This window comes from Labrus bergylta, chromosome 17 (genome assembly GCF_963930695.1).
Source record: "Labrus bergylta chromosome 17, fLabBer1.1, whole genome shotgun sequence".
Taxonomy (NCBI): Eukaryota; Metazoa; Chordata; class Actinopteri; order Labriformes; family Labridae; genus Labrus; species Labrus bergylta.
This window is the reverse complement of record NC_089211.1, coordinates 11,867,302-11,928,249: the sequence shown is the minus strand read 5'-3', so window position 1 is coordinate 11,928,249 and position 60,948 is coordinate 11,867,302. Positions and strand designations below refer to the sequence as shown.

Below are 60,948 nucleotides of genomic sequence, written 5' to 3'. Positions count from 1 at the left end.
TTTGAGGAGTATTTGTTTATTGTTCTTATTTACAGCATGTTTAATCGAACACATCATCATGGTTTGCTCCTGCAGATTACTTCGCCTTTAGCCCAGAATCATATTCTTAATTTGTTAATTCAACAATAAAACGTCTCGTGGAGAAGCCGCTGATCCCCCCTGACCTACTGTGCATTTAATTTCCTCGCAGCTATTCCTCTACCGGCGATTACCCACGTGGGTCTCTCTAATCTGACAGACGGCACATGTTTACTGATTTCTATCATGGGAAGAGCCGAGCTCATGCTCCAGCTATAGAGCCGTGCCACCGGAGGAAAACATCCCCTCTCATCTACAAGGCGAGCAGCGCTTTAAAAAAAAAACAAAAAAACGGCGCCACATGCATTAAGACGGACATTTAAGGAATGCACTACTTTTGAAAAATTGCACTTGATCTTGTTGAGTCAGAGAAAGTAACTTTTCCGGACATCAGAGGATGGAACGATAAGTTTCCAGCGCTTTCTTCCCTCCTTTCAACCGGCTGCGCTGACACTTCTGAATGGCCAGAAGTTGCAACTTCGCTGAAATGATGCTCCGCTTTCCTCACCGTTCATTGTTCCAAGTGGTCGCAGCGGCTGTCCTGACAGCTGTTAAAGGTGAGACATGTGATTTTAATGAGCAGAAAACCCCTTTCTTATTGCATCTATTTATTGTTCCATGTGTGTTGGAGCGGACTCAATAAATCACATGAATAGTAACTGGGTTGGAAGTAGCTCGAAGGCTTCAGCTGTGTTTACAAGATGAAATGTGCAGCTTTTAAACGCCCTAAGATGCTTTGGAGATGTAAACACTGTCCTACACAAGATGGGAAGCCTATAAAAGATGAGCCCTCTGACTATTGCTTCTTCTCATGAACAAAATGGGAGCGTTTGCAGCTTTTTCCTTTAGTCCTTCAGAAGCTAAAACTTAAAGAAGGCCTATTAAAAATATATGCCGATTTTGTACACATTAGATGGGAGAAGCCATATAAATATAGAAAAAAAAAACCCACACCTTCATCTTTTTAAATTACAGAATGTGCAAGAATTGTTTTGTTTATCCTTTTGAAGAATTTAGCAGTCCTTAAAAATATAGAATATGTCTGTGTTCAGGCAACCGGCTGCGTAAAAATGTAGGTTTGTGTTTTCATATTTTTAAGGTTTTATGGTTTTCTACTCTTCGCCCATTTCATTGTCCCTCAGTTGGAATGAAAGTGACAGCATGCTCTCCTGTGTGCATCAGTAAGCCTCATCTGTGGGATTAAAGAGGCCTGCAGCTCAGGCTGCACAGCTGTTTCTCTGCTTGTTTAAAGATAACCTGCATGGGGAGCGATGAAGTCACAGTAAGCTGTCTGTCCTTTCTGTGATACCGATATCATGCAAAGACTACTTTCTGAGATTGCTCTGGTTTAAATCTGCACATGATAACTGTGTGCATTTTTCATAGAACATATATGAGGGACTGCTGTGTCTCTGCTTGTGCAGGGCTCAGCTGTGCAGCTGTTCTCTTAATGCATGTCTAAGTAATAGAGTTCAGCCTCTGATATCTCCTCTGTCATCCGAGCTTATGCATGGCAGCCTTATCTGCCAATGCAGTCACAGATGTGCTGCTTGATGTGTCAGCGAAACCAGTCAGCGCCAGTCAGGATCAACTCATTTTATAGCTGTTAAATATTTAAAATAGTTCATTTTTCTTTTAATGTCTGGAGTCCAGATATATCAGGAAATCCAGCCACTAAGCAAATAGTCCACGATCAATAAATGATATGCTCACTGATGTGCAACAGTGTGCGTCATCAGTGGACCAATTTCAGGCTCAGAGCAGGGGCCAGAAGCTAGTTAAGATGTTTTTAACAACACAGCCTCAACACAGTACCATAGGGCCTCAGAACAGGCTATGTAAAACAGTCAACAAGTGTCATCATAAGATGAAACCAAAAGTCTTCAGAAATCTCTCTCATCATTGATGAAGTAGAACCACGAGCAAAACTCTCTGCTCAAATATTCAGTCAACACTTTAAACTTATTCTTTCTGTTCATCCTGCTGTATTTGAACCTTCTAGATTTTGGAATGATGTTTTACTGGCTAGAAGCCAGTTATCATGTAAAGGTAGACATTTTTACATGTGGATTGTTCCCAAACTCAAATTACTTTACTTTGGCCTATGTCCTATACCTGACAAACAAGTGTCATATTAGCAGAGATGACATTAAAACCATGGAGTGTCCGTTTATTTAAGTAAACACGATCCTTAACTACCACTATACCAGTCCAAAATGTCCAAACACCACTTCCCACAGCATGATACCAGTGACGTAAGTAAACATTTTTTTCCAGTGTAAAAGTTATCTTACTCAAAGTTTTTTTTAATAATGATTATAACTTTCATTTAGACAAATCTGCCTGTTCGTGGCATAGACCAGGTGCACTCAACCATGTTTTCAGTGCCAGATTCACTTATCTTTCAAGTGTTAGTTGGACTTCTGCTTAAATTCAGTCTGAAGAGTTAAAATCCAAGTGGGTTTAGCCAATGTTAAGTTTAGATCCATTGTGTGTACATCATGTCACTCCCTATGTTGCCTAGCAGAGTCAATTTAAATTATCATCAATTATAACTACTTATCCTTTCATCATTGCGATGTAAAAACAAAAAATCATAATATGGAACAACTGGCTGTAATGGAGCCCACAGGCAATATTTTCATCCTGTTGTTGATGTAATATAGTTTGGGAATCAGTGATTAGGGCCTGTCCACTAAACTCAGGTAGAAAGATTCACTGCTCACAGAAATAGTTAAATATTCCCTGTTTATTTACACAGACAACCATGCCTTCACACTCGCATGTGAACAGCTGACGTATCAGATCGACCCCTGGAGATATGTGCCATGCATTCATGCATTCACACCATTCGGCCAATCAGATGAAACCCTAGCTCACTGTTAACTGTCCTGAGATCAATGGGTGTCAAGTCGATGCCAGCTGCAGGCTATCAAGGGATGTCTGGGCAAGAGAACAGAGAGAGAAATGTGGTTGGCTATGATTATAAAGAGGTGATGTTTTACAGGCAAGGTTGAACAGAAACATGACAAACAACAGACAGACATATAGTTATATTGCTAATATGCAAACTACAATATTTGTTTTATTTTTGATCCCACCGTGATAGTAATACTGAACAATCTTATGAAAAACACAGATTTTCCCATATCATTCAAAAGTGAGGTGTAGCAGCTTATTCTATTATTGTCTTAATATGAACTCCCTACGGCATCAGTTTCATCTCTGAAATATACGAGACACTTTCCGGTGTGCTTTTCTGAATACTACATTTTTAATATCAACTCTGACATCTGTATTTTTCACAGATTTCCCTTGCCTTGAGAAAGAGTATTGATTTACATATAGATGTATTCAAGATATATGGCTTGGAAATCAGGAGAGAATTATATATCACTTCAAATATCTTCAGGGGGGAAAGGAGATTCTGGAGGAGGAGATTTTCCTTATGTTTGCCTTTAGATTAGCTATTTTCTTGAGGTAGGGAAAGTCACATTCACACATTAGTCTGGAGCACTTCAACATGGGGGATGGCAAATTATCAAGTGTCTTTGGCAGGGGGGAGTGGGAACTGTCACATACGGCATCCTGTGGGGACAAACAGTCTTCTCAGAAATTATGAGAGAGCCTTTTTTTTTTTTTAACCACTCAGACATTTCCCATTTCCCATTGCCTAGACACCCATATAAATAGATATGTGAAAGTAGAAAAATGGAAACCTGAGAGTGCCACATAAGAGAACAATGCCTAACACATCAGTGATTTAATGCTTACGATGAAAATTACAATACAGAATGTAATGTAATGTAATTAATTTACTTAATAGAGCCATTTGGCAATGACTGACATTTAATCATGACTGAGTGATACCATTACTGCTCCCATGTGCTGGCATTACATTGTATTTATTAGAAGAAGTGTCATTGTCTTTTTCCACAAGCCTGAATATAATAGGATACATGTGGAACTTACAATACCGAGAGGTCCATAACTTTGGTTGAGTATGAGGTTGTCAGTTTTTAGTGTTTTGCGAAAGGTCAAATGAAGTGACATTCATAAGACGGTTCATAAAAACATTGATCTACATGTTTGATTTCTAACTTATTTAGAGCATATTTTTTAATTTTATATTTTTCCCACATACATTTAGTCTAATGAAGTGCATATCAATCCATAACCTGAGTCTTGATTATCGAAAACACTCAAAGGCCTACCCTTGAACTGTTCTGACTTATTTATGTTGAAAAACTCTCCTGCCTCTTGTTTGTCTTACATTTCTATTCCTGAAACCATGTGTATTTCACTGTCCCCCTTACCGGTGCAGGAATAACGTGGGGAAAATTAGCTTATTTGAGTATCAACAAGCCATGCTGTTACCCTTTGTACCACCCTTAGTTCCTTCACATGACCAAACCCAGACCCTCAAAAATGTCTAGATCCATCAAGGATCTACAAAAATCTTTAGTTTTGTTCTCTAGCTGTGATCCCATAGTCAACCCTTCATCTTCCTACCATCCTCAAAAATTTTGTCATATAAAACGACAAGGATTTTGTAAAGGTTCTTCTCACGAGCATGTTTGTATCCTGAAATGGTGAATTTTAGAAGTGATGATAGATTTAAAATAATAATCTCTCTTTGCAAATTCTACCCTTCCAGTTGGTGAATGCCAGAAGATTCCTAAAGACTCTGGGCCGTCTTTCAGCCTATCTCCAGTTTTTCCTGCTGTCAACTTTCAGGTCCTCAATGTAGACCATGTGTTTCTCAGGCAGGACGGTCCAGAAACATCAGGGAACTCCAGCATGAAGGCTCGGACCCAGACTTTTCTCATTACTAGTCCAGGTGCTGGGCTCCTACAGCCAACAGTCAACGCCTCATTTGGCCCCCTTACTGTAGACGCCCCAATTCCTTCTGACCAGCTCCTAAATGGGCGCAGGATTCTGCCAGTTATATTGGTCCGTCAGGTTCGTTCTTCATCCCCTGTTGTCAAGATTCTCTTCCACATGCCTACAGTTAGTAACACTACTTCTGGGCAAGAAAAGACGGGATCTGGAGAAGATATTGGGAGTAAAAGTGTTGGAGCCAAGGTAAAGGATGGAGCTTACTGTGTCACAGCTTATGCCTTCTGGGACACAAGGGAAGTTCGTGGCGCATGCCTGGTGCTTCCAGGTGGATTCTGTATGGCACAGCTTAAGCCAGAGCCTACCTGGTTCAGCTCAGCCAGCCGATCAAGCAGTTCGAGCAGGGAAGCAGGAAGAAATGAACTAAATAAGGGGCTCCAGGGGAACCTTGTGGAGGTTTACTTCCAGAGTCGGAGGGATCAGACAGGTCAATGTACCCCGCAGGATAGTCTGCAACGTGTGGGAGTAGGAAGAGGAAGAGATTCTGGGGGATCAGGGACACCCATGAGGCGGATAGGAAGTGTCAATCTGCTCAGAACTCCACCAGGGAACCCCACCTTTCTTAGACTGAGGCTTGGAGGCGCTGTGGTGATTCAGACCTCTTCCAAGCCCCTGAAAACGACAGATGTTGCAACCTTCTATGTCTTCCTGGCAAGCACATCTGCATTGGAAAGTTTCAGTCTCAGGTGAGTGGTCTTAATTTTTCCTTTTAGGGCTTTTCTATAAAAGATTGTTTCATATTTCTGGAAAAGCTCTCGTCTTGCCGAGTTCAATAAGCAGTTGAAGTTTAAAAAGAGGTTACATAATGGGCTATTTCTTGAGCTTTGGCAGTGACTAAATAAAATCCTTTTGAGCCTCCAGTGACAATGAAGTTGCTTTTACAAAAAGCCCAGTATTGGCTTGACTTGGAACAGATAAAAGTACACCCTCTAGTTTGTTGTGTTTGTAATACTTGTAATATTTTGATACACTTTGAATGTGTGAGATGTGTATTTGTATCTTAGATCTTTCACTTCTTGCAAAATTGCCAGAGAATGACTGCTCAACCATTCAACCTAGTAGTGGGTGGCATTTTGCTATGTGTCTCTTATGCAAGTGGTTATTTCCTTTGACCAATCAATGCAGTGTTTTCACATCAACTTTAAGTGTTGGCTCAGCTTTCCTGGAACCTCAGCTGAGATTATAGTGCAATACATGTTATAGAAGATTTAAGACCAAGAAATAGCTAATCACAAAATTCCCCGTAAAATAAAAGTACACGTGATTCTATTTTGAACAGATTGAACAAATAAGATAAAATATTCTAAATTGGGAGCGTTAAAGGTTCTGATAGACAGATTTGTTGCCTAATGACCGTCAGGTTATATGTTTGGGTATTTTCATTTTTTTTGTAAGTTAAGATAACCAATTGCTGGCTCTAGCTTCATTTCAAGAAACAGTCATAAAATGGTTTGAATGTTTTATCCATCTAGCCCAAACGCTGAACTATTTCCTCCCATAGGGAACTCAAATACAGATATGTTCCTGTAAAATAACATATGAGTATGTTAGACAAAGTCATTTGATTGTTTTGGCTTAAACATTGGTGGCTAATCAAGGCTTCCATGGTACAGTTCCACTTGTTTTCCCAAGTCAAAACATGAACATGCCTAAAATTACTTGACTGATTTGCAATCCAGTTGTACCGTATCTTGAAATATCCTGATTAGGAAAACTGTTTAGTTGGAATATAAAACACATATGTTAGCAATGTAGCCATACCACACACTATATAAAGCAAATATTTACTGAATTCGCCATAGTTAAATATACCAAGAAGGTTCAGCAAAAAAAATAAACCCTGTAATAATATAACTATTTAGTTAAGTGGGGTGGCTGTGGCTCAGTGGCAGAGTGGGTCGTCTCTCAACGGGAAGGTCAGGGTGTTGATCCCCAGCTCCTGAAGTCACATTTTGATGTGTCCAATTGGGCAATACACTGAACCCCAAATTGCTCCCAGCAGTGTTGACACCAGCATGTGAATGCATGTGAATGGAATAGTAATGATGGTCAGTTGGGCAGTCTATGTACAGCAGCCTCTGTCATCAGTGTGTGGATGTTGGGGGGATGGGACATGTAGTGTCAAAGAGCTTTGAATAGTTAAAAGAATAGAAAAGTGCTTTACAAGTCCAAGACCATTTTCCATTTACCATGTGGTTGAGTTTATAGATGACAGGAGTTAAGATGGAGTCACATAAAATGTAATTGTTTCTGAAACAAGTGAGGCAAGAATGAAGACTGAAACCAAGTAGCACCAGAGTGATGCATGGTATATTTGAGCATCTTTATGAAGGATAAGCTCCATGCATTTAAATGGTTACTTAAGGCATTTAAATACTGATGGGGCTTGCCATGAAGGCCATTTAGTAAATGCTTGAGCGCCGACATGACTTGTGTTGTCTGCCAGTTTCACTGGCCTCATAAATTTCTGACGCGTTATATCCTGTCTACTCCAACTTCTCCGGTTGTGGGGGAGTTATGGAGAGCACTCTTCCATAAACAGGGAAATAATTGGCAAATGATTCACCGGTTTTCATATCGCAACATCCCACGAACATTTCAACGAGGTTCTCTGGGTATTTGACTTCATAAATAATGCATCTATTTAATGGAGCAGGAAAACAAATAACTAAAATCCTCCTGACTCTGTTGGGGAGAAGTGAACTCAATATAAAAGCAGCTCTGCCACATCAAAACACGCATTTCAATCTGTTTCACAGTTTCCACTAGCTGCCTGTTTGATGCACATCACTGGGTGAAATAAAATTGTGTTCATCAGAATACTTTCGAACATCAAAGTGCTAAGCTACCTCAGTAAGGTGGAAATTTCCGGTCCTTACGCAGCTTAATGGTTTTGTTTCAAATGCAAGACAAATTTCTCTCTAATCCCATGATTTAGTGATATCATGCTGCAAACAACATACGACTGCAGGCAGTAATCCTCCGCGGGATGCAGACGAAGAGAGAGAAAGTTGTAATCCGTAGGGCACATGCAGTACTTAACCTGTGGCTGTGTGTCAGTGCCCTTTCAAATACATCCACAGACACATGCATGCAGACAAACAAACAGACCCAGTGACCTGAATGCAACTAGCATTGTTGGAAGTCTGTGATTACGTTTTGGTAGAGAGATGCTGAACCCTTTTACCTCCCTTGTTGTTTTGAAGATTTGGAAGGATTTGCAAGCTCTCCACCTTAAATTCCCCAAACTCTGACACACTGACTTTACTTCCTATTTTCTTCCAGTCAGGGCAGTGATTTCTCTCTGTGTAAGTCTGACCTACACTGCCGGAATGCCAGAATGAGATTGGACAAGAAGTGCGGACTGAGTCCAGGGGTTAAGTCAAAGTGAAGGCTAGGTCTGAGGAGCTTGGCAAAGTGATTGATTCCTCCTGGGAGAAATCCCTGCTCCACTTCACTCTTTGGCCCAAGATTGAGACCACGCCAGCAGGGTTAGCCTAGATAATCTGAGGCCCTGATTGAAAATGAATGAAGAGGTTAACCCTTTAGGGTAAGGATGATCTGGGCGGACTGCCAGGATTAAGTACGTACATCTGTGTGTTGGTGGTTGTGGTTAACCGGAACATCATACCCACCTGTTAAACTCACAGGCACTATGCAAACCCAACATTTGTGGTTGAAATATTTATTTTTTGATCATTAGCACATGAAAGAACAAAAACCCAAACGGATACATATATACATACATTTTATGAAATTAGGCAACAAAAAGAACAGGAAAAGTAACAGAAATACAGTGTTGAATGTCAAAGAAATATTTAGATAAAGTTCAGAACCCAAATAGCCATGTCCACAGACAACACATCCACAGAGTCTGACCCTGTTTTTGTTCCGCATGAATGGCTTAGCAAATCAACAGGCCAACAAAAAAAGAGTCAAACAGAGTTGGCAGCTCTCCAACTTTCCCATCTTCTAAAACAAAGAGATTGACTGACTTTTGTAAACTGGCAGTTGAGAGTTGTTCAGCTTACAGGTCGATATCCATTCCGGCCCCCACCTGTGGTCATGAACTGTTGGTAGTGAGTGACAAAGACAAAGAGCGAGGGTAGAAGTGGCTGAGATGAGGTGTCTCTGTGGGGAGGCTGATGTCTGCCTGTGAGCGAGAAACTCAGTGATCCAGGAAGATCCTTGTATTAAGTTTCTGCTCCTCCTCCTCCCTCAACGGGGGCCTGTGGAAGTGGTTTTGTACCCCTGGGAGGGATGGTCATCAGCTCCTGCTGTCACTGAGATGCTCAGCTGGACAAGCAGCAAGAAGCTGGGTTAATGGATGTCGTGTTATAAAGTAAAACTTTAAGGAAATCTAAATACAAATCTATGGCCTTTAATTGAAACATAATATGTTAGTTTGCTCCCCACTGGGATCAGATCAAAACAACTAATCTTCTCCTTTTAAAATCAAAGAAATTAAGATGTAAACAACAACTGATTTCCAAAATGAGTTCATTTTTTTGATTAGTTTTCTCAATCTGCCTGCTTCATGTATGCAATCAACCCCTGGTTGTATTCATAATGTTTCATTTATTCATTTAAATGGTAATTTAAAATGATTTTTTCTTTTGCCTTTGGCCCTAAGGTTTGATCCAGAAAATGATCCTTGCACAAATATGTCTTCATCAGACATTTATTGAACTGTGAGCTGACTGTGTGTGGTAAATGCTTGAATGCTGGGTTTGTCCTCCTAACCTTTCTGACCTTGACCCTGTCTCATTGGTTATTGATTAGTCTAGTGGTTATCCGTATTTGTAAGGGTGTGAATTAGAACGTAATGTGCATGCTGCAAACGGGTCCTTTTATTAGTCTGAACAGATTATAAGGGTGTTTTGTGTGTATTAATAATCCTGGAATATTTGAAGGTAAATGGGTAAATGGTAGATGGATTAAATCTAACACTATCAAACTGAAAAAGGAATTGGCTAGGGCCCGCTGGATAACAGAAAACAGACACAGCTTTTAAATCTGAAATGCCAACGGCAGAAACAGAATAATTTAAATGAAAGTGTAAATGTCCTTCAGAGTATCAGTATATGTGAATGTTGATGGGAGAGGTGATGTGATAACATTAATTACTGAAGTTAACAGCAGATACAATGTCAGTTCATTGTCTTGCCCAACAATACTCGGACATCCAATGTAAAGCCAATGTCGAACCTTTACAGAGGATGAGCGCTTTCAAATTAATTTTGGCAAAACTGCTGTTAAAACTAAAGAAACTAACTAAGCTACATGAGTTAGCATGAGTGAAATTCCCACTTGGCCATTTGTTGTTTAATCGTTTAATTAGATGTTGTTTAATTTCTGCCATGATGACATTAACCAACTTTGGAAAAACCAATGTTCCCACCCCAGCTTTGAAGTTGTGTTTATGAGTTCATTATTAAGTAGTTTTTGAGTATTGTGTGACCCTTGGATCACCTTTTTGTCCTCTGACTCATGCAACTGCCCTTTGATCACCCATATGGCAATATTTGTTTTGTTATTCAGCAAAGGGGCATCTGCAAAGGATTGGAGATTGTTGGACCTTGGGGACTGTCTGGTTCATTCACATCATTTATAATAAGCCTTCCATCCCTCCTGGCAGAGTGATGTGTGTGCCTGAGTCAGACATCTGATTAACTGATTCCCTGTTCTCCTGAGGGCTAATGGGAATAAATACCCCTGCCAATTCACAGTCTGCAGCAGCCAGCAACACATCAATCTGTCAGTTAAGGCGCACAATGAACAACTAACACATACATAGCATGCTGTGTGTACACAGATGAACATGTTGCTGCAAACAAATGCAGTCAATCCTTTACTACCCTCTCCCACACCATAGCCATGACATAGCATATATAAATAAATGTGTCTAAAGACATAGCTAACATCTTATGCCCATGATACAGAAAAAAAAAATTGACTTATTTTATGGAGCCCATAGCAGACATGCATCCGTACAATTCATTTTATTTGGTTGACCGATGAAAAAATTGCGAGATCTCTATTCATTTACATTGTTATCTCATGATAACACTGCTAGTTTTCCTACGATAACCAGTTATTTTCATCAATATCTTGAAAAGTTAACTGGTTATCGCGGGAAAAACCAGCATTGTTATCCCAAGATAATGAGATTAATTGATGAGAGCGAACAACTGGAAATGACTTGTTATCATAGGAAAGTGGAGTAAAATAAAATGAATTAAATTCTGCTAAGGACTTCCATAAATAGAGTCAAATCGCAACTTAAATGACTCATTAAAAAGTACATACATACCAGGTCTAGACTAAAGCTCGACTGATTAATCGGCTAACCGATAATATCTGACGATATATGCATATCAAGTGACTATCGGTATCAACTAATTTTATCTCAGATATGCGCCGATATTACTCGATCGTCAAATAGCATTTAATTTGAGTTTCATTGTATAACACTAGCATTTCTCTTTCTGGCTGTCACCAGCAGGGTGTCCTATATGGATTACAACAAGCATTATCACAGTGTCAAGCGGTGATGCAAGTACAGGAGCATTTACTTTCAAGTTCAGTGACCATCTTGTTCTTCATTTTATATCTTTTCCACAAGTGTTTGATGACTGCATTTGAGGGATAATGCAAAAAAAAAGTGTATATTTAAGATATATCTAAGAAAGATATCGGCCGATAAATCGTTATCAGATTTTTCTCTTCCTAATATTGATATCGGCATCGGCCCCAAAAATGAAGCCTTTTCTTAGAGTAAAGAGGGTGTCTGTCTCCTGGAAACAATCTGACAGATGTTCCTTGGAAGGCTGAGTGCCTTGTTTACAATACTACTTTTGGACTACTTTTGAAGTTATTTACCACAAGCCGCCTGGTTAATAAATGAGATCACTAAAAGCTCTTGAAGCTATGATAGGCCCTTTCCATTTAGAGCTTTCTAGTAAGACGAAGAATGCTTTCAACGCAAATCCAAATTACATTTCTCTGTAGCCTAATGTCTGCTGCACATCAGATACTGCAGAATAAGTGTGTAATGTAATGTAGCCTTTGTTGCTAATAAATAAAAAGGTTGAGTCACTTTGTGCCCAAACAAAACTTTCTTTAGTCTTGATTTTAACACATCTCTCAACAAGCATGTATATAATCCAAAATCTACCAAATTGTATTAGTTTGGTTGTGAGTAAAAATGCAATCTTTTCACTGACTGAACTATGTGTGTTTATTTCTGTCTGTATGTTCTGCAGGGCAACAGTAAAATCCGGCCTATCGTTCAGCGCAGCACGACCCAGTGACTCGACGCTGTGGGACATCGTCTTGGAGCCTGGCAGAGGAGTAGCTCCAAACTCTGTGTCTGTTTTCTGCCAGAGGAAGCTTGCTGTCACTGCAAAGAGGTCAGCTCAGCGCATGAACAGTTCATCTACACTGTCACACTTTTGTGTGTTTCAAACTGCTCCTTTCAAACTTACTTTTTCTACATTGAAAGCAAAGGTTATCTTTTCGCACTACATATTTTCTCCTATATACTTTTTACTCTCTTTTTGGTAGATTTCAATAATCCCTTCCTGCCACCATACTGAAAAGCAATCAGTTGTCATGAAAAATGCTATCTGCAATGATTCACTCGCTTTGCAGAGGAGGGACAAATTGAAAATGAATGGTTTCTATTTTTCTGGAGAAAAAGTAATCATGTGTGGCCTTGTGGTCAGTGATGCAAAGACCGCAAGCAGTTAAGTGCACACGCAGTTTGTTTTTTGTCTGTGTGAAAGAATGTGTTGTTAGCAGAGTTGTCAATAGAAGTAAGAGAGTGAAAAAAGAAAAAATGTCAAGGACTGACTGACCACCCTATCATTAGATGTCTAAAACTCCTTTCTACAATCATGCAGAATGATGACTTGACAGCCACAGAATGTTAAATTATTCTGCAGGAATGATACAACAGTATTAGGGGGATAAATTTGTCCCTCTATAGACAGTTTCAAATCGTTAAATATGATATATTATGTCTTTTGCTGTGTCGAGTTTTCATTAGTTCAAGAAAAAAAAAAGGATAAAACAGGCAGAACTTGTCTTGAAATGATCTTATTTATAATCCCGGCTTCTTTTATTCTTTTATGCTTTTTCCCTCCACATTTATTTAGCTATGGAGTGTAGCTTCTGTTCATGTAAAAATCTAAATGTATGTTCCCTGTGTTTTTAGAAAATGTCTGCTTTTGTTCTATAATTAATCTTAGTCTTATTGCAGTCAATCATTGTTTTTTGATTGTACAGCAGGAAAAGTTATCTCACAACACTTTTTGGCCAAAGTGGTGAGAAAAAAAAAGAGAGGTACAGAGAGCAACCGGATTATCAAGAGATAATACAGATTTATGGTTGCTATAGCAAATATCACAAGAAACATTACTTATGCCATACTAATTTGAACGATACTACTTTCATAATATGAATAATAACTATAATCATTTCCATTCCAACGTTGCAGGTTTTACTCTCCAAATTGCTGTGATTTATCGTAATGACAAAAGTACGTGATGTTAAAAAATCTTCTACTTCTATTGAGTCAAAATAAAAAGACTCCTAATTTCAGAGCACTTTCACTGCCTATAGTGACCTGAAAGTCAGAGGTTTATTATAATAGTTTCTGCCTCTGGTGTTGGCACACACCATCAGCCACCTCTGCCCAGCAACCTCCCGCCCACACAGACACACACAGACACACACAGACACACACACTCACTCACACACACACACACACACACACACACACACACACACACACACACACACACACACACACACACACACACACACACACACACACCGCCCAGCCTCGGTCCGTCCGACCCACTTATCCGTAATCATCCATAATCATGGCTACGTTATCCGGGCTTAAGCGCTTGCACGTTCAGAGCGAGAGATTAAGAAGGAGAGATATTCCAAGTCTTGTGCCTTGCATTGAGCTAACACACACACACAAACATACAGCGTCCACACGTACACACGCACATACTCACTCACACCACAGTGCTTTGAAGTGATGATACGTCCAGCGGTTTAAAGTCCCCCTCTAATAGATTTCCAGGAAATAGGGGGCATTAACCCCTTCTATGTTTCTCTTTCCAGCTCTCACAAAACTTCTCAGTGTCTCTAGTGTGTATCATTTTAGTCAGGGAAAAATACATTCTAAGAATTGTTTTGAACAGTTTTCTTTTTATTTCTTACTTTTATAACACAAATCTATTAAAATAATACACATATGAAAAGTAAAAAGTGCTACATTGGCTGTCCTTTTGTTTCCAGTTGTAGTTTGGCCAAGTTAGCTAGCTGTTGGCGGTTTAAATCTTTTCATACATCTCTTTTTAAAAAGCATATTTCATAAAATGTAAAAATGTTTCACTTTTAAGAGTCATCATGGTCAGAACTGCTAGTTTGGTTTTAGCAATACTTTATACTGTATGTGCTCAATTTTTTTTCATTCAGGGTATACACAAAGATAGAAGACCAGATGGAGACTAATGAAATAAATTTGTTAAAAAAGAGACATAACTAATAATCTCAAACAAAAGGTACAACAAAGGTCCAACATTAACAGGTACAGAACACAGGTGAAATCACAAGCAGAGCCACAATGAAATCCAAACAGGAAACAAAGGAATGGCTAGATGAACTGGCACAGAGTGGAAGGAACAGAGGCTGTGTCTGAAACCACTTACTTTCATACTATTGACACCAAGTATAACTTCACATTGAGTATGTTGTGCTTTATGAATGCACAGTATGCACTTTTGTGTATGTGAGAAGGCCCTGGTTGTACACTAGATTAGCCATAATCATAAGTAGGAGTTCAAAAGTCATTGTCAACCGCCCTACAATGAATTGCGACTCTTCAGACCATAATGCCGGAGTTTGCCAGCCGGCCAAGAAGTGGTGTTCAAATTAAAGTAACAATACTGTAATATATTTTAGATTTTGTCAAATGATATTCAAATAACTACATAGCTGTTTATGTGCTAGCCTGACAGGCGTGCTAGCTTGATGCTATAATCAATCATCTGGAGGCTGTGTCAAAAAACCACATATTAACGCACTGCTTACTACTTGCTCGAACAGTACATACTGCATAATGCCTTAAAATCTGACAGTTATAATGCTGTTAGCAACATGCTTAAGTCCTCTCTGTGACACATGACAAGAATGGATTAAATAAGCTAACACCAGGCTAGCATGTGCATCCAGCTGCATATTAAATGTAACAACAATATAAATGTTTGGTGCTTATACAGATACGTAGTTATTTGAATGTTATTTGACCGCGTATAAAATATACAGAGTATAGGCTGGCTAGCAGCTCTGCCATTGGATATTCTGAAGAGCTGCAATACAGCTCAGTATGATGAGAGAGCTCCTGTATCATATAAAAAATGATGACCAATCCAGAGTACATCTGACCGATTCATGCGTACGCAAAATTGCATTCTATGAATTCGAAACACACTACACACTCAATGTGAGGTCATATTTGGTTTGAATGGTATGCGACTTCTGACAGTGCAGGCAATACATACAGGGTAATTAGAAATGGAAGACTCTGGTGGAAACAATATGTACAGGGAAGGCAAATACTAAAGTGGGAAAACTACAAAACTAAACAATGATGCATAAGACAGTGCTTTACAGTCAGTATAATGAGTGAGCTTTATGTGGAGCTTTGAAGTTCCATTGACCCTCTGTACTTTTTATTAAAGTCTCATACACTGGGAAATATATTCGATTGTACATCATAAACTTATTAAAGTCCTGAATTAACTCCGCGTGAATCACGAATCTACTGCCTGGAGGCTGGAGCATCGGCTGTTAAAAAAACTTGATTATGTTTTCCTCATTTAAGCATATCTGTAATTTATTCTTTCAAGCACAGTCCAAGGCCTGTGGACGCACACACATCGGAACAGAAGATACAAAGAAGAGTTTAAATAGGTGGCATCGAGATTTAAACGTAAACTTGTAATAACCTTGTTTAAGGCTTTTCATTACTTCCTCCGCTGTAAGATGTGTCCTTGAGATGCTTTTTGATAGAATATTTTTTTCTAGGTTTTTCTAGGAATGTGGGAGTGTGTATATACACTTGGTGCTGCCAAGGATATATACTTTTTTTTTAATCAAATGCGAGTTCTCACCATGTAGTGCAGAGGTTCATTGTTTTGCTCTGCGCAAAGTTTCCCTCCTGCTTCAAAGTGCCACAGGTCCATTCAGATGCGGCTCTTACTTTCCCCTTTGATCTGTTCCTCCCAGCAGGTACATGCCTACACACTCTTTCCAGCATCAAATAACATCACATGTCATTTCTCTGACAATCCTTTGACCGGAATATTCGTCTCCGCGCCTCTGCCAGCACACTTAATCTTCCCTCCACGCTCTCGCCTTATTCCTCCGTCTGCTGATGGAAATGAGACCTCTGGTGTATTCCCTTCACTTTGACTTCAAACTCCGAAGTTTCTTTTGCAGAGTAATTTCTTTCTCTTTTGTTTTTTTCATAGGCACTGTCTCAATACATATATTTAAATTTCATAGACGGTAAACACAACACAACCAATCTCGGCTCTTACTGTGGTGAAGTGATTTCGTTTTCTCTTGACTCCAGACTGTGTTTTTATAAAAATGTCAAATATGGCGGTTCACCAAGGTTTGAAAAACTAATTTTCAACACGATGGAAAACATGGAGATTCTGTTGCTAATTAACATGTTTGCCTTGTTTTGTGTTTTACATTTCTTCAAATTGAACGGTGGCTTAACAAAACGATTCCTTACATGACAAATATGTAACTATAGATATTGTGCCAGCAATGGTTCTTAATATAACACTCTAACAGAAAAATAAGGGTGGTGATTGCTATAAGACTTGATCTGTTGTGGGCAGAAGCTAAGTGCTAGCTCATGTTTTCTTGCACTTAACATGTATCCCTTTAGTTAGATTCAATATGGTTTAATTCATTTTCTTTAATTTGTACAGTGTAGCCAGTGGTGTAGTGGTGCCTAAAGAAGTGGTGATACTCTCTTTTTTTGTATGTGGCCCATCCGGCAGAGAATAATCTGCCTCTGTTATAAACAGTGACAAGACTTGTTTAAACATATTCTGTTTTATTATTTTATCTCTGAACAGGGGTCTTCTGGAAGTTTTGCAAATCGACTTTGTTCCAAAAGACGTGTCCGAGCAGATTGAGAGTCAGATGATCTCTTGGCGTCTGGAGTTGCCGGGGAACATTAAAGATGTGGGAACAATGCGGATCTACACCACTCGGAAAGATTACGTCGGGCTAGCACCGCTGTTCATGGTGAGGACAATATCTCTTTCAAGCTGAATTTATAGAATTTACACGATCCATTACAATTCCAAACAGGGCATTGAAAATGATCTGTTGTAGCTTTAGCTGTCTTCATAAAGTGGAGGGGCGGGGAGGAGAAGGTCATTGAAAGGTCGTCTTCCAGTCTTAACACAATCGGTAATAATTTTCTCGAATAAAGACTGTTTTATATAATAACCCATCTTGATGATTTCCATTATAAGTAAACTTAATGACATAATATCGTCTTATTTTCTCATCATATATTGTTTTAGTCATTTCACCTGTAAGAGAATATCCACAGTGCACTAACTGTTGTAAAGAAATGTGACATTCCTGTCTCTTGTTTGCACTGGTGTTCAAGGCTTTCCTTTGCCGTTTGTAATTATTGAAAGTCAGACCTCTTTAGGCCCCCTTTAATAAATGGTAACCTGTTTGCATGCTGCTATCCACACAGTAAGTTGTTTTTTTAGTGTCTGGGACGACCGATATGGGATTTTAGGGGCTGATAGATATCAACATTGGGGAGAAAAAATGTGGACACCAACATACTGGTAATCTATATCAATATGAAATTGATCCCTCCAATGCAGTTATCAAACACTTAAGGAAAAGATATACAGTATAAGGAAGACAAGATGGCCACTCAACTGGAAAGTTAACTCTGCATGTACGTGCATCACTGCTTGACCCTCTGGAGAGCGGTAATGCTTGTTGTAGTCCATATAGCACACTCTGCTGGTGTAAGAGAACTGCTATTGTTACACAAAAACTCAAATGAAATTATGTTTGACTGGTGAATAAATCGAGTAATATCGGTACATATCTGCGATAAAATCAGCTGATGACGATAGTCCTTGGATATGCTTCATATCAGCCGATATTATCAGCTGGCCGATAAATCGGTCGGGCTATTGTCATGCGTGCCTAACATTTTATCAAAAGTGTTATTGAGGGCAAAAACAGAGTCAATTTCGCTGGTCTATTTTTTTTGTTTTCAACATACACAAATGGGGAAAATACTTATTATACTCTGATCTTACAGTTACGTGTTCCTACTTTAAAATAATTGTATTAGTATCACTTTTGTCAGCATGTAACTCTTGTCACCTCTTTGATCAGTTTTTCTTCCATTTCTAATCATTTTTGCAAACTTTTGTCCCCTCTTCTTTACAATCTGAGACTTCAAGCTGAAAATTGAAGGCTGGTACATGCATGTCTCGGATAGTGGCTTCAGTAGACTTATTCATGATAGACAACATGAATATAATCATTGGGAGGAGAGATGTTTGATTTGAAACTGAGGTTTCACACAAGGAATAAAGCAACATTTTTTCCTCTGTAAGAGTTCGTCACTTTCCCTTTTTTCCTTTTTAAGTAAAGTTGTTGAGCAATAGCTTGACATTCATATTTATGGCACAACAAAATCGCTGTTACAACCTGATGTGAACCCACTGCTGGCTCCCCACGGGCCAGTGTAAATACAACAATGTTAAAAAAAATAAAAGAAGAAGCAGATTTAAAAAAGAGCTAAAACCATCTGAGCTGAACTTGATCACTGCTGTGAGATTACCGCAGAGCTGTGGGACACATTGGACGTCAGCATCCCTCGGTGATGCCCACGCCAGCATCGCAGAGTGCTGATATTGCTCTCTGATTTTGTTCTAGCCCTGTGATCCGGTGGCTTATGTTTGGGTCAGTGTCGCAGTCTGAACTGGAACGTGTCCTTTTGGAATTGCGGTCAGCAGCTGTCGAGCCGACAAGAGTTCAGAATATGAAGCTTCCGGGAAAACATCTGCCTGATGTTTTAGTCAACAAGCATCAGTTGGCGGGGAAAAAAAAAGAAAAGAAAAGAAGAAAAACACTGTTCAACCAGAGCTCCCAACAGACTCACTACTTCTACTACCGTACCTATGATAGATTAGAACGACTGAATGAGACATTTTATAAACTGGTAAAGTAGCTGTAAATCTACATGCAGGAAGGAGTTAAAGTCTTAAGATAAACCTTCATCCGGCTTGATGGCAACTTGTTGGATCTATGAGGGTTAAGCTAGTGCTAAGCATGGAAAAAAGATGTACAGTATGAGGTTGGAAAATGGATTGGAGGATTAGAAATGTAATCAGGTTAAGGCGTTTGGGAGGTGGTCTACTGTATGGATAATACAATTCAGTAGTTGATTTATTTTCCTCCAGGTGTGTGAGGGTTTGTGAGGGACAGACATGCACTGTTTGTTTTTTAGCACATCTGTCCAGTTTGTGTGTTATTGAGTGCTGTGTGTGTGTGTGTGTGTGTGTGTGTGCGCGTGAGTGTGGGAGAGAGAGAGAGTGTATTTTCAGTGTGATTTGAGTGAATCAAGTTTGCTTCCCTGTCAGAGATTCAATCCGTGTTAGTCGTGCTAACACCCTCTGCCTGTCATCTCTGCCCCGTTACAAATAGTGATGATTGAACTGTTTGATGCTGCAGTCGAGCAGTGTATCAAACATGTGGGTGTAAAGCGATTCCAAATGAACCCCGGAGTAAACCTGAAAACGGGGGAAATATTCAATTTCTTCATTCAGTTTAAAATTCACCTGACATTCTTAAATAATCAAATCAAGTTCAAGTGAACCCATGGCTTAAAAATCTATTACAGTATGACCTTAGGATGATGTATCAGCTCCTCTCAAAGGTATGATATACAGTACTTGTCTCAGCATCAAGGACACCTCACATTAAGTATTGCATTCAATACTTAATAGTATCACTTGAAACTGGCCATCTTTATTAAGTGCTATTTTTTTCTTCTTTCCCAGGTAATGAACATTCCTTCAGATGTAAAATACAAAGTACAAGTCATGCAGGTTTCAAGCCCTGGCATATTTGCAACCCCTTTCTTGAAGTATTACACTTTAAGAAATACAGATATAGTGATACTATACCAATATAGACTTTATGAACTCATTACAAATAAGAGACAAAATGAGAAAAAAACAGTAAAATGAGGATTTTAGTATATTTATTTCAATGTGCCATACACTAAAGGGTGCCAAGCTCACATGGGCTTACAAGACACTGACAAACATAATGAACAAGAGTAGTGAACGAAAGGAGAGAAAAAGAAGAGATACAGTACACACGTCAGACAGTGACAGGGCGAATAATCACATAAATCAGTTAAGTGCTCACTGTAACTTCAATAAATCAGAAATATAGTGTCCTCCTGCTCCATTCGAAGGCATTAACCACAAACTGAGCGAGCTGAAATACTTTATGTGTGAACAAGTACAGTAGTCCATCTTCATCCGACGTATTAAACACATCTGGACCATCTTCAGACATTTTGCAGAAAAAGCTGACATCTCAGAAAATGATGCAAAGCACGGTAGAAGTGTATTTTCATTTTCTCACCCAGATCACCCAGATCACACAGAGAACACTTTCTATCCTCCTCTGGAATTAAGTGATTGTTTCCACTGCCAGAGGAAGGATCCCACACCTCAGCTGAGCACAGACAGACCTCCGAGATCTGGTGAGGTTAAGGGTCTGTGAGGGGTCGATTGCAAGAGCAAACAGTCTGTTTCGGCCACTGTTTTACTTGAAAACTTGAACTCTGTTTGATTCAACCAAATCCTTATTTTCAAAGAGTTCTTCTAGTATAGAAAGAGCAGCCATTCAACTTAAACTGTAAAGTTATGACATATGATATGCAGCAATTAACCTATGAAAGGTTAATCCATGCACCTTCAACCTAAAAGAACCCAAAAGTGAGTTCTTTTCTCCCCCACTACAACCAAAATCCTCTGTTCCTCAGGTTCATCGAGCATAGCAGTGAGTACAAATGTGTCATACCGGCTGAGAGGACTAACCTGCTCTTCATCCTCCCTTCTTTGTGCACAGAACACTGATATCCTGAACACTGCGGTGCTGACGGGTAAAATGGTGTCTGTCCCTGTGAAAACTCTGGCTGTGGAGGCTGATGGCTCCGTCACTGATGTGACCAACTTCACCAGCTGCAGGTCTACAGAGGACGATGTGCTCAAGGTTAGTGACTACGTCCACTGATATCATTATCTCGATTTGAAATAGTCCTTGCAACATTTTATGAACCATTGTATTATGTTCACTTTTTGGAACCTTTGGTACTGTTCGGGTTAAACTGACCCGGCACAGTGTGTGCGTGTGTTCATTTCTGTCCGTCTGTGTTCGAACTTGTCTATATTCAGGTCAAATTGACCCGAATACCTTATGAGTGACATAAATGTGAGGGGGTATTGTAGTGTGCACACTCGGTGATCTTTTTTTCTTCCACAAATTCAGAAAATAAGATTAGGCCATGGAGTTTCAGGTTAAAAACATTCATTCTTGTTTCATTATTAAAACGCCCCAATTTGACCAGAACACCACATAAGGCTTAAATGTTGTACTTGTAATCGGTTTTGGTGCGTTTGTACTACAAGTATTGTTATTTACTTTACATGCATTAATGGTCAAATAAGAAAAAATAAGTTAGCATCCATTATTATTCCCGTGCTTTATTAAGTCAAGTTTTGTGATAAGATAAGATATAATTACTCAAAGTAAGTGTGATTTTTTTGCCCACTTTTTAACCCTGAAAACTCAAAGGTATTAAGTCCAAGAATCTCTCTCAGTGTGTTACTGAAAGAAGTTGGCAGCTTGATCATTCAGTATTCACTGTGTGTGAAAACTTTACAGCACTTATAAATAATATATTAAATCAACAATTGGTTTCATATTGATGGAAAAAAAAACAGATTTTAATGTTGAATCACTAAAGTTTTCTGTCACATTCAGAAATGTAAATGAGAAATGACAATTAATCCTTAATCCTTTTCTGCATAGAAAACAAGTTTGCTGTTTTTATTATTATTATTGTGTGTGTGTCTGTGTTCGATTGGTGTTTTGTTTGTGAGAAGTTGTGTTTGTGGTGTACTCAACAGGTCCAGTCCTTTATGTGTCTGTGAGTGTGTGCGTGTGTGTGTTTGTGTGTGTGTGTGTTTCAGCAGCCTCTTCCATATGGCATTCAAGACTGAGCTCATGATCCCAGCACTCAGTCCATAAGCACAGCGGTTTGACCTTTGTGTAATGGATCCATGTTAGTGGGGCAGTAGGAGCACAGAGAGGGAGGCCGAGAACAGAAAGGCAAAGAAGGAGGACAGTAAAGGACTTATACTGTTTTCCATTAAATGACAAGGCAGTCACTGGCTGTGTGCGTGTGAGGCCGTGTATGAGCTTAAGAGCGTGCAACTAGGCATACTAGAGAGAGGGGGGGGGGAGAGGTTTGTAATGACTTTTTGTCATTTCAGAGACAAAATCAAGTTATTATTGTCTCTGAAAAGTCTCATACATTCTCATGGTTACTGCTCCCTCTAAGACCAATGCCACCAACTAAATGATTTTCATTTGTTGTTTTCATGTTTTGAATTTCTGCTCATATCAAATATATATGCCAGCTTGTGCACAGGTCCCTTCTATGAAAGACAGCTTAAACCAATGGTAGCTCTTAAAGGACCATTATGTAACTCTGACACCTCTGCATTACCAGTCCAAACCCAAAACATTCAGCTTCAGTATTCAACCAGCTCTGCATTAGTCTTGAAACTTTTCTGCGTTCTAACCGCTTTCCATTTTCAAAAGCATCTCCAATATTTTATTCTGGTTTGTGTAGATTATTACACAAATGCAGAGGCTTTTTAGGTCAAGTAGAATCAGTTCTATCTGAACCGATTTGTTTTCCTGCTTCCATCGCTGCAACACCTGATGTGTTTGCTCTGATTACTGGTCTCCTGTCTGGCAAATCGAGGGGCGTCCAAAACGGCCGTGTGGGATGCCATTAAACTGCCTACCTTGGTCAAAACAAAAACAAACCATAATGCAGCAGAATGGAAACTTAGGAGGAGGACATACTACAGTAGCTGCTGCACTGTTGATAGAGAAGCCAGAAATTAAATACAGCATGTTTACTTAATGTCTGATGATTTAGTAAGGTCGTTTTGAAATTTAGTTCAGTAGATATCTTACATATTAGACCTAATTTATATGCAATATTCTTAATCTACAGTAGACCCACACAAGCATGGCTGAACACCAAATTTAAAAGAAAAAAGTCTGAAATAAACGGCCGAAATTAATCAAAATTGCAGAATGAAGAATGAAATAGAAATATTGATTATGATTCAAGTCATTATATACTTTATTTTTTGTTTCATTTTCGTCTTTGTTGTATTGGAGAGCAGCTGAAGACATCAGAGACTTAAGTCTAGACCTTTTTGAATCACAGGAAAAACTCTTCACAAACTGGTACCCCTCAACAACTTCCTCAAAGTTCAACTTGACTTACCTTGGAAGTAATTCCTCCCCCTTTCATTTTCCTCTACTTTTCTACCTCCCTCCTTCCGCCGCCCCTCTTTCCAGTGCTTCACTCTATTCTCCAGTCTAGTGCCCTCCAATTACCTCTGTGGAGCCACTGGTTTCTTAAGATAAGTGAGGCAGCGGTGGAGATAGGGCCTCCAATCTGAAATAAAACACACCAACCGCTGTGTCTCACCTCATTGCTCTGACTGCTGGGGACTGCAGTGCTCCCACCTGCAGCATGGCTCTACAGGAAGAAGTCAAGCTGATTTATATTCTGGAGCTGTTTCATAGAGACTGCAGCCTTGAATTTACATGACATAAACAGAAACATTGTGCCATTCCCCGGCTAGACTTTCCAAGTAGAGGAAAATGAATTTCAAGTGTATGTCTATTTGGTTTTAGCTTATTTGTATTGGTGCTTCTCTTCTCCCTACTCCTCTCTTTGTCAGTACTCACTAAAACTTTATATTCATTTTCCACTGGGCTTTTAATGGCGACAGCTCAAAACCAACTCTACAGTTAAATGAAGTGAATCTAAACTTTGAAGGTCATAAATACGTTTTTTTTTCCAAAAACAGACTGACAGAAGGAAACAAAGCCGTCATGCTCAGTTTTTTGCTCCACAATCAAAACTAAGGACATTTCCCATGTGTCCTCCATTCACCTTTTCCGCTTCGTCGTCTCTCTACTTGTGTCTCGTCCAGGTGTCAGAGCGATGCGATTATGTCTATGTAAATGGGAAAGAGAAAAGAGGGAGGAGTAGGATGATGCTCAACTTCACTTACGGATTCCTGAGCGCCCAGCTGGAGATGAGCGTCTGGATGCCTCGCCTGCCCCTGAGCATTGATGTGGCCGACCCTGAGCTCAGCCAGATAAAGGGCTGGAGAGTCCCTGTTACTACTGGAAACAGAAGGTAGGGCTAAACCACTTTTAAAAATGAAACAGTCGCAGTGCTATACATTCCCTGCTACAGGCTCTGCAAGACTTATTTGGGGGCTTTTAATGCCTATTAAGGTAGTTGACAAAGCCAGAAAACAGGGAGAGAGAGAGAGTGGTGAATAACCTGCGGTAAAGGAGCCACAGGCGGCTGCCAACAACAGCATCTTTACATAGGGTGCGAGAACCAGCCACTACACCATCGGTCTCTCCATATATTCAGTTTTAAACTATTAATTGAGAACAGAGATGCAGCTCATTATAATTAACTTATTAAAAAACATGTGACACATTGTAGGTAAGTTAGTACATTTTTCAAACATTTCTGTAACCACAGACGTTAAAAACAAAGTTGGTACAAAGTCATTGTCTTTTAGAGCTCAAGTGGTAAAGAACCCTGAGTCAAGACCAAAAAGTCCCAAGCCAAGTGCAAGTCTTTAACATTTTGTTTCAAGTATAAAAAAGTTCATACTAGATGTGGATCATTTTTGTCAATGAATCTTTGATACAACATTTTTTCATTGACATGTTGCAAAGTGAGCCAGTCAACTCTACACTGTCAGAGTCTACACTAGCCCCATCCTTGTAGTGTCCTACTCAAAGCTAAAATTAAAACATTTAGAAGTTGATGCAATTACTTTTGAAACTTTTGAGTCAAAGGTATTGCACGTTGCTGCCTTTTTCCAATTACAGAATTTTGAGATAATCCATGACACTGTCTGAGACTTGTTTGCTGGTCTGAACCGCCAAAGGCACCTTTCCCTGTCACATCAATTTAAAGTTTCTCTGTTGTCAGAAAATGAAGTGTTGATTCCCTGCATCTTGTTTTTAATTATTTTTTTCCTTTTTTGATCTTGAGACCGGGGGACATATCATTCAAAGTCAAAAAAAGTTCGTACAAGTCAGGTGGATTGAGTTCACTAGCTCTGGTTGAAGGGCTTAATGTAAGAAGGTAAAAATATGATTGAATCTTTGATATCAAATGAAATGTGTTTCAAGGTGTTGTTCCCCAGTTAAAACATTAGTGGCATAGTTGATCCTGTAGCGATCATTACAATTAGAAAGCATCAGTTGTCAAATGTGCACTGAGTTAACTATAAAATAAACCATACTGCATCTTTATAAGGCTCATAAAAAAATGTTTTTGTTGAAAAAGTCTAAAAAAAGATGTGGATACAACTATCAGTCATACTGTAGAAACATCATATCTGTGTTTGCTGCAAGAGTGGGTTGCACTCTGTAGATCCCCCATAGTTGCCCTGCAGATAAAGGTTAGTAGGATTCCACTCAATACTTACAGTACAGTCATTACTTTAAACTCAATATCAGTGATGATGGCTTTCTGATGGACTGTTAGTTTTTCTTCTGTTGGCCTTCATGCACCCCAAACATTCAATACACACACATGTATGTGTACATAAACAGATGTTAGGTCAGATGTGGTGACTGAAGTGGCCGGTACCAACTCAGGAAAAAATTCTTAATTACCTGTGCCATGCATGTAGTTGTAATATTAAACATATAGTGCACATAAGATACAGAGATATAACCAAGGAATAGAGACAGGTTTTAGATGTTTAGTCTTGTTAACAAAACTTAAAGGTCACATATTATACTCCTTTCCAACCAGTTTCAGTAAGTCTCAGAGCTCCTCAAAATATGTCTGTGAAGTCCCTTGTTAAAATCCTCTCTGATCCTGTATTTTATCATGCTTATAAACTCCTCTATTTCAGCCCTGCTCACAACAGGCTGTTTCTGTGTCTACACCTTTAAATGCAAATGAGCTGTGTCTGGCTGGGGTGGTTTGGGCTTTCTTGCACCATGCTGGATTGTTTACGTTGAGAAGGCAGACTCAGAGGGCAGAACAAACACCTAGCTGTGGGAGTGTCACCCACCTAGGGGAGGGATTACTGCCCTTTGTGATGTCACAAAGGGACAATCTCCAAACGGCATGTTTAAGCACACATTTTCTGAAAAGTGGAGCAGGCAAAAGAGGGAGTGGACTTTTCTCATAATTTGGGGGTTTGTAGACAAACTAGGGACATATATTTGTGTTTGAAAAGGTTTTTTTGCATAATATGTGGCCTTTAAGTTCATTTCATTTCCTTAAGTTTTAAATAGTTGAATAGTTTTTCTGATGTTACCTGATACCTGATTTTCTCAGGTATTTTCTTTTAATATATTACATTTGGTTTCAAAGAAGTGTGAAATAAACACTTGCAACCAGAGTGTAATGAGCAGTACTGACGATAACGTATGGATGTTGATAATAAGCAGCCTGGCGACCCCAGAGTAAGCACTTACGGGTCAACAGAGAATTGATAAAACTGTTAAGTAAAAATGATTAATACGACTCATTAGTCTAATTAAAATGACAAATAAGCTATTAGAAATAATCTGGAATAGGTGCAGTCTTTTCCCTGCAGATACAGTACTGATAACCTCCATGAGTTTGAAAAAGTTGTATGCTGTCTAGTGTTAAGTAACACTCACAATATTCAAGTAGCATCCCTATCACATGCTAACTTCTCACCTTAGGCTATATAATAATGATGTTTATTTGGACTGTGACTCTTGACAGAAGGCTCCCTGCCTGCCGTGTGAAAAACATATCCAGCAGCCCTCCAGCATACCTGCAGTGCAGTGTGTGGCAGACCAGCTGTGCTTTTGATAATTATATGATTATTGCTGAGGGGTTTAAGGGTGGTTTATAGAGGCTTAACCACTATCACATTCAAATAAACCGGTCAACTGTGGAAACCTTTTTAATTTGCCTTAAATTCATTTAAAAGAAAAGGTCACTCAGTAAATGTTTTGTGCCTTTACGGCATCAGCAACAACACTGCTGCTCTCCATTTTTTTGTTTTGGCTTCATCATCTCACTTTTGTCCAAAAAGGAAAAAAAAGCATCAAGCAAAGGTTAACAGCAAATACTGTTTCTCAGATTTTCAAATTAAAGTAGGGACATTTGTAAGCTCCCAAAACCCAGTCCTGAGATTTGCAAGATTTTCCTCTATCCCTCCAAAATCGCCCTTATATGCAAGAAAAGCTAATTATTCAGTTGAAAAGTCTTCTTACAAACAGTATCCAAGGAAGAAAAAGTCTCTATAAATCATGATTAATACTTGTGGTTCAGAGTGATGAATAAGGAGAAATTAATGTCTATGATTTGCCAACAGGCCATAGTGCCATATTTCAGACATTTCTTAAAGCTTTGTTGAGAAATGCTTTTAGTTGCCATTCCAACTTGGAAATGCGGCTACAGTTTTTAGCTACAGCAGTCTTATCTTTGCATAAAGACTAGCTGCATTAGCCAGCCTGGAACCATCCAAAGAGCATGAAAGAAACAACAGTATAAGCTGGACTATTTTGGGGACATGTATTACCTTGTTTGGTGCTGTTGGTATGCACATTATGTTACCTTTTGGACAGAACAAGGCTAGCAGTTACTCCACACATCTAGTGGCTTACTGCTCCCTGACTGCAGCGTCATATTCAGTTTGAACATGTCAGCAGACATAATCTAACTCTCTCTCTCTGCAGGCACAAAACAAAATCTTGTTTCTTGATGTTATTCTCAGAAATGTTTGTAAAATGTGTGACCTATTTTGTCTCGGTACCTTTGTGTGTCAGGTCCACATGGGACAGTGACGAAGAGGAGGAGATGAGGAAGGGCAGGGGTTGCATGCTGCAGTACCAGCACTCTACACTCCGGGTGCAAACACATTTCATTGCCCAGGCCAATGCTGAGATATTGCCTGACCTGCTAACTGGGGTGGAGCCTGTTGAGTACTTCCTGGGTCCTGATTGGAAGGTAAATTTATCTTAGAATAGAATTTTTATTTTCAAAAAAAGTAACAAGAGCTAACTGGATGGAATATAAGTGTAAAATATTTGGTACAGATTCAGTATGATTATGTGAAACCTTGTTGGTCTTTTATTATTGACAGGTAGATGTGACCAATCTTGTTCGCAATTCTGTAAAAGTGACAGACCCTGAAGTAGCCAGAGTGCAGGATGGGATTGTGCTGCAGGGAAGGGCTGTTGGCACCACTGCTGTCCAGGTGAGCCATGATGATGTGTGCGGGTGTTTGTGCTTGTGTTTGGGTGTTTTCCATTTGCAGTTTGGATGAGATTTTGTTTAACTTGTTTCAGGTGGTGTCCCCTCTGACGTCTGCAGTCCTGGCCGAGAGGATCATCACTGTGGTGGATGACAAAGTGAGTGTGACGGAGCTGGGGGTACAGTTGGTTTCTGGACTCTCTTTGTCCCTGCAGCTCAGCCCGGGGAGCAACAGGGCCATCGTCGCCACGGCAACCACGCGGGAGATGATCACGCAGCTCAAACAGGTAAGTGACTGGAAAATTGTAAAGCACAAAGCCTAAAGAGAGGTACTTTGCAGTTTGTGATGATGGTACTTGTGTCCTTTATGCCTTTTAGTTTAAAAGTAACTCATTTTGAGCCTCACAGCAAAATGTGTGAAGGGCCATTCAACAGAATGTGACAACCATTCGGTTTGAGAAAGAAAACCAAGTAATAATCAAAAAAACGAATCGTGACATGAAATGTTGTGTATAATGTAACGGTCCTTATTTCTATTATATGGAAACTCCTCATTCAAAAGGGCTTTATACAAGCTGCATGACAATCAGATTTTTGTTTCTTAAATAAGATCTTAAAGGCAGACTGCTGTCCAAGTAATCACATAGGACTTCTCTCTTGCATTTGTTGCAATGTTTATAGCACAGTTGTCAGTAAACAATAGTTCACTGGTGACATGGTTTTCCAATGCTGGAGCATTAAAAAACATTTTGCCCTCTTAACAATTTGAATGGTACAAAACTTGCCCTTTCCATCAGAGATTTGGTAACACAGAAGGCCCATAGATGTCTAAGAAGAAGGACCCTCTGCTGCAGCAGCTTTGGTGCACTGCCTTCACTCTGGATTTGACATTAGTGTTATGTGTTGTGCGTGATGCAGGAGACGCTTAGAGATCTAATTTGAGGGTTCAGAGCATCTTGAGGGAGATGCATTTGTACAAATCCAATTGGAATTGCATTTTAGACACATCCCAAAAATAGCTTTGATCAGATTTGGGAAACAATGCTTTTTTTTTTTTTTTTTGCTATCCAGACTTTTTTTAATCAGATTTTATATAATCTGGATTTTCCAAAAATGGTATTTTGGTTGGTATAACCAGGAATTTCCCCCCATATCTCACACCTCTGAAACACCGATCCATCTCCGCAAGGCCACCTGTCAGTGTCAGACTCACAGACTAGATTGAATCAGAGCTTACATAAGAGAAAAAACACAAATCCTTAATTCTGATTGCTCTATCCCGTGATAACGTATCAAAGATAAGACCTCCTGTGGTGTGCTAAGCTGTATCTATTCTACGGTTAAGTGATTCTTTTTTGCCTCACCAAATAAACTTTTCCTCTCTTCTAATGAGCTGCTTTCAATACATCTGAAAATATGCATTTCCCTGGTCGTTTTATAAAGTGTTGGTCGTTAACATGCAGGGATTAAATAAATTCATTCTTAACAATCTCCTAAATATGCAATTTGGGGTGTTTTTTTTACACAATAGTTAGCAGAGAAAGGTCTCCAAAAAGTATTGTGCGAGGCCAACTACGCCAATCGGCCAGGCAGATGTCAATTAAAATGTGATAGACCTTAGCATAGGTCTGAACAACAAAATCCTGGCTTACAATATGTCATCTTAATCCTTCCTTAGAATATACATTCACAGTGTGATGTGAGATCTAAGAGGACAATGGAGTGTGATTAGTCTGACGAAATTGTTGTACCTGTAATTTCTATGCAATTAATACATTGATATCAAAACAAGCCTTTTTAATAGCCCTTGTTTTCTTATGAGAGGGCGAGAGTTTATTTCTTAGGATCATTGTGACAAGTATTAGCACAACTTTGTTGCATGCTGTGTATCTGTACTTGTGCTACAAGCAGATACAGTGTTTGGCATAGTAATCCATTCAATGAAACATTCAGTTTGATTTGTTAGGTTACATTTGATACAAATTATTAAAGGGAAGGTAGGAAGTAGCTTCAAGAGAAATGATGCAACTTGGAATAAGAATAGGGAAATAGAGGGAAATGTCAGCATCTCATAGTTGGAGATGGATTTAATTTATAATGAATCTTATTTCTGATCCTTGATTAATTTCCCATGCTTTTCATCAGCATTTCTCTTGTATCAAGTTCCCAACACAATCATTTCTACAGTGCAGCCAAGTTCTGAAACTTTACCACTTCTTATGGTGAACTCTTCTTAGCATTTTGAGATTTAAAAAAAAAGTAAATTGCTTAGAAATGAAATGTTGTAAGTGCATTTTAATAAGTATTACTGGATTGAATCTTGCTTGATGTTGTTTTTTCGATGCAAAGTTTATTTCCTAATACAGTTTGAAAAAGGCATCAGTGGTAAGCAGACAAAAATGGCAAAACTTGCAGCCCTTGGAATACGAAATCCCCTTCAGATCTATTCAATTCTGTATCCTTGGAGTAACCCAACAGTGGAATAGTTGTTGAATTAAAAAAAAATCATTTGAATGCTTAAAATATTGAGAATCTTTTTATTATTATCACGTTGCCAATCAGGTGTTAGACTTGTATTTCACCACTGGGTTCCTCTTAAAGACCTATTTTCAATGAATTCAAAGTCAAGTGGGTTAAGAAGTCTGTAAAATGTAAAACATGACACTTATCATTGAGGATAATCATAGAGGAGGTGGTTTGTGATGAAAAATGAACATGTTGTTATTCTCAAGTTTGGACTAAGAAACATTACCTCCTTTACTAAGGTGATATCAAGATCTACCTATAAACCTTTTTAAAACCTAAAGACATGATGGGGACATTTTGCATCTATCGGCATGACTTTTTATTTTTTATTTTTTTTATTAATTCTGCTGCAGTTATTGAATAGAGACACTCAGAGGGGTCAGTGATATTGATATTTCTTCAGGGCTATAGACTTTTAGAAACTGAATATGTGACATGTAATCCCACCATTTTGTATTTGCCCCCCTTCAGGTTGGGGCAAATACAAAACGTTGGTCAGAGAATGGTAGAGATGGGTCCTGTAAAGGTTTTCAAATGACCAGTATGAACATAATGTAGGCACATGATCAATGTAAGTAGCTAAAAAACACACAGCAACTGGGGGGCACCGGAAGCCTAGGTGTTAGTGCGCGCGCCCCCTTTATGTATATGCAATAGTCCTCCAAGTGGGCTGCCCGGGTTAGAATCTGACTTGTGGCTCCATGTCATTCCCCACTCTCTGTTAAATCCATTTCTGACTCTATTCACTGTTCCGTCACAAAACAAACCAAGATAATCCTTAAAAAATAACACTCAAAGCAACACAATGAAACCAAATATCCAAATCATCATCATCACATATTAAGGAAAATAAAAACGCAGTAAAACATCAAATAACCTTTAAGTTGATTGGATACATAAGTGGGGTTGCACATAAAACCTTAAAAACAACCTCATAACTCAAAAACAGAGACATTAAGTTGTGTGTCAGCTTCTTCTGCACCAGGATGCTGCTGCTTAGAGCCCAGTTAACAAGGACCACAGCAGCCCAAAACAGACGGAAACGTATCTTGTGTTAAGTAGATAACAAAAACTTTTCGACACTCAATTTCACAAGATTGGCCATAAAAGTGCAGGTTTACACAACAATTACCTGAAGGGAGTAATCACATTTGTGTTTCCTTCCTGTGCCTCTCTGTATGAGAACTTGTCGTGTTCACAGCCCTGACCATCAGCTACAGCTACCGTGCTGTGTGAGAGAGTGGGAGAGGCACACAGGGTGCCCAGATGATCAGTTTAAAAGCTCACTTGCACATTTAGCCATGGCAGCTTGCCCAGTTAAAACCAGCTCTCTGACACAGGCATGGGGCAGCAATTAGGCCTTCCACACAGCAGCTGGAGTGGCAGCTCCTGTTACCTACAGTATACTGCCACTGCTGCTGCTGCCCCTGTCAATAACAAACTATTAGAACCATGCCAGTGCAAGATGACCAGCTAATTGTGTGGCTCATGGCCCGGCTGTTAATGTTCTGCTCAGGGTGATTCATAATGAATCCTAATCCAATATATGGGTTGGGGCTATGGCCCAGTAGCTCACTTTAGCAACAGGAAGTAGGTCATTGTGTATTAATGTGATTGGAATGGCTAATACTGCTCTTAGTTTGACCTACAATGACCATGAAGTTTATTATACCCTCTTTATGCATTTTGGTTAAATTGTATTTGGTACTAATTCTGAGAATTATGACACAATTGCAACCTACTGAGTTTAATCACAAAGTGATTAGCAAAGGCAATTTAGTGTTATTAACAATCATGGGATTTTAGCTCTCACTGAAGGCATGCAGGGAATATTGATGTGCTTTTACACATTAACCTGCTTTTACACGTTAACGTTTTAATGCTCGTTTATCATAGTCTGTCCTTTTTTCACCTTTTCTTGCTTTGACCTGTCTTTGATTCTTTCCGTTCTACTTTTCTTTTCTTCTTAAGGAGGCAGTGGTCAGCTGCTGGATTCAGTTCAGCGATGGTACTGTCGCCCCTCTGGACCTATTTGACCGTAGTATCTACTCTCTGACAGTCTCTACCCCAGATGAAGCAGTGGCCACAGTCCGCCGCACTCCCCAGTCCACGTTTGTAGTTGCACAAGGGGAAGGTGATGGCCAAGGGGCAGTGGTGAGAGTGGAGTTGAGGATCTGTGAGGAATGCCAGAAGTCCAAGCGAAAGAGCAAGTTGGCAGTGGGCAGTGGACTCTTCAGGATCAACTTCCAGAGTGGCGGCAGAGTCGTAGCTCCAGGAGGCGTTGGAGGAAGTAGAAATGGGATCGGAATGGATGGAAACAAAGGTTTTAATGACGGTGCATCAGAAATGATTGGTGAGCTTAAAACAACAGTGACGTCACAGCGTGCAATCACCGGAATAGATCAGTGGTTGTTCAGAAGCACAGCACCTGCTCAGCAAGGAACCAGCCTGGTGGAATTGACCACATCAACCACAGTTTCAACAAGAAATATGCAACCACATGTTGTGTGGATGGGAACTACAACCAGAGCTACAAGAAGTTCCACATTTGCTGTCAATCCCTCAACTGCAACTACAACCAAAAACATTTTAAATACACCTCTCAGCACTTCCAGACCCATAGTTCCAACTGTGGGATTAGTCAGTAAAGGAGAAGGGCAGAAGAAAAGCTTTGGAAACATGCTCGACAACCCCAATTCACCCACCAACAAAGACATCCCAAAAGCAGACAGGACACCCAAGAAGGAACCTCCTCCTAAACCAAGAAGTCCGAAAGTTATTGAGAGTGACTTGATTAAGACATTCAAAGCCATGTCGGACTTGGAAATCTGCTTATACGCTCTGGTTGGGGTCTCCTGTATAGCTATCTTAGCGTTTCTGCTCAACTGTCTTTCATATAACCTCTGTTTCCGCAACAATAAAACACCTATCCAGGCAGGTCTGATACCCCTTGGAGTCCCAAAGGATCACAAGCACGACTGGGTTTGGCTGGGGACTACCAATCAAGCTAACCCCCACCCTCCATGCGCCCCAGCTCAAGTGTCCACGCTTCAACGTGAGCCACATCATCCTCTGGAGCCGCGTCATTCTGTTGACTCCATTGGCCACACACACGCCCTGCCTACTGTGATCACTACCAGTGTCCCCGAACGAACTGCAACCCTTGGCCGCAGCAGGTCAAGCTCTCAGCAGCAGTTCCAGAAAAAAGCGATAGACCCCATGGTGAACCGCTCGGCCACCTTGTTGGCTAGACCCCATCGCTGCGAGCCGCTTCATTCCCCAACCAGTAAGCGCAACCAAGTCCAGTTCACCACTTTCACCACCCTGGACATCAAGCACTTGGCTGCACTGAAGAAGAACGGTGTGGACTTAAACTGGGCCAGCCAGCAGGCCCAGCAAACTCCGGCCCCAGTGGAGCCCCATACACCTTTGCCTGACATGCCTTGGCCTGTAGTCAAACCTCTTGGAGAGCCTCAGTGAGCTCATTGGAGTATTTGAGAAAGAGATAGAGCAAACTAGTGTACATACACATCATTTAATGGCAAAGAATGTCTAAAGAAAAAGATTTTTTTTATAAAATATAAATTACTTTTATTCATTGATTTCAAATTGAGGACATTTTCTATTAAATAAGTTGCTTGGTTGAAGCTTGTAAATAAAAAAATGTTATGCTGTACCAATCAAGGGAAACATAAAAGCTACATCCTTGTGTATGTGATGTTGTAAATAGACATATATCTATACTATAACTTATTTCTACATTTCTAACTCTTAAAACAAATAGATTTTCATAACCTTTAACTTTTGTACTATTCCTCAGCACCCGTAGGAACGGCTCCAGATATTTCTAGTTGTCAGGGTACAATGCAGTACATGAGGGATTATTTCGTGCAGGTAATTCTATTCTTTTTTCCAGCCTTTTGTACCCTTTTTCTACGATTCCTCCCGAGATTACCTGGGGAGTCTGTGCAATTTGTCAGAGAAACATGCAACATTTATTACTTGTACGTTTTTTTGTGGAGTGATCTGTCAAACTCGGGCTCACTGGATATGTATTCATAACAAATGCGCGCTATGCAAATATAGTCTGTGCAGAGTTCAGCCTGTGCAAGTGGACATTGTTTCTGAATTCTTTTAACAAAGTTACCTTGGGCGTCAGGCTTCTCCTGGGGGCTCTGTTCTACAATCTGTAACAAATGTCTAATCTTAGTCTCTTGACACAGAGCAATACATATTCAGCTCCAAGACTTTTCATGTGTGAATGAAACAGGATGAAGCCTTTTCTCTGTTACATTTTTAAACCAAAATGTGTATTTCCTTTGAAATTCTTACAATAAAGAATTAATGGATAACGTTGTTATTGTTGCAATTCAGTGTAATTCAATGATTGTCTTTGGGCCTTGAAACAGTGAAGTACCCATTCATATGAAAGCAGCACAGTGAATGGGTTGGATTAAAGGCTAAAGCTCTGCTAGATCTCAGGGGGATTTAATTATGTTTAATCACTATTCAATGTGATTTAAGGCTGATGTCATTCAGCGAAATATCAAACAGGCATTATTGAATTGTCTGCCAATATTCGGAAGCTAAGCTCGAGCAGGAAATGACTATTATACAGAGAGGGGAGATAGAAAGAGACGGTATCCCAAGAGAATTACAAGCATTTTTTTTTAATCAATGTTCAAGGCTAGCATATGATAACTCATGCCTCATTTGTTTGTGTTTCTTCTTCTCCATCCCCCTGCCTGTGTCTCTAAGGTGACCTCAGCTACACCTCTCAAAATTACATTCTAGGAGCTGTGATGTAGCTTAAAGAAACCCAGGTAATCTGATGCTCTGCACCTCAGGAATTGGCAGCTGTGGATATGAAGGCGAGCCTCGTCAATCCCCTTGCTGCACAACAGCATCAGGTGGATTGAGAGGTTTGATAAAAAGCTATTTTAATAACCTTTCTTTCAAATTCTCTACCTACGGGGGGGGGGGGGGGGGGGGGGGGGGGGGGGGGAACGAGAGTTTGTTTTTTTTCGTATGCGTGTAAATTCTTTGCTCTTTCAGGTCGATTTATCTGTCCAGAAGCAGCAGAAAAAGTAAACAAACTGCCCTCGGAGATAAGCAGGGATTCAAAGCTGTCTCTGTGGTACATCATGGCAACAGCATCTATTGAGGCCCGCTCTATCATTCAGGACCACAAAATGCTGAACTCAAAAGTTCTGACTGTACTGATTTAAATATAAAAGCTTCACAGTTTGACTACAAAAAGTAACAAAATATGTTCTCTATGTGCTTTCCCACTGATATCATAAAGCCTTTCTGATTCTTCCAGAATGTTTACTTCACTCCGGTTCATCTATTGATCTCCCACCTTAAAAAAAAAACAAAAAAGTTTTACACAACTATGCGAGCTTTGGACAAACAGGAAGTTTGGTTTGAGTGGTTTGGAAACAGCATATTGAGGAATTTGTCCAACTAAATGATTTCTGGTAATAATGCACTGTAATACATGACCACAGACAACACAGCGAGGGCTACTGTGCATGGAGTGAAGTCTGTATGTCATGCACAGCGTGATAATGTCTTACAAACAACAAGATGGATAGAGGCCGTCAGTATTATTACAGAAGATCTCTAATCTAGAGCATCAGCTTCCCTATTGACAGATTTAAGGGATTGGGGTCATTGTGTGGAAGGATTATTGTGCATTAGTGGACCCTCTCTATTGCGCGCTCCTGATAAAGTAGGCCAAAAGAGACAAGGTCACTTATTTCGCACAGCTTTTCCCCCACAGGTTAACAAATGGCCACAGATGGAGACAGGTGTTTGTTGAAAGGTGTGGTTGCAAATGGATAAAAACGTGCATGTGAAAATGGACTGTAGACGAGGTGCTACATGCAGCTTTTATGTGGTCTGTTTAACTGAATGGTGAAACCCCCCCCCCAAAAAAAGAGTACCATAATGGGATTTTTAAAAGACTCCATGAAGCAGATAAGCAAGCACAGACAGACAATTGACAGCAGACACAAGGAGAAGTCGTGAGAAGAATTCAGAGATGAGAGATCTCACAGTTGGAAGGGTGCTCAGACTCTATGGCAGCTCATTAAGACCAAGTACCTTGTGCTTCACCGCAACACTCATTGCTGTCATTGCTTGTCAGCACAGCGTACGCGGCTGATGTGAATCGCGAGATAATGTCAAGGATTTTGCAAAAGAAGAGCACAAAAACTAAAGGAAAACATCTTTGTGTTAACGAGGAAAACTGAGAGCTTTGTCTCAAGCGAAGACATAATTTTAATCGACCAAAGAGGGATGTCAATTCATTTAAAGTGTGTAGACATTCTTTTATTTCTGGGAGTAAGGACACAACACAATGAATATATTGTGTGAATGTATAATGGAACTGCAAAGGGTAAGGGGAAGGGAGACTGTAATTTCAGTACGTTCTACACTGAGCAAGATCCTTTTGGGATTTGCTTTGTCAGCACAGAGCCTGGTTATTTTAACATTTTTTAATTAATGCGGACAATTTCAATTTCTTAAAAAAAAAAAAAAAGGTTTGCGTGATTTACATGATAAACAATGGTATTAAGAAGCCATGCCAGCCTTTCTTTAAGTCTATTTTTAGACACAGCTGTGTTCTGAGCTCAATGCTTACGTCAGAGTTCTAACATGACAACACGAACACTGATGGTAGTAGATGTCAAGATGATTATGTTTTCCATTTGGCATGGGACAAAAACATCAACTTAGATTAATGGGAATATGCTTCATACCTTACGATAGTATTGGATAAAAAGTGAAGGCTCGATCTAGTATTGCGATGCCTGTCCCAAATTTCTTTGCACTTGTTGCCCGAGATGGCTAGGGGATGAGGGGAGTAACAATAGATTAAAACCCAAGAAAAGGAAGGAGGAACTAAATATAAGCGAAGTTTAAAATGATTTATTAACAAATTAAGGAAAAATGTACAACACAAAACAAGCTTCCTCCACAAAACAGACAAAATAGAAGCCGATCTAATCTTAAATAAAAGTTAAAACCAACAGGCATAACTCAAGAACAAGGCAATATACTCGGGTAAGAAGGGACATGAAAACCCAGGGTTAACCCTGAAGAGTGGCCCTGCTTGTCAACAGGCAAGACAGGCAACTGCTTGGGGCCCCAGGACACTTAGGCCCCCCCCTAAGTGCACAAAGTCAAGACACACACATCCAAATGATCCACTGGCAACTGGCTGCCTCCTCTCCTGCTCTTTATACCTCAGTCTCTGATTGCTAATTTGCCACAGGTGTGGCTGGGCACTCTGAGGCTGAGAAGCAACACCTAGGGAGCACACAGGAGAGAAGGAGGCAGAGACAAAGCAAAAACACAAACAACACTACAGCACGTCACAGCAATCTATGTGATAATGTTTGTAATACTGGTATATCACTTCTAATCAAATAATTGAACCTGTTAGTGGCATTTTAAAGAGTAAGGGTATAACCAAAGTCAGTTTGAATCACTATATGGTAACAAACCCAATTAGCATTTTGTATTTCAAGCAATTTTACTCAATAAGTAAAAGGTTTGAACATAAGCTATTGGAAAAGTTAGGAGATTGTTAAAATCATCATTGAGATCGTGAAAATCTACATATTTCAGTGCAAAAAAAACCCAAAGTTGTCAAAACATTTTACTCGGAGTGAGTAGCGACAGTCCTGTAGTTATATCATAGAAAATGTGAGGTGATCCACCTATTCATGAGGTAGCCACAAGGCCTATAAATCTCAACATTTCTCGAGGTTTTCTTGGCAAAAAACAGGTGACCATATTTGGATGAGTCTTACAAGTTGGAGCTTGAGATAAGCAGGTGGTTGGCTTGGCAAACGCTACCTTATCAAAGCTGTAAAGACCTTTCCCAAGGCTTTTTCATTGGCTCACTTATTGGAAAGCTCACCTTAATGGTCCCACAGATGGAGATTGTGACTGATTGACAAATCTTAGTTTCGGTTAAACAAGCTATAAAAGAGAATGTGAAACTTGTACTTGATATTATATAAAAGTAGACACCAAACCCATTTTTTTCTGCACAACACAGTGAACATTTTTACCCCAGGTGCAAAATGTGGCATTTCAATGTTGGGTTTCATAAGGATTGACTGACTTTTTTAACCAACCTCTAGTGGCAATCAGAGAAACTGCGTTTTTATCAACATATCCACCTTGGAGATTGCTACATTTTACAGTTTTGGAATAATATATACAGTAAATCAACACATTGAGAAATCAGTCCAGCGCTTCAGTGTACACAATTTAGAGGACAGCAGCCATCCTTTGCATCACTTTTTTTTTTCAGCCGCTGCCTTCAGGAAAAACGCACAGAATACCTTGTGCTAAAAATAATATTTATGGCAAATCACTTGTCCCTGTTCTATTGTGATCATTATAAGTTATGCAAAGGAGAGACAATCAGGTATTTACCATTCTATTATATTCTATTCTATTCTGATGTGTACTAAATGATGCTATATATTTTAAAGTTGAACGATAATCTGAGTTTGCTTTCCATTTGTATAAACAATAAAGGACAGCTTACTGGATGTATTAATGAAGTCAGTCCACACGTATAGTATTTGAACGCCTGTTTGTGGAATATTTAAATATCTTGTTCACTGAAAAATTAGATAATTTTTATCTAATTTTCTTTAGATAATTAGATAAAGCCTTCTGTACGAGAGCAAAGACATACTCTTTAAATAGCATCGGTATAAATCCTGAGTGCACTTACATTCAGCAACATAATGGATCAAACATGTCCATTTCTATTGGAGAAATCCAAGGTTTATACTCAAAGAAGCTCTGGCAGAGTGCTGTATAATGGTCTTTGTGTAAATGTAGTCTTTATGTACCCGAAATGGTGTCCTCGAACATGTTTAAAGTTTTTTTTTGGGGGGGCTTATTTGCCTTTCTTGGATTGGACAGCTGAAGAAAAAGCAGGAAGGGTTGGCAGGAGAGAGTAGGGAATGACATGCAGCAAAGAGACAAGATCAGATTTGAATGCTAAGGTGCAAGACACAACCGCTAGGTGACATACACCACAACAGCAGCCCACTTCAATCAATACATTCTGCTTAATAAATCTACATGAAGCAAATAAAGCTCCATTTCTCTGTTGTTTGCTGATTCAAATTCCAAAATTCCAAAAGTTAATCATGAATTATTTTTTTAATAAGGTGTAACTAGCATTTACTTTTACACAGCTAATTTTTCACATGCAAATTAAACGTATACAATGCTCTTCTCGTCAGAGCTGTTTTGATTTGATGAAATGCGTTGAGTTCATATGCCATTAAAGACTAATATATTACAATCATAATTTAATCAATACAATGTTCGTATTCTTATGCCCAAATTAAGCACTATCAGTGCTTTTAAAGAAATCTCATAGTCAAAGCAAAAATGTGCGACTTCTTAAACCAGTCGATGTCGCCCTTGAGCACCAGCATGAAACCAAGACAAACTGCTGTTATGTGACAGCTCAGCTTTTCTGAAGCTCTCATCCAGCAACACACCTCCAACGCCTCTCCCTTTCGTGTTCAGAGTTATCAAATGGAACCCACCATAATTAAACGTCATTAAGCACAAGTGGTGGACCAAATTGTCCTGTGCTTGACCTGCAATTGCCTGTGGCCTGCATTGTTGTGTTAGCAGGCTAAAGTTACTTTAGTTAGGTGCACAATTGCATGTAAATTGACACTGAATGACTGTGATCCAAAAACGCTAACGTGATATCCAAATAAGCAGTGAGTAGGCTATGTTGTTGTTTTTTTCTCTAGTCCTTGACTAAAACCGTTCCGTCCATGTAAACCTGATGTAAACATGGCTTCAACAACAACACAGCCGGCGGGTCTCACACTTCTCACTCATTGTAAACAGTCATGACTTACAGAGACATTGTACGGGATATTCTTGATTTCTGCGAAATTTATGTGTAAAATGTCACACATTCCTCCTTTAAAATCTAAAATCATATCCACATTCCCCATCCTATCACACGTCAGTATCAGTCCATTAAAGTTTTTCAACCAGAATGCAGAGTGTTACATTTATAATAATCCTACAGCCAGAGATGTCACAAGACTTTCACACATCACAGCAGAGTTGATTTATTTCACCTCCAGCATCTTGCTTCTGTAATCTAAATTTATCTTCTCCTTGGACTTTTAATGTGTTGCAAAGAAGCTAAACCCCGGTTGTAAAATCCATGAAAGACTTTTTATGCCTTCTTACTTGGAAAATGGATTTTATTTTGATTAATGTTTTTGCCCTTCTTATGAGTTTTTTTTTGTTCACTGCAAAGTTGCAAACAGTATTAATAGTGTTTGTACCTTGAAGAAAAAATGAAACGATAGCACCGCATAGCAAGTCAGACAAGCCGTGGCGACATTAAAGGTGTTTGTAATGGAATAGTTGTATTCATCCCCGAGATAGCTTCAGGCGCCCGTCTGGCTATGCAGTTACTTTTACAGCTCATTTCAGATCTGAAGAGCAGGGTGTGTGTGCAGGAATACACACACACACACACACACACACACACACACACACACACACACACACACACTCATACTTTAGCAAGAAATGTGTGTGTAGGTGTGGGTTTAGAATAAAGGGAAAAGGAGGCACCACTGATCTGCCAGAAGCAGCAGAAGCAAGGGAAACATGTGACAGGTTGCACAGTTGGTATAGAAGAAAAATTTGAAGCAATTTTTCTTAAATATGACAAACCTGTTTCATCTACAGTATGCCCTTTTGTTCTTATGCAGCAGGTTCTCTATATCCATTTAATCCTAGACAACTTATTTTCCCCTTTTTTTGCTCTTGCTGTCCGCCTCCTTCTCTCTCTCTCTCTCTGCTTCTACTCTGCTTGATTCCTCACTTTGCTTCACACTTCATACACATGCTGCGTTCATCTTGCCTGGAGCCCTCAAACTAAACCTGCCTGTCTTGCTATTTTTTGCTCGCTCTCCTTCCCTTCCCTCAAACCTGCCACTCTCACCGTTTCCTCTTGATATTTGTTTCCCCTCAAGTTTTTTTCCGCTGACTTTGTGTTTTCCTCTGTCGCTGGAATATCTCAGTGTCAAAAACAAGGTGAGGCTACAGACACTACAGGATTAAAGATTCATTCAAGTGTACCCTCATGAAATCCATGTTGGCGTTAAGTCTGTCCCCCATACTATATATTTATCTTGAGGTTCTGATCTAGTGCCAATGAAAGTCTTTTATAGTGGCTTTCGTTTGCTCCTCTTGCTGCTTAACAGGTTTTTTTCTTTTTCATTTCTTTGAATGTTATATTCAAACATATATTCAACATCTGTGGATTTTATGATATTTTGCAGGACTATGACAGTCATCTGACTGAATGATGGTATTGCAGACAATATATATATATATATATATATATATATGCAGGCAATCAAGCAGGCTGGAAACACAGACACATGTCCACCCATAGAGCTCTACACAGTCCATCGTCTAGTAATGAGCATCTCAAACTCCAGTTTAACTAATACAGACGAACTCAGTTAACTCAGGGTACACAGTTACCTTATGTCATTTACTTTCCCAACATATAAGAGATTCAGCAAGTAATAGGGGGATCTCATGTTTATTAAGGTCTTTCCAATTTTTAGGTTGCAATGACCAATGTTGCCCTTTGGATCATTGTATGTTTTCTTCAAATTGATCATCTTGGCTGACTCCAGTTAAACAGAGGTTATAAGAAAGCTCTATATCAGTAAAAAGCTCATGCACATTATCAGCCCAGACTGCACACAATGGATCAGCCATCAGCGTCTCTTGATTCAGACAGTTTCAGTTTAAATCTTATGAATGTTATTCATCGTCATCATCATTTTTATTGACATACTCAGTACATAAATACACAGATAAAAAAGCAAATAAAAACAAATAACCATACAAAAAAACTACTATTATTACCAAAGACAGTTTTACAAGTGTCCCCACAGGGTTGACTGGTATTTCACAGAACTATGACTGGGATTTGTCAGCAGCATTATCATGGAGTTTTGAGAATCCTTCAGTCGGCAAATCAATTTATAAATCAAGTTTCTCACAAGAGCCTGGACAGGTTCGACTCCTGCTTTAAAAGACAGTTCACTTGCACTAGCCCATCAAGGTTTTTTTTTAATAGTATCCACACAGTCATTCAAAGCTTGAATTGTTATACTTGGCCCACAAGGGGGCAGTATAAAAAGGCGTGCAATATGCTCCAAAGAGATTTATCTTGACATGGTCTGAACACAAAGTGTATTTTCTTATATTGGCCTGAGCGTATAATGTTCAGCATTGTCTGTACATGTCATCATCATCATCCGACTTATTGATGCCATTTTCCGCCATGAAGATTAAAGCTGTCTCCATTAAGGGAAAGAAGAAATCAACAAAAGGGGAATGAGTGGTAAAATCCTACAAAGACAAGGGTTGAAATCTAAAACATTGATAAAACGGACAAGATGGATACTTTTGACTGGGATTATAAATATAACAAAAATAGACAGACTTTAAACTCTTTGAAATCGAGGTTCCTCTTGAATTACTTACTCTTGTCTGTGCCCTTTTGACACAGACAAGATTCAGACGATAAGACCAACACTTTGCAACTTCCTCTCTGACAAAACGTCTGTGTGAGCCTTGTCTCTGCATAAAAGCAAACCGGTCCTTTTGGCAAATGTTCAAAATCTAGACTGCCCAACTTTGACAGAAGCTTTACAAAATCCTTAACATGGCTTACATTCTATCTTGACCCTCTGCCCATAGGTTTTTATAAAGATACATGTATTAAACTTCATGTATTAAGGAGAGTCAACAGTTCTTTTAGAGAGTGGTTTGTTAAATAGACCCCTGACAGTTATTAAAGCTATTTTAAAAAGTCTCAGTAATATAATAACCACAGGTCAATATCAAGGATACAGAAAATCATGTTTCGGCTTGACTATTAAAATGCCGTCTTTACAGGTCTTAGTATAAAAACAGGCTGGTCCAGAATGCTGCAATGAGCTATCACGTCTATTCAGTGAACCAAATGGGGGTAAAGCAACATTTAACCTCCAGTCTCTCCCTCTGCATGGAAAGCTCTGCACCAGTACTGAACTCTTGTACAGCACCACCACCACCACAGCGTCCACCTGTACAGGCTCCGACTGGGGGGTTTAAAATATCATCCCATCACTGCTCAAAATTTTGCATGTAAAATAAAACTGAGCGGAGTAATAAGGTTAGAGGGGAATTTAATCTCTTCTCCTCAGGTGCCCTTTATCAACAGCAGATGACATCATCACAGCGCAGGAGAATCCAATCTCCTTCCTATCCAAACCAGTGACAATTCTAGAGTCCGTTGGGCTCCTATAGGCAAAAATTGACAGATGCCCCTTGCAACCAGTGTTCATCACCATGTTAAAAACAACACACCAAAAAATGCTAAATGTAAACATTTCTTTCATTCCCAAGTTCACATTACAAATATTTTCAAAATTTAAATAAAGAGAACATCAAAAACTTGTAATTTCAAAAATGAAAGATGAGGAAAAATAAAAAAAAAAACAGCACAAAAATAACTAATTAAATAACATCAAGTCAAACTAACTTTGAAAATTGTGCTCTAACGAAAACTAGCCAGTGTTCATAGTAGAATGTAAAGCATAGAACCAACAATATAGTGGAAACACTGTATGTAATCTAAAACTGAACCGTTTTCTTAAGGAAGTAAACCCACACTGTGAAGCCAAGTTTTTCTAGAGACCCTCCCCCACAATTAAGGCTTTAGACGAGCAGCATTCAATAATTTCATATTTTATTGAATCATCATTGTCTACTCCATTTAACACTGTCTTGCTTTCTTTCTCCACTCCCAGACTGATAAATCTTCTTTTTTCCTTCACTGACTTTTATTGACAAACTCAGGCCCCAGTTATCTGCTTTGCCTGTTGATAAGCAGCATATCTTCTCCCAACCTACCGATTTAATTCAGTCTAATGCCTGTGTTGATGTTACTAACATGAGTTATTTTTTTCTAGAACTAAGTCTCAGTGGCTGCTTGGGACTCGGGGGGAAAATGGGTCTGGGTCATCCAAAGATGGGGTATAACATGGTTCTTGCCCCATGTGTGTCAAGTCTTGTTCCCTTCTTGCCCCTGTGTGCTACCGGCTAGATACCAAACTACAAACTCACAGACTTTGAGGTGCGTTACTGGTAAGTGTGTGAGTGCTTAGCGCTGTCTCATTGTAACATTGTCAAGTGTGTGAGGGCTCAGATGCAAACTTTGTAATTGCAAATTCTGCAGACATTCCTGTTTGACAGAGTTCGTCGCAAGCTCAGTTAGATGAAGGACATGATTATCCAGCCCCTCTGATATATGTAAACACATGTTTATACAATGAAGCAGTATTCAATACACGTTTCAGAATTTCTAAATGAAAGATATAAACACTGTAAAGAAGAAATACAAATAAATACTGGAGGTGGGCTTTTTATTATTTAATGGCAAAATTTGTTTCAAGGGACATGTGATGTCATGATAGTGTTTCCCATTACTCTTTTTTTATACCATCTCAAGCCCTCACTGACTCACGCACTTATGCACTGCAGATCTGACGTCATTTGTGTATAGTATAGTGTTGCATAATGCTTATGCTGCATTCATTTACTCTTTGGATGGTCCCAGTTGCTGAGTTGGAAAGTTCTTCTTCCAACTTCAACTAATCATGTGCTTTCAGTTCAGAAAGTCAGAATGTTGTAACAGCAGCATAAAGCAGCATGCATGCTACGGAGAAACTGTGTGGAATGTCACTGTGACAAGTTATATTTGAGCCAAAATTTGATGTGCGATACGTGAATTAATAAAAAAGTATATCAACATAAACAAAACGTAGTTTGCCTCCCATGTGGTGACGAATGTAACTTCAAGTCTGCAAGTCGGGCACCGGAAATGTGTTTTTCCGATGTGTCCGACCACCACATAAATGCAGGGTTAGAATTAAGGGTGGATATTTAGGATCAGGCATCCCTCCTTTTCCATTGGCTGTGCTTCCCTGGTGAGTTTCACCTGTTTGCTTGCCCGGAGTCCCCCCTACCCACACACATTTCCATTGTGGGCACCACAGCATAAAACCTGGCTACTTTTCAAGTTCTTGTTGCCAGTTCATTGTATGTTTCCCCTGCTGATAGTTGAAAGCCTGTTTGCTTTTTCAATTTTCTTTATAAAGCAGTTCCATATAGTTTGACTGCTTTTATTCAGCTTCTAAATTCCACCTTGAATTGTTGGCTTTGAGTGTATATAAGCGTCCTTATCCTTCAATTTGAGTTTCCTTGTGTGTAAAAGATACTTTTTCAATACACTTGCCTTGCATGAACCTGCTTTGAAAAGCTACAGTATAACTGGCTAAACACTTTCTGAAAGTGAAGCCATGTGGGTCAGTTGCCGGGCCTGTAATTCATGCAAAGACAGCGCAGTGTGATAAGGAGCACCTTCAGGTGGACTGCTGAAAACAATATTATACTATGAAACACTTGGTCTGTTTACCCAGGCCCGATGTTTACACAGCGCCCGGAGACTGGAGGAGAAAAAGAGAACTCTAAATAGCCCCCTGAGGTGCTTTCAGCTTGGCAAGTGGCATGACCTGACAGTTGTGCTACATAATGCATAAAGAGCACTCTACCTGCATGCATTTGCAGGTTGAGTGGTCTGGAATGATTCTAATAACCTGTTTACTGCCTGCAGGATTTAAAAAACTCTGACCCTTGCACTTTTTTTTATTTCGCTGTAATATGTATTAAGTTTATAATCCACTTATTGAATAAACTTTAACTTGGTGTAAATGTATTCATATATTCCCCTGGAGTCCACCACCCTATCTGAATTAAGCTGTCAGACTGCAGCCCCCCCCCCAACCCAACCCAAAAAAGAAAGATGAAGGCTTTGGGCAGATATGAGCTGTCTGTTATCAGAACTATCCTGGCTTCACTGGGAGCCCAGAAATATTGGCAGGCAATCTTAATGGTTGTCACAGAACAAATGATGGCTTCTGAGACTGAAAAAAGAGAATCACATTATTGTGTATTGCCTATGAGGATGAAAGGCTGCTCCCTTGTTGATTGTGAAAAGACACTCTTACAGGCCAAAAGTGTCCTTATATTGCAAAATTCTACATGCAAATCTCAACGTGTTAGTGAACAAAGTCACATTTAGTTTTCTCCCACATTTGAAGACGGCTGATCATCATGTACTGATTGTCTGTTGTGCTTTTGAGATTTTCTGTACTTACTCATGCTCATTAACTGAAGGGTACAGTAGCTCGCTGAATTGCGGGTGCATTCACTGGTTTTACAATAATGAGACCCGGGTTACGAGATACTTTGTTTTCCTTGTTGTTTGAGGTGTCTGGCAGCTGAGTTGGTTCACAGCAGTTGGTCTTTAATAATTGGAGATGTAAACTGAAGTTGGGCTTTATAATATCAATCCGGAGGAGAAGGTTATCCTGAGCTTTTTATTTGCTTTTGAGTGGTGAGTTAGATCCATGCCTGGATGCCAGAACCTTCCTAAACATGTGCTTACTGTTCTGTCTTTACATATTGTTGATGAGACTTGGCTGACTGAGAAAACAGGAAAATATTTTATTAATATTTAAGCATTTTGCATCTGAACTTGCTTTACAGCGCTTACCAGGGGGCATGAATACAAAGAAAGTTGATTTATAAACTTAATGCAGCTCTCTCTCTCTCTCTCTCTCTCTCTCTCTCTCTCTCTCTCTCTCTCTCTCTCTCTCTCTCTGGCATGCTTTTTTATCTCTGTCCCGTATTTTTCCCACATTCAGCTGTCGGCCGCTATGTTAATTGTTCCACGGTGCTAAACTTGTCTCATCGAGGCCAAGAAGAAAAAGGCGATTCTATTTAGATAATATTAATTCAGCAGTCGTTTGTTTACTGCAGCAGCAGTTGTCTTGATTCATCGTTGGCAGTAAAGCTCTATGGGGCACAGGCAGCAAGTGACAGACTACACCTGTAGTGCAGAGCTCCATCATCATGAGTTCATGCTAATTATGTGCTGTAGGGAGGAGGAAAGACTTTGAAGCGGCGCTGACATCTTATTTTGCATCATTTCGATTGCAGATACATTGCTAATCCTACTCTTGACACATCACATGAAATTCTCATCAGAATTACGCATACATAAACATAGAAGAACACAGCGTGAATGACACACATACAGCACATCTACACACAAACTTTACCTGCATAGTAGATGATAAAGGAAACCTGTCTCTCAGACTCTGACACATGTGACAGCTTGTTTACTTGCTAAATAATCCTTCCTCAGTTTGAAGCCTTGTGGGTATTTCAGGGATTCGGTGCTGGGAGACTAAAATCCTGATTGCAGTCTCTGTTGTACTTTGATTTCCCAACAGAGGGCTGTTCTCTTTTTTTCAAACACTGACCCAGACTTCCTCTATGTCAATCCATTTCCTCAAGATGTGGTCAGGAGCTGATAGTGAGGCAGTGTTGTAGTCTGGTCTGTGGTCATACAGCCAGTTTAGCGGTTATGATTTCATATATTGACTCTAAATAAAAAACAGTTTTTGCAGGCCATGATGATGGTTGAAATGTGTTGGATGCTCACCTCAAGGAATAATAGAAAACCACTGACCTACTATGTGTTAGAACATTATTTGAATTAACCTAAAAGTCAAGAATTCCTAACCTGACCTCATCATCAATCAAGATTCATTGTCTCACAAAGTGAAGACTTTGTCATGGGCTCTTCACCCATGCTGCAGCCATAAAGAAGACAACAATCAACATCATTCACATTGAACATAAAACAATGAATATTATTACATAATGACCAGGCAAAAATAAGAATATAAATAAGTTCAGGTTCTTAAAATACCAGTGCAAAAAATACAAAGGACAAATTATATTCCAGTGCCTATCTGTCTTTTTTGCCACTATTTAAACGTTTTATAGAAACTAACTTCAATTAATATGTAATCTCTGCTCAGACTTCTAATCAATCCAAAGCACAGATGTTTCAAATGTGATGACCTTTGCTCATGCAACAAGCTTTTGGTGTCTTGTGTGAAGTGCTATGAATCGCCTTGTTGCTGAAATATACTTAACAGAATAAATGCATTTGCCTGGCCTTGCCTTGCAACAGTTATTAACAATTTGAAATTTTGACCTTACCAAAAACTTTTGGTTTTGGACACGGTTATGGTTTGAGTTGGAACATTTACCAAAGATAAAAAATGTTCATTGCATGACTGAATATACTTGATGCACCAGTGTATCACCTGTCCAATAATGTTTTTATGATATATTTTTTATGTAAGCAGACAAGCAAAACAAGGTTACATTTCTTTGCAAAGGTATTGCGAGCCTTGATCAATTTCACTCTGCTATAAGAGAGAAAGTAAGAGAGAGAGAGGGAGGGAGAGAGAGAGAGAGCGAGAGAGAGAGAGAGAGAGAGAGAGAGAGAGGGAGGGAGGGAGAGAGAGCGAGAGAGAGATTCATGCCAATCACTAAAATGTTCATAACACAGTTGTGAAGTTCAGCGGTGTTGGCAAAACAAAAGTTAAATTAGAAGCAGAGTTTATTCTGAAGCACACATGAGGTTTCCATCTGGCAGTACCTGCATCAGCGCACTTGTCAACAGAACTGATGGCTGCGCTGTACATGCCAGTTTTTTTAGATCCAAGGAAGATGGCATCAGTTTGAGACATGGGGACCCTGATTGTCAGGACTACTAGATGTCTGGAACGGTACAGGGTTGGTTTTACCCATCAAGCACCCAGCAGGTGGTTACCTTCCGTAGCCGTCTGATGTCTCGACACCCACCCAATGTGTCAGTATCAAACGTTGCTACCCTGTGTTCAGTGACAGAGAGAAGTAATTACAATGTGCTGCATGAAAAATGAAACGAAGAGAAGAGAGAGAGAGAGAGAGAGAGAGAGAGAGAGAGAGAGAGAGAGAGAGAGAGAGAGAGAGCGAGAGAGAGAGAGTTATTACCTTTGCAGTGACAATCTTTGATGATGGGCCCAGTGTGTATCTTTGTGATGTCAAATTGGGGATCTGAGGATCATTTATTCATGAATACATCTCCAACGCTCGCTGTCTGGCTAAGTTGTTTGTATTGCTCGCCTCAGGCCTCAGCAATGGTTGCTTTTGAATTATTTCTTTTATTCGCCATTGTTTCAGCTTCATTTGTATGCACAGGAAGAAGTCAATGAATGCCAAAGTCAGTCTCTGATTTCTTAACAACTCTTATTTCAGGACTTGTTAGGGACAGCAGACATATAGAACAGAATGAGTCTGATACAGTAGTCCTGCGCTCTTTCCCACTCCCACGCTAAAGTCCCCAATTATGAATTGGTTTTGGGACCTGAAACAACATCTAAACATAACTTTTTATTAAAAAAAAAAGTTTTATTTAACCTTTATTTACAGGCAGCAGCAAAAACAGAAAGTTACAGATGGAAATACAAAGAGACAAAGTACAATTTACAAATCACTAAATGTAGGATTAAGATAAAACCATCTGAGTCAAATCTGGTAGTTAGTTGTTCAAACAGTTGAGCTAAAACATCGACATCCTATAGAATCTGATTCCATGTCTTTCATTTTATATTTAAAAACATCTAAGCACATCAGATCCTTGAGTTTTAAATCATTCTGCCAAAGATTCCCGGCTGAGGGAGCAGAATACCCAAAAGCCCTCTTTCCAATTTCTCTTCGTGCGTCTGAGATAGCGAGCATAAAGAGATTCTGAGAACGCAAAGAATACTGTCCAGTACTTCTCTGCATGATAAAAACACAGTACAACTCACATTGGTGTGTTAGAGCTTTACAGTCTGTAATGAAGCTCAAAGATGCAAGATGGTAAGTTGTATCAATCCTATGGAGACACAAAATATCACCATAGTCTAAGACAGGTAAAAAAGCTGCAGCAACATATTGCTATTGTATAATATCAAGCACAAATACACAGTATTATACAAGTGTAGACAATATTTGTTGTTTGATGGAGTCCAAGTTATCTTAGATGGCATTTTCTCCCACTCTCAAGCATATATTTGGCCTCAAAGTCACATTGGTTATGTGTTAGATACTGTTGTGGTCATTTTTCGGTTCCTGTTTCTTTGATATCAAGTTGCAACATTAGCTCCAGAAAAAACTACAGTCTGCAAAAGAAGAATCAATGCAAAAAGCTATGAGAAATAAAAGAGAAAAAAAGACTGACTGAACCTTGGCCAGAGCTTAATTTGTCACTTTTAAATTGCTGTTCAAACACAGGATATTACAGTAAAACATGTACTTTAAGGGTCTGCAGTTTTATTTGTAGCTCAGAAGTACATCAATTCACTTGGCAGGTTTTGTAACAAGTCAATTATACTTTCACCATCTGTTTCTTTCTAACAGCTAATCAACTTGCCAGAAGAAAAAAAAAAACTATAAAAATCTTTTGATATTTGCCCATTTATAAAATATAGATATAATCTGAGGTCGAATAACGTAACAGGAAACCTTTAAAGAACTTTTATTTTAAATGAGGGACAGATTTATGTTAACCACTGAAACTATTTATTTTATATTTTCCTCTGAAGCGATGTAACAAGAGGACGAGGTATTGCATCACACAAATGACATTATGATATTAATTATCCATCCATCCATTATCTTTACTGCTTTTCACATTCAGGGTGGTGGGGAGCTGGAGCCTATCTCAGCTGTCATTGGACGAGAGGCTGGGTACCAGGCGGGTTGCCAGTCAATCAAAGGGCTTACATGTTTAACCCTTGAATGGTTTCTGTATTCTAGGGGAAACAGACATTTGACCGGCTGTGGGATAGAGGGGCTTTAAGTGGGTGCACTAACTATAATGAGAAACACTCCAGGGAGGTGTCAAGTACTCAGGTCATGTGACTTCATGCCATCATTCAAATAGATACAAATAATGTGAATCAAAATTCAAAATGGCGGTGTGCTGTGACGAATACACAGACCATGAACTAAGTGTTGCTATTTTGTTGATGTTTATGAGAGTTTGGGGGGGATTTAGTTTTTGAAAATAGAAGAACATTCTACAAGTTTCCTGTGTTTCCTGTACAAGGTACAGGACATTTTAAAAGAAGGAGGGAAATATTGAATTCATACCCAAACAGGCGATATATCCTGGAAGCTCCAGAGGCTCCACTGTCTCCTTTGACCTCTTGGGGCGCTCCACTGTGTGCGACCCAGCAGCCTACCTGTTTACCTGTTGTTAGGGGTTTTAAGTGTTTTTAGTTGTTTTCAGCTAACGCTTCAGAGTATACTAACGTCTTGTGTGTGTGGAGATCTGTCAGTACTTCAGGGATGTGGACTATAACATTTGCAGAGCATTTTGCACTCTTCTGCGTGACAGAGCTTCGAGCTGAGTTGTTGTCAAGCTCAGCTCGGCTTGACAACGCAAACTTCCTCCACTTCCCACAGTCCTGCTGTCAAACGTCCAGTCCATCCGGACCAAAATAGATTACCGGACGCGTATGCCAAGTTTAAACGGGAAATAAAATACACTTGTGTTCTTGCCTTCACTGAAACATGGCTGAGTGAATCGGACCTGGGTTTGGATCTGGAATTAACTGGGTATGGATTCCCAATTCGCCTGGACAGGTCCCCGGGGATTACCGGTAAAAGTCGCGGAAGAGGCGTGTGTTTCTACGTTAACCCAAGGTACTGTAAAACTGTGGTGGTCACAGAGTCGCTTTGTACCCCAGACGTGGAGTTACTGACAATTTCTCTCCGCCCATTTCACCTGCCTCGTGAATTTCAGCAGCTGTTTTCACCCTCAAGCCAACGCATCAGCTGCTGCCCAGCTGATCGCTGACATCACGCACAAACAGAACTCTATCTGCACAGATGCACCCAAGTTTAATCTGGGGGATTTTTTTTTTTTTTAAGATTTTTTTTGGGGGCTTTTTGTGCCTTTATTGTAGAGATAGGACAGTGGATAGAAACGGAAATCAGGGAGAGAGAGTGGGGAATGACATGCAGGAAAGGAGCCACAGGTTGGATTTGAACCTGAGCCGCCCGCGTTGAGGACTATATCCTCCGTATATGGGACGCACACTAACCACTGTGCCACCAGCGCCCCATTCTGGGGGATTTTAATCATCGCAAGTTAAATAAAACATTGAGGACATACGAACAATATGTGACTTTCGCTACAACGCAAAAGAAAACCTCACTTGATCTCTGTTATGGTTCTGTAAAGTGAAGCTTACAAATCTTTTCCTCTGCCTTCTTTGGGTGCTTCCTATTATAACAGTGTCTACCTTATGCCCACGTACAAACCTTGTTTCAGGTGCCTGGAGTGCAAGGAGAGGACTGTAAAACTCTGGTCAGAGACCAGCATCTCATCTCTCCAGACCTGTTTTGAATGTACAGACTGGCAATGTTTTTATGATGTTTGTGATGTCTGTTAATGAACTTTCTGACACCATCTCGTCTTACATCACCTTCTTTGTGGATTCTGACTAAAAAGGTGTTGACTTACCCGAAAAATAAACCCTGGGTCACAAAAGAACTGAAATCAGTTATCAATAAAAAAGAATAGGATGTTCTACTCTGGTGACCTCCTGGAGTTAAAGGCTGTCTCCAGAGAAGTCAGGGTGGAAATAAGGAAGGCAAAACTTAAGTATAAAAATCAAATTGAGGATCGGTTCAGTGGTGGTGACCTCAGAGCAGCCTGGAAAGGAATAAAACCCATGGCATCAATAAATCAGTCCACCTGTGGGACTAAGCCTCTTATCTCTGTAGATGGTGTGAATGATGCTGAATTGGCAGATGTTTTTAATTCATTTTTTTCTCGCTGGGAAAGGTCTTGGATGATATTTCAATACTAAGAGAATCTCTTGTTCCTCAGAATGACTTTGTGATCTCTCAGGGAACTGTCACAACTCTATTGAAGGGAGTTAATACAAGAAAAGCTGCTGGCCCTGACGCCATCTGTGGGCGCACATTGCGTCACTGTGCTGACCAACTCAGCGAAGTATTCACAAAACTTTTTCAGATGTGCACTGAGTGTGGCCAGATACCCACCGTCTGGAAAACATCCACAATTATCCTTGTGCCTATGGCAGCTAAACCTAAGGTTTTGAATGATTTTAGACCAGTCGTTTTTACTTCACTTGTTATGAAAACATTTGAGAAAATTCTAAAAGCAGAAGTGGTCTCATTAATAAACGGTCAACTTTATCCACTTCAGTTTGCCTATCAAGCTGGCAAAGGTGTGGACGACACCAAGGTTTTCATTTTAGACACTGTATACAAACACCATGAAAAACCTAAATCCCATGCCAAACTTTTATTCGCTGACTTTTCCTCAGCTTTTAATCAAATGCAGCCTCATATTTTAATTGAGAGACTATCCTCTCATTTTAAACTGCCTGGTGAGATTTTAATGTTGCTTTTAAACTTTTTTACAGACAGAGTTCAGCAGGTTTTCGTGAATGGTCAAATGTCAAAAATAAAACAAACACTGGTTCCCCTCAGGGCTGTGTCCTTTCCCCACTGCTTTTTATCATGTACACAGATAGCTGCAGAACATCACAAGAGAGCAGTTATCTGGTAAAATTCTCTGATGTTGGGTTCAGAATCAGGCCATGGTGGTGCTCTACCAACTTTTGTTAAGTGTTGCGATGACAATTTCCTGGATCTTAATGTCCTGAAAACCAAGGAATTGGTCATAGATTTTAGGAAGATGTTGTCACTCTGAAGCTAGCATTATCCACGGTGGAGATGTTGAAATAGTGGACTGTTGAAATACCTTGGGACAGTGTTCGACTCTGAATTTAAGTTCTCTGAAAACACAGTCAATCATGAAAAGAGGCCAAGGAGGCTGAACCCTTTTCGTGTTTCACAAAGCATTTTATGTAACTTTTATCATTCTTTTATCAAAAGTATTTTAACATTTTCTTTTATCTGTTGGTTCTATGGGTTGTCTGTGAAGGACAAGAACATTTTGAACCACACTGTAAAAGTCCGCTCTGAGATTATTGGAGTCCAGCTGAAAGACTTGAGCTCCCTGTGGAAGGAGTGTGTGATCCAGAAAGCAAAGGGATCATAAATCAACCCAAACATGTTCTGTCATCTGTGTTTTCTTAAATGCTCTCTGGACGGCGCTATCTTGCCCCTCCAAGGAGAACAAATAGATACTTCAACTCTTTTATCCCTTCAGCTATCAGGCTGTTGAATGCTGAACAAATCTAATTGACTTACTGTATGGGCTGTTACTGTACAGTGAGATCACCTGTGAGGTCCATTCATTTATGTGTCTACTCATTAGACACATTCCTGTCATTGTATTATGAAATTCTAAATTGATAGCGCTGGCTTCTCACTTGACGACATATTCGTCTGTTGAAATGGAGCTCAGCGTAAGTTCAGACAGTAAGACTGGTTATATTCTTTCACAAATTCATTCATCCTTTCACTTCAACCTAAATTACTTCCTCCGTCTACCTGCTCTGGTGATCAGCTGATAATGGGCGTTTATTTTTTAAGTAATTAACCAACCAGATTCGGGCACAACCTCTCTCAACCAATCATCCTGCTGCGGCAAAATGCTAAAACAGTTCTCTCTCTTCCACAGTCATTCTTTCATTTCAGGGCAACCGCTGCAACCCACCACCGCCCCAGTCACCTCCATTCCAGCTCAGCAGAATCCAGATCCAGGCTCATCATAGCCTCCATTCCTCTTTACCACCACCAGTGTCTAGACTCCATAGGGGGGTATCCTATCCTGCTGTCGGCCTCATTACCCTTCCGAGTACATGAAGTCGTCACGATGGAGTCTAATCCCCCAAAGACTTTGCACATTCAAATCTAAATTGTTGCACATTTATTGTTAAATAAATAATTGTTCATTCTCAATTAAGTCTCTCCTGATTGAATTCTTGTTACTGACATGTGAATGTAACTGTCTGAATGCTGTGGTGATGTGTTTGTTTCCTTTATGTTGTCTTTGCGTTTTTCAATGGCTCGGTAGGCTGCGAAACTGAATTGACCTTCTGGGGAAAATAAAGTTGTCTGAATCTGAATCTGAGATAGAGACTCTAAAAAATGTCATATTTTGAAAACCTGTGTTATTTTAGCCCAGATACAATACAAAACAAAAATGTCCAAAATCTGCCCAATTAAGGGTAAAGCAGACAACAAGCAACAGTCATGTGCAAATTAGAGACAATTAACCTAACAAGCATGTCTTTGGACTGTGGGAGAAAACTGGAGCACCCGCAGAGAACCTAAGCATGCACAGGGAGAACACGCAAACTCCATTCAGAAAGGCTCTGTCCGACGGGGAATCAAACCAGGAACCTTCTTGCTGGAGGTCAACAGCATGAACCACTGTACCACCATGCAGCTGCTGGATTCAACTAGTATTATAAATACCTTCTTTTTTCTAAAGAGCAGAAGCTTTGCCTCTGTAGCTATAGACCTTGTTTGACACGTATAAGAAATAAATTATATTCAAACTACACATATCTTCACCTAAGAAACATTCTGGAGGTTAACAGGCTTACATGAATGTGTCAGTGTGTCGCTTTAATCTTCTGGGATTCATAATGAAACATGACAACTCGGAGCCGCTTGTCTTTATGATAGATGTCAGAAATCATACTGGCTTTAGTCATGTAGCTGTCTGCGTGTTTCAGTGAGCATGCATTTTTTTCTTGGTGAAAAAGGGAGGAACACATGTCGGGATCAAACAGCGGGGGAGAGTAAATTCTTCTGTTTAATTGCTGTCTTTGCAGTATTTCTCTGCAGCACAGATTCCCTCTAATTCACCATATCTTTGTGATAATTGAGCTGAGCTGAACATACATTGGATGCAGATTTTCAAAGCATGAGGTGGGCTTCATGTCACACTGGCAGTGGCCTTGATTTCACACCCTTTAAACTGCCACCAGCCTGACTTGCCCGCGTTATTCACCATGGTTCAACACGTCAGCCTGGTGCCTAAAATGCAAATGTGTGCCTCGAGATTGTGAAATTTCTGTTACACACTATGTCCACTATTTTCTAAATGTGACATCAGAGTGGGCGAGAGGTATCCGCCTGCAGGGTTGCACGATGGAGTGGCTTTTAGTTCAAGCCCTGCTATCAAGTCAGCTCCACTATGATGACTGAAAACATCAAATTGATTATTTTTACATCCCCCAAAGAAGGTTACTTTAGGGAATCTCAGTTCTCTTTTTTATTTTGCTAGACTTGGAACCATGACATCAGTTGTTGACTGATTTGCATTATTAGAAAGAATGAAAAAGTCTGAATGTACTGGTCGAGCAATCTGCATAAATCTAAAAAAATAAAATAATAATTGTAATATATTTTGCAGGATCTTGTTGTTATGAAGGCAGTAAAACAAACAGTTGCTAGTTTTAACCTTTTTTGGGAGTTATTTTAGCTTGGTGCTAGAATTGGTCTAATGAAGCTCAGCGTATAAGGTCAAGCAGGAAGACTGTTGCACGCTCATTGATTCATTCAGGCTTATTCATTCACGTTGCCTCCCTTCTCCATCTCCATCTCCATCTCCATCTCTCTCTATCTCTTTCCCACTGACTGGCTCTAGTGATCAGCTGATTATAGGCATTTATTCCTTTAATTACTCAACCAACCAGATGTTGCCACAACCTCTATTGGCCTATCATGTTGCTGATGTCAGATTTCAAATCTGTTGCCGTCTCTGCTGCTGTCAGTTTTTTTTATTTCAGTTACATCATTGCAACCTCCTCCACCCCAACCATCTCCAATCATCTCATCAGTATCCATGTCCAGCTTCACCAGTGTCTGGACTCCATTGGGAGTATCCTATCCTGCTCTTGACCTCACCAACCCTTCGAGTACATGAAGACATCATGATGGAGCCGAATTACCAAAAAGACAATGCACATTCCTCATTTTAGTCTAAGCATGACGTCTCTCCTGATTTAAATACTGACGTCTTGAATACCGCCTGAAATAAGGTATTGACTAGTTCACCAGTCTATGTATCTATCTGAAACCATCATCATCATCACCATGTTAAATCTACCTGTTTGACAATAAGTACATTCTTCTTTGTCTCTCCCAAACATTAGCATACACCTGTACTATGACAACTGGCAAAATGTGTTTCAGGGCAGCAAGGAAGTACTAGTTTCATACAGTTTATCAAGTGACAGCAGCAACAGCTAGCATATTATTTAAAGTTATTGTAAATTGTGAATTGTAAGTAAATTGTAGTCAGAGCTAGTGTTAAGTGTTAGCAAATGAATATCATGAGTACAGTAGAATAATGATGAGTATGTTCTGTACAGCTTCAGTTTTGGAGAGTCATAAATTAACCGTACAGGCTTGATATTTTACAGATATTCAAAATAAATTTGTATATACAGTATATACATTTTTTTTACAGCATACTGTAATTACCAATGGCTGATAAACAAGTTCATATATCAGAAACGGCATCAGGATGCAGATGTAGTATCTGGACATTTCCAAAAGAAGTGGAAGTCATCGCAGGTATCTCAAACCTGTGTTCTTCTCACAACCATGAGGCGGCAACTCCACTGGTTGCAAAAGAAGTCCTATTGGATAGAAGTATGAGCAAACAGCTTTACCTCTTACTTGAATGCTTCATTTTAAAGTTTTCTTCTGTGCAGCCTATTACAACAAAGGTTCTGTAATGGGCAGTCACATTTTCTGTACCACTCATTGATTTTGGTGAGGAAACATGTCAGTGAAGAGGTAGGTTTGTGTGTTTCTATTAGTCCCTGATTTCAGGTGCATAAAGTCTATAAACCCTGCTTTCTAGCACTCTGAGTCAGTATCTCACCATCAGAGGTGGTGGAATGTTCATTCAGTGTTTTTCTCTTGTAATGTATGAATTTGTAAATCCCCAGAAGCACCACAACAACCTGTCAGTGTGATTTGCTAACAATTGTAATTTTTCTCTGAATGTATTTTTGGTAATTCTTACATTATGAGCTTATTGTGTTTGTGTTTCTATGGGCTCCCTGAGAGTTTATTTTGTATTTGGCTACTTGGCAGCAACAGTTTGGTTTCCCCTTATCTAAGTGTATGCAGTGAAGGGAGCTTGTTTATTTTTTTAACTCATGATTATTTCGGCATTTGTCCTCTCCCATCCAATTGTTTTTCCAATCTGATTTTAGTGGTTATTCTTCTGGGATAACCTTTGGAGACCCACCCGGTCTGCAATTCCATACTGCTTCTCCTCAATCATCATGACTGAAAGGTACAACATGTCGAATTTCTAAGAATTTTACACTAAAATATAATTAATGAAAAGGTGTAACAAAAGGAATATATACATATATGTTTTTAGATACCTCATATATTTTCAACAGTTATCGAAGCCATAAAAATCTGTAATTTTATAGAAGTAACTGGATGTGTCTTGTCGTAGCGGCCCCCATGACAGTGCTGCTATTACAGTAACGTCAAAGACAGCTCCATAAGGAATTCAAAACTGCTACTGAAAGCTGCTGCTGTATGTGCCGCTCTGATAAAAAAACCCATTTAAATTATACTTGGCTACATTAGCTCATCGGTAAACATATTCTCTTCCTCAGGTCGGTTTATACCGTTCTTATACGGTCGACTCAGAGTTCGTTTTCATTGGGGGTGGGGGTGGAGTAACAGAGAGAATCACTCCCATGCTTCCCCGCCAGCCTCAACATCATCTTTTGTTTTTGTTTTGATTGAGAACCCCTGGCGACGAAAGTCTTTGGTGCTTAGACTCTTAGACAGGGAAATTAATTTGTAATATTAGAGGGTGGCAAAGTTCCATGCTTAAATTAAAAGATAATCATATTTCAACAGACAGTTGCAGACGATAGTGAATTTGTTGCATTGCTATTAAATCATGTAAACACGAACATCTGATAACTCAATTTAGACCCGAACCAGAAATCAGATCAGATCAAAAATACTTTATTAATCCCAGAGGGAAATTAGGTAATTACAGTTTCTCTTACACACAATATAGCAGTAGAATTTTAGTTATATGCAATCAAAATATGAATAAAATATGAATGTTAGTCATGTAATTAGCAATAAGTACAAGAAATAGCTACAAGAATAAGAATAAAAAATAAGAATACAGCTAAGTACGAGCGCATCTTAATAATAATTAGCTTGTGCTGTACAAAAGAGAGTTAGGACAATACGGAATATATTCAAATCTCCAAGATAATTTTAGAGATAAGTTTGTTTTAATATTGCACTGTGTGTTAATTGACAGAATATTGACCAGTTGTCATTCAGAATATTGCACTGTTTTAATAAATAATGAATAATGGAGGAGTTGACAGTTTTGGTTTGAAACAGTCCAGGGTCAGACGGAGTGTTTGACACTCAGAGGGAGGAGTCATAAAGTTTGATGGCCACATTTAGGAATGACCTCCTGTGGCGTTCTGTGATGCATTGGGGAGGGGGATGTCTAGCACTGAACGTGCTCCTGTGTCTGACCAGCAGTCATGGAGTGGGTGGTAGACATTTTCAAAGATGACATGCAACTTAGACAGCATCCTCCTCTCTGACAGTACTGTCAGAGATTCCAGCTCCACCCCAATAATGTCACTGGCCTTGTGGATCAATCTGTTTAGTCTGTTGGAGTCCGCTACCATCAGCCTGTTGCCCCAGCACAC

The 60,948-nt window shown here is 39.6% G+C and overlaps 1 protein-coding gene across 1 annotated transcript; it reads left to right on the top strand.

Moving 5' to 3' along the window:
- The first annotated feature begins 238 nt into the window (after nucleotides 1-238).
- On the top strand, nucleotides 239-35,565 carry LOC109987098 (transmembrane protein 132D-like). The gene is made up of 10 exons (XM_020638066.3): nucleotides 239-635; nucleotides 4,736-5,663; nucleotides 12,243-12,389; nucleotides 17,157-17,328; nucleotides 21,217-21,360; nucleotides 24,396-24,604; nucleotides 28,261-28,441; nucleotides 28,578-28,691; nucleotides 28,783-28,974; nucleotides 33,185-35,565. Exons 1-10 carry the CDS (start codon nucleotides 539-541, stop codon nucleotides 34,691-34,693), a joined length of 3,693 nt encoding a protein of 1,230 aa, XP_020493722.2. The 5' UTR covers nucleotides 239-538; the 3' UTR covers nucleotides 34,694-35,565.
- Nucleotides 35,566-60,948: the final 25,383 nt, after the last annotated feature.

Bases quoted from the DNA above. Each gene is read 5' to 3' on its own strand.
- LOC109987098 (XM_020638066.3), top strand. From the start codon at position 539: ATGGCCAGAAGTTGCAACTTCGCTGAAATGATGCTCCGCTTTCCTCAC. The intron at 5,664-12,242 runs GTGAGTGGTCTT...TATGTTCTGCAG, and splicing joins TTGGAAAGTTTCAGTCTCAG to GGCAACAGTAAAATCCGGCC. The intron at 24,605-28,260 runs GTAGGGCTAAAC...TTTGTGTGTCAG, and splicing joins GTTACTACTGGAAACAGAAG to GTCCACATGGGACAGTGACG.